This window comes from Maylandia zebra, linkage group LG22, assembly GCF_041146795.1.
Source record: "Maylandia zebra isolate NMK-2024a linkage group LG22, Mzebra_GT3a, whole genome shotgun sequence".
NCBI classification, from domain to species: domain Eukaryota; kingdom Metazoa; phylum Chordata; class Actinopteri; order Cichliformes; family Cichlidae; genus Maylandia; species Maylandia zebra.
The window spans coordinates 31873770-31945858 of record NC_135187.1 but is presented as its reverse complement, the minus strand read 5'-3'; the positions used below and the strand labels follow the sequence as shown (position 1 = coordinate 31945858).

The 72089-nt window shown below is 37.6% G+C and overlaps 1 long non-coding RNA gene across 5 annotated transcripts; it reads left to right on the top strand.

Moving 5' to 3' along the window:
- The first annotated feature begins 57969 nt into the window (after nucleotides 1-57969).
- Nucleotides 57970-68195, top strand: LOC143414675 (uncharacterized). Of its 5 annotated transcripts, none has more exons than XR_013095348.1 (9): nucleotides 57970-59671; nucleotides 60331-60492; nucleotides 60745-60853; nucleotides 60959-61078; nucleotides 61221-61382; nucleotides 65244-65357; nucleotides 66084-66241; nucleotides 66669-66726; nucleotides 67695-68195. It is a non-coding gene; the product is annotated as an uncharacterized LOC143414675 (long non-coding RNA). The 5 variants fall into 5 exon arrangements; XR_013095350.1 differs by having other exon boundaries at nucleotides 57971-59671; nucleotides 60745-60783; nucleotides 66672-66726; XR_013095349.1 differs by having other exon boundaries at nucleotides 57972-59671; nucleotides 60336-60492; nucleotides 60745-60783.
- Nucleotides 68196-72089: the final 3894 nt, after the last annotated feature.

The window sequence follows — 72089 nt, the reverse complement described above, 5'->3', positions numbered from 1 at the left end:
TTACAGCTATTTATATGAAGTTGTTCAAAAACGCTTTCTTTCGCCAAGACAGTGCGTTTCTCACTGTTACATGCATTTGAATGGGGAACTCGACCGAAACAAAGTATAGGTTTTCATTATGTGTATAACTTGAAAATCTTAGCTCAAACAGCTGCAAATCCTGTTTTGCCAGCACGGGGACCTTGAGTTCTATAAGATAAAGCCATAAACATGTTTGTCTGAGTCTTCTATCAAAAGTTACAGCTATTTATATGAAGTTGTACAAAAACGCTTTCTTTCGCCAAGACAATGCGTTTCTCACTGTTACATGCATTTGAATGGGGAACTCGACCGAAACAAAGTATATGTTTTCATTATGTGTATAACTTGGAAATCTTAGCTCAAACAGCTGCAAAACCTGTTTTCCCAGCAAGGGGACCTTGAGTTCTATAAGATAAAGCCATAAACATGTGTATCCGAGTCTTCTATCAAAAGTTACAGCTATTTATATGAAGTTGTACAAAAACGCTTTCTTTCGCCAAGACAGTGCGTTTCTCACTGTTACATGCATTTGAATGGGGAACTCGACCGAAACAAAGTATAGGTTTTCATTATGTGTATAACTTGAAAATCTTAGCTCAAACGGCTGCAAATCCTGTTTGCCCAGCAAGGGGACCTTGAGTTCTATAAGATAAAGCCATAAACATGTTTGTCTGAGTCTTCTATCAAAAGTTACAGCTATTTATATGAAGTTGTACAAAAACGCTTTATTTCGCCAAGACAGTGCGTTTCTCACTGTTACATGCATTTGAATGCGGAACTCGACCGAAACAAAGTATAGGTTTTCATTATGTGTATAACTTGAAAATCTTAGCTCAAACAGCTGCAAATCCTGTTTTCCCAGCACGGGGACCTTGAGTTCTATAAGATAAAGCCATAAACATGTTTGTCTGAGTCTTCTATCAAAAGTTACAGCTATTTATATGAAGTTGTACAAAAACGCTTTATTTCGCCAAGACAGTGCGTTTCTCACTGTTACATGCATTTGAATGGGGAACTCGACTGAAACAAAGTATAGGTTTTCATTATGTGTATAACTTGAAAATCTTAGCTCAAACAGCTGCAAATCCTGTTTTGCCAGCAAGGGGACCTTGAGTTCTATAAGATAAAGCCATAAACATGTTTGTCTGAGTCTTCTATCAAAAGTTACAGCTATTTATATGAAGTTGTACAAAAACGCTTTCTTTCGCCAAGACAGTGCGTTTCTCACTGTTACATGCATTTGAATGGGGAACTCGACCGAAACAAAGTATATGTTTTCATTATGTGTATAACTTGGAAATCTTAGCTCAAACAGCTGCAAAACCTGTTTTCCTAGCACGGGGACCTTGAGTTCTATAAGATAAAGCCATAAACATGTGTATCCGAGTCTTCTATCAAAAGTTACAGCTATTTATATGAAGTTGTACAAAAACGCTTTATTTCGCCAAGACAGTGCGTTTCTCACTGTTACATGCATTTGAATGGGGAACTCGACTGAAACAAAGTATAGGTTTTCATTATGTGTATAACTTGGAAATCTTAGCTCAAACAGCTGCAAAACCTGGTTTCCTAGCACGGGAACCTTGAGTTCTATAAGATAAAGCCATAAACATGTGTATCCGAGTCTTCTATCAAAAGTTACAGCTATTTATATGAAGTTGTACAAAAACGCTTTCTTTCGCAGAGACAGTGCGTTTCTCACTGTTACATGCATTTGAATGGGGAACTCGACCGAAACAAAGTATAGGTTTTCATTATGTGTATAACTTGGAAATCTTAGCTCAAACAGCTGCAAAACCTGTTTTCCTTGCACGGGGACCTTGAGTTCTATAAGATAAAGCCATAAACATGTTTGTCTGAGTCTTCTATCAAAAGTTACAGCTATTTATATGAAGTTGTACAAAAACGCTTTCTTTCGCCAAGACAGTGCGTTTCTCACTGTTACATGCATTTGAATGGGGATCTCGACTGAAACAAAGTATAGGTTTTCATTATGTGTATAACTTGGAAATCTTAGCTCAAACAGCTGCAAAACCTGGTTTCCTAGCACGGGAACCTTGAGTTCTATAAGATAAAGCCATAAACATGTTTGTCTGAGTCTTCTATCAAAAGTTACAGCTATTTATATGAAGTTGTACAAAAACGCTTTCTTTCGCCAAGACAGTGCGTTTCTCACTGTTACATGCATTTGAATGGGGAACTCGACCGAAACAAAGTATAGGTTTTCATTATATGTATAACTTGAAAATCTTAGCTCAAACAGCTGTAAATCCTGTTTTCCCAGCACGGGGACCTTGAGTTCTATAAGATAAAGCCATAAACATGTTTGTCTGAGTCTTCTATCAAAAGTTACAGCTATTTATATGAAGTTGTTCAAAAAAGCTTTCTTTCGCCAAGACAGTGCGTTTCTCACTGTTACATGCATTTGAATGGGGAACTCGACCGAAACAAAGTATAGGTTTTCATTATGTGTATAACTTGAAAATCTTAGCTCAAACAGCTGCAAATCCTGTTTGCCCAGCAAGGGGACCTTGAGTTCTATAAGATAAAGCCATAAACATGTTTGTCTGAGTCTTCTATCAAAAGTTACAGCTATTTATATGAAGTTGTACAAAAACGCTTTCTTTCGCCAAGACAGTGCGTTTCTCACTGTTACATGCATTTGAATGGGGAACTCGACCGAAACAAAGTATAGGTTTTCATTATATGTATAACTTGAAAATCTTAGCTCAAACAGCTGTAAATCCTGTTTTCCCAGTGCGGGGACCTTGAGTTCTATAAGATAAAGCCATAAACATGTTTGTCTGAGTCTTCTATCAAAAGTTACAGCTATTTATATGAAGTTGTACAAAAACGCTTTCTTTCGCCAAGACAGTGCGTTTCTCACTGTTACATGCATTTGAATGGGGAACTCGACCGAAACAAAGTATATGTTTTCATTATATGTATAACTTAAAAATCTTAGCTCAAACAGCTGTAAATCCTGTTTTCCCAGCACGGGGACCTTGAGTTCTATAAGATAAAGCCATAAACATGTTTGTCTGAGTCTTCTATCAAAAGTTACAGCTATTTATATGAAGTTGTACAAAAACGCTTTATTTCGCCAAGACAGTGCGTTTCTCACTGTTACATGCATTTGAATGGGGAACTCGACTGAAACAAAGTATAGGTTTTCATTATGTGTATAACTTGGAAATCTTAGCTCAAACAGCTGCAAATCCTGTTTTCCTAGCACGGGGACCTTGAGTTCTATAAGATAAAGCCATAAACATGTGTATCCGAGTCTTCTATCAAAAGTTACAGCTATTTATATGAAGTTGTACAAAAACGCTTTATTTCGCCAAGACAGTGCGTTTCTCACTGTTACATGCATTTGAATGGGGAACTCGACTGAAACAAAGTATAGGTTTTCATTATGTGTATAACTTGGAAATCTTAGCTCAAACAGCTGCAAAACCTAGTTTCCTAGCACGGGAACCTTGAGTTCTATAAGATAAAGCCATAAACATGTGTATCCGAGTCTTCTATCAAAAGTTACAGCTATTTATATGAAGTTGTACAAAAACGCTTTCTTTCGCAGAGACAGTGCGTTTCTCACTGTTACATGCATTTGAATGGGGAACTCGACCGAAACAAAGTATAGGTTTTCATTATGTGTATAACTTGGAAATCTTAGCTCAAACAGCTGCAAAACCTGTTTTCCTTGCACGGGGACCTTGAGTTCTATAAGATAAAGCCATAAACATGTTTGTCTGAGTCTTCTATCAAAAGTTACAGCTATTTATATGAAGTTGTACAAAAACGCTTTCTTTCGCCAAGACAGTGCGTTTCTCACTGTTACATGCATTTGAATGGGGAACTCGACCGAAACAAAGTATAGGTTTTCATTATATGTATAACTTGAAAATCTTAGCTCAAACAGCTGTAAATCCTGTTTTCCCAGCACGGGGACCTTGAGTTCTATAAGATAAAGCCATAAACATGTTTGTCTGAGTCTTCTATCAAAAGTTACAGCTATTTTATTTGAAGTTGTTCAAAAAAGCTTTCTTTCGCCAAGACAGTGCGTTTCTCACTGTTACATGCATTTGAATGGGGAACTCGACCGAAACAAAGTATAGGTTTTCATTATGTGTATAACTTGAAAATCTTAGCTCAAACAGCTGCAAATCCTGTTTGCCCAGCAAGGGGACCTTGAGTTCTATAAGATAAAGCCATAAACATGTTTGTCTGAGTCTTCTATCAAAAGTTACAGCTATTTATATGAAGTTGTACAAAAACGCTTTCTTTCGCCAAGACAGTGCGTTTCTCACTGTTACATGCATTTGAATGGGGAACTCGACCGAAACAAAGTATAGGTTTTCATTATATGTATAACTTGAAAATCTTAGCTCAAACAGCTGTAAATCCTGTTTTCCCAGTGCGGGGACCTTGAGTTCTATAAGATAAAGCCATAAACATGTTTGTCTGAGTCTTCTATCAAAAGTTACAGCTATTTATATGAAGTTGTACAAAAACGCTTTCTTTCGCCAAGACAGTGCGTTTCTCACTGTTACATGCATTTGAATGGGGAACTCGACCGAAACAAAGTATAGGTTTTCATTATATGTATAACTTGAAAATCTTAGCTCAAACAGCTGTAAATCCTGTTTTCCCAGCACGGGGACCTTGAGTTCTATAAGATAAAGCCATAAACATGTTTGTCTGAGTCTTCTATCAAAAGTTACAGCTATTTATATGAAGTTGTTCAAAAACGCTTTCTTTCGCCAAGACAGTGCGTTTCTCACTGTTACATGCATTTGAATGGGGAACTCGACCGAAACAAAGTATAGGTTTTCATTATGTGTATAACTTGAAAATCTTAGCTCAAACAGCTGCAAATCCTGTTTTGCCAGCACGGGGACCTTGAGTTCTATAAGATAAAGCCATAAACATGTTTGTCTGAGTCTTCTATCAAAAGTTACAGCTATTTATATGAAGTTGTACAAAAACGCTTTCTTTCGCCAAGACAATGCGTTTCTCACTGTTACATGCATTTGAATGGGGAACTCGACCGAAACAAAGTATATGTTTTCATTATGTGTATAACTTGGAAATCTTAGCTCAAACAGCTGCAAAACCTGTTTTCCCAGCAAGGGGACCTTGAGTTCTATAAGATAAAGCCATAAACATGTTTGTCTGAGTCTTCTATCAAAAGTTACAGCTATTTATATGAAGTTGTACAAAAACGCTTTATTTCGCCAAGACAGTGCGTTTCTCACTGTTACATGCATTTGAATGCGGAACTCGACCGAAACAAAGTATAGGTTTTCATTATGTGTATAACTTGAAAATCTTAGCTCAAACAGCTGCAAAACCTGTTTTCCTAGCACGGGGACCTTGAGTTCTATAAGATAAAGCCATAAACATGTGTATCCGAGTCTTCTATCAAAAGTTACAGCTATTTATATGAAGTTGTACAAAAACGCTTTATTTCGCCAAGACAGTGCGTTTCTCACTGTTACATGCATTTGAATGGGGAACTCGACCGAAACAAAGTATAGGTTTTCATTATATGTATAACTTGAAAATCTTAGCTCAAACAGCTGTAAATCCTGTTTTCCCAGCACGGGGACCTTGAGTTCTATAAGATAAAGCCATAAACATGTTTGTCTGAGTCTTCTATCAAAAGTTACAGCTATTTATATGAAGTTGTTCAAAAAAGCTTTCTTTCGCCAAGACAGTGCGTTTCTCACTGTTACATGCATTTGAATGGGGAACTCGACCGAAACAAAGTATAGGTTTTCATTATATGTATAACTTGAAAATCTTAGCTCAAACAGCTGTAAATCCTGTTTTCCCAGCACGGGGACCTTGAGTTCTATAAGATAAAGCCATAAACATGTTTGTCTGAGTCTTCTATCAAAAGTTACAGCTATTTATATGAAGTTGTTCAAAAACGCTTTCTTTCGCCAAGACAGTGCGTTTCTCACTGTTACATGCATTTGAATGGGGAACTCGACCGAAACAAAGTATAGGTTTTCATTATGTGTATAACTTGAAAATCTTAGCTCAAACAGCTGCAAATCCTGTTTTGCCAGCACGGGGACCTTGAGTTCTATAAGATAAAGCCATAAACATGTTTGTCTGAGTCTTCTATCAAAAGTTACAGCTATTTATATGAAGTTGTACAAAAACGCTTTCTTTCGCCAAGACAATGCGTTTCTCACTGTTACATGCATTTGAATGGGGAACTCGACCGAAACAAAGTATATGTTTTCATTATGTGTATAACTTGGAAATCTTAGCTCAAACAGCTGCAAAACCTGTTTTCCCAGCAAGGGGACCTTGAGTTCTATAAGATAAAGCCATAAACATGTTTGTCTGAGTCTTCTATCAAAAGTTACAGCTATTTATATGAAGTTGTACAAAAACGCTTTATTTCGCCAAGACAGTGCGTTTCTCACTGTTACATGCATTTGAATGCGGAACTCGACCGAAACAAAGTATAGGTTTTCATTATGTGTATAACTTGAAAATCTTAGCTCAAACAGCTGCAAAACCTGTTTTCCTAGCACGGGGACCTTGAGTTCTATAAGATAAAGCCATAAACATGTGTATCCGAGTCTTCTATCAAAAGTTACAGCTATTTATATGAAGTTGTACAAAAACGCTTTCTTTCGCCAAGACAGTGCGTTTCTCACTGTTACATGCATTTGAATGGGGAACTCGACCGAAACAAAGTATAGGTTTTCATTATATGTATAACTTGAAAATCTTAGCTCAAACAGCTGTAAATCCTGTTTTCCCAGCACGGGGACCTTGAGTTCTATAAGATAAAGCCATAAACATGTTTGTCTGAGTCTTCTATCAAAAGTTACAGCTATTTATATGAAGTTGTTCAAAAAAGCTTTCTTTCGCCAAGACAGTGCGTTTCTCACTGTTACATGCATTTGAATGGGGAACTCGACCGAAACAAAGTATAGGTTTTCATTATGTGTATAACTTGGAAATCTTAGCTCAAACAGCTGCAAAACCTGTTTTCCTAGCACGGGAACCTTGAGTTCTATAAGATAAAGCCATAAACATGTTTGTCTGAGTCTTCTATCAAAAGTTACAGCTATTTATATGAAGTTGTACAAAAACGCTTTATTTCGCCAAGACAGTGCGTTTCTCACTGTTACATGCATTTGAATGGGGAACTCGACTGAAACAAAGTATAGGTTTTCATTATGTGTATAACTTGGAAATCTTAGCTCAAACAGCTGCAAAACCTGTTTTCCTAGCACGGGGACCTTGAGTTCTATAAGATAAAGCCATAAACATGTGTATCCGAGTCTTCTATCAAAAGTTACAGCTATTTATATGAAGTTGTACAAAAACGTTTTATTTCGCCAAGACAGTGCGTTTCTCACTGTTACATGCATTTGAATGGGGAACTCGACCGAAACAAAGTATAGGTTTTCATTATGTGTATAACTTGAAAATCTTAGCTCAAACAGCTGCAAATCCTGTTTGCCCAGCAAGGGGACCTTGAGTTCTATAAGATAAAGCCATAAACATGTTTGTCTGAGTCTTCTATCAAAAGTTACAGCTATTTATATGAAGTTGTACAAAAACGCTTTCTTTCGCCAAGACAATGCGTTTCTCACTGTTACATGCATTTGAATGGGGAACTCGACCGAAACAAAGTATATGTTTTCATTATGTGTATAACTTGGAAATCTTAGCTCAAACAGCTGCAAAACCTGTTTTCCTAGCACGGGGACCTTGAGTTCTATAAGATAAAGCCATAAACATGTGTATCCGAGTCTTCTATCAAAAGTTACAGCTATTTATATGAAGTTGTACAAAAACGCTTTATTTCGCCAAGACAGTGCGTTTCTCACTGTTACATGCATTTGAATGGGGAACTCGACTGAAACAAAGTATAGGTTTTCATTATGTGTATAACTTGGAAATCTTAGCTCAAACAGCTGCAAAACCTGGTTTCCTAGCACGGGAACCTTGAGTTCTATAAGATAAAGCCATAAACATGTGTATCCGAGTCTTCTATCAAAAGTTACAGCTATTTATATGAAGTTGTACAAAAACGCTTTCTTTCGCCAAGACAGTGCGTTTCTCACTGTTACATGCATTTGAATGGGGAACTCGACCGAAACAAAGTATAGGTTTTCATTATGTGTATAACTTGGAAATCTTAGCTCAAACAGCTGCAAAACCTGTTTTCCTAGCACGGGGACCTTGAGTTCTATAAGATAAAGCCATAAACATGTGTATCCGAGTCTTCTATCAAAAGTTACAGCTATTTATATGAAGTTGTACAAAAACGCTTTCTTTCGCCAAGACAATGCGTTTCTCACTGTTACATGCATTTGAATGGGGAACTCGACCGAAACAAAGTATAGGTTTTCATTATATGTATAACTTGAAAATCTTAGCTCAAACAGCTGTAAATCCTGTTTTCCCAGCACGGGGACCTTGAGTTCTATAAGATAAAGCCATAAACATGTTTGTCTGAGTCTTCTATCAAAAGTTACAGCTATTTATATGAAGTTGTTCAAAAACGCTTTCTTTCGCCAAGACAGTGCGTTTCTCACTGTTACATGCATTTGAATGGGGAACTCGACCGAAACAAAGTATATGTTTTCATTATGTGTATAACTTGGAAATCTTAGCTCAAACAGCTGCAAAACCTGTTTTCCTAGCACGGGGACCTTGAGTTCTATAAGATAAAGCCATAAACATGTTTGTCTGAGTCTTCTATCAAAAGTTACAGCTATTTATATGAAGTTGTACAAAAACGCTTTCTTTCGCCAAGACAATGCGTTTCTCACTGTTACATGCATTTGAATGGGGAACTCGACCGAAACAAAGTATATGTTTTCATTATGTGTATAACTTGGAAATCTTAGCTCAAACAGCTGCAAAACCTGTTTTCCTAGCACGGGGACCTTGAGTTCTATAAGATAAAGCCATAAACATGTGTATCCGAGTCTTCTATCAAAAGTTACAGCTATTTATATGAAGTTGTACAAAAACGCTTTATTTCGCCAAGACAGTGCGTTTCTCACTGTTACATGCATTTGAATGGGGAACTCGACTGAAACAAAGTATAGGTTTTCATTATGTGTATAACTTGGAAATCTTAGCTCAAACAGCTGCAAAACCTGGTTTCCTAGCACGGGAACCTTGAGTTCTATAAGATAAAGCCATAAACATGTGTATCCGAGTCTTCTATCAAAAGTTACAGCTATTTATATGAAGTTGTACAAAAACGCTTTCTTTCGCCAAGACAATGCGTTTCTCACTGTTACATGCATTTGAATGGGGAACTCGACCGAAACAAAGTATATGTTTTCATTATGTGTATAACTTGGAAATCTTAGCTCAAACAGCTGCAAAACCTGTTTTCCTAGCACGGGGACCTTGAGTTCTATAAGATAAAGCCATAAACATGTGTATCCGAGTCTTCTATCAAAAGTTACAGCTATTTATATGAAGTTGTACAAAAACGCTTTCTTTCGCCAAGACAGTGCGTTTCTCACTGTTACATGCATTTGAATGGGGAACTCGACCGAAACAAAGTATAGGTTTTCATTATATGTATAACTTGAAAATCTTAGCTCAAACAGCTGTAAATCCTGTTTTCCCAGCACGGGGACCTTGAGTTCTATAAGATAAAGCCATAAACATGTTTGTCTGAGTCTTCTATCAAAAGTTACAGCTATTTATATGAAGTTGTTCAAAAAAGCTTTCTTTCGCCAAGACAGTGCGTTTCTCACTGTTACATGCATTTGAATGGGGAACTCGACCGAAACAAAGTATAGGTTTTCATTATGTGTATAACTTGGAAATCTTAGCTCAAACAGCTGCAAAACCTGTTTTCCTAGCACGGGAACCTTGAGTTCTATAAGATAAAGCCATAAACATGTTTGTCTGAGTCTTCTATCAAAAGTTACAGCTATTTATATGAAGTTGTACAAAAACGCTTTATTTCGCCAAGACAGTGCGTTTCTCACTGTTACATGCATTTGAATGGGGAACTCGACTGAAACAAAGTATAGGTTTTCATTATGTGTATAACTTGGAAATCTTAGCTCAAACAGCTGCAAAACCTGTTTTCCTAGCACGGGGACCTTGAGTTCTATAAGATAAAGCCATAAACATGTGTATCCGAGTCTTCTATCAAAAGTTACAGCTATTTATATGAAGTTGTACAAAAACGCTTTATTTCGCCAAGACAGTGCGTTTCTCACTGTTACATGCATTTGAATGGGGAACTCGACTGAAACAAAGTATAGGTTTTCATTATGTGTATAACTTGGAAATCTTAGCTCAAACAGCTGCAAAACCTGGTTTCCTAGCACGGGAACCTTGAGTTCTATAAGATAAAGCCATAAACATGTGTATCCGAGTCTTCTATCAAAAGTTACAGCTATTTATATGAAGTTGTACAAAAACGCTTTCTTTCGCCAAGACAGTGCGTTTCTCACTGTTACATGCATTTGAATGGGGAACTCGACCGAAACAAAGTATAGGTTTTCATTATGTGTATAACTTGGAAATCTTAGCTCAAACAGCTGCAAAACCTGTTTTCCTAGCACGGGGACCTTGAGTTCTATAAGATAAAGCCATAAACATGTGTATCCGAGTCTTCTATCAAAAGTTACAGCTATTTATATGAAGTTGTACAAAAACGCTTTCTTTCGCCAAGACAATGCGTTTCTCACTGTTACATGCATTTGAATGGGGAACTCGACCGAAACAAAGTATAGGTTTTCATTATATGTATAACTTGAAAATCTTAGCTCAAACAGCTGTAAATCCTGTTTTCCCAGCACGGGGACCTTGAGTTCTATAAGATAAAGCCATAAACATGTTTGTCTGAGTCTTCTATCAAAAGTTACAGCTATTTATATGAAGTTGTTCAAAAACGCTTTCTTTCGCCAAGACAGTGCGTTTCTCACTGTTACATGCATTTGAATGGGGAACTCGACCGAAACAAAGTATATGTTTTCATTATGTGTATAACTTGGAAATCTTAGCTCAAACAGCTGCAAAACCTGTTTTCCTAGCACGGGGACCTTGAGTTCTATAAGATAAAGCCATAAACATGTGTATCCGAGTCTTCTATCAAAAGTTACAGCTATTTATATGAAGTTGTACAAAAACGCTTTATTTCGCCAAGACAGTGCGTTTCTCACTGTTACATGCATTTGAATGGGGAACTCGACTGAAACAAAGTATAGGTTTTCATTATGTGTATAACTTGGAAATCTTAGCTCAAACAGCTGCAAAACCTGGTTTCCTAGCACGGGAACCTTGAGTTCTATAAGATAAAGCCATAAACATGTGTATCCGAGTCTTCTATCAAAAGTTACAGCTATTTATATGAAGTTGTACAAAAACGCTTTCTTTCGCCAAGACAGTGCGTTTCTCACTGTTACATGCATTTGAATGGGGAACTCGACCGAAACAAAGTATAGGTTTTCATTATGTGTATAACTTGGAAATCTTAGCTCAAACAGCTGCAAAACCTGTTTTCCTAGCACGGGGACCTTGAGTTCTATAAGATAAAGCCATAAACATGTGTATCCGAGTCTTCTATCAAAAGTTACAGCTATTTATATGAAGTTGTACAAAAACGCTTTCTTTCGCCAAGACAGTGCGTTTCTCACTGTTACATGCATTTGAATGGGGAACTCGACCGAAACAAAGTATAGGTTTTCATTATATGTATAACTTGAAAATCTTAGCTCAAACAGCTGTAAATCCTGTTTTCCCAGCACGGGGACCTTGAGTTCTATAAGATAAAGCCATAAACATGTTTGTCTGAGTCTTCTATCAAAAGTTACAGCTATTTATATGAAGTTGTTCAAAAAAGCTTTCTTTCGCCAAGACAGTGCGTTTCTCACTGTTACATGCATTTGAATGGGGAACTCGACCGAAACAAAGTATAGGTTTTCATTATGTGTATAACTTGGAAATCTTAGCTCAAACAGCTGCAAAACCTGTTTTCCTAGCACGGGAACCTTGAGTTCTATAAGATAAAGCCATAAACATGTTTGTCTGAGTCTTCTATCAAAAGTTACAGCTATTTATATGAAGTTGTACAAAAACGCTTTATTTCGCCAAGACAGTGCGTTTCTCACTGTTACATGCATTTGAATGGGGAACTCGACTGAAACAAAGTATAGGTTTTCATTATGTGTATAACTTGGAAATCTTAGCTCAAACAGCTGCAAAACCTGTTTTCCTAGCACGGGGACCTTGAGTTCTATAAGATAAAGCCATAAACATGTGTATCCGAGTCTTCTATCAAAAGTTACAGCTATTTATATGAAGTTGTACAAAAACGCTTTATTTCGCCAAGACAGTGCGTTTCTCACTGTTACATGCATTTGAATGGGGAACTCGACTGAAACAAAGTATAGGTTTTCATTATGTGTATAACTTGGAAATCTTAGCTCAAACAGCTGCAAAACCTGGTTTCCTAGCACGGGAACCTTGAGTTCTATAAGATAAAGCCATAAACATGTGTATCCGAGTCTTCTATCAAAAGTTACAGCTATTTATATGAAGTTGTACAAAAACGCTTTCTTTCGCCAAGACAGTGCGTTTCTCACTGTTACATGCATTTGAATGGGGAACTCGACCGAAACAAAGTATAGGTTTTCATTATATGTATAACTTGAAAATCTTAGCTCAAACAGCTGTAAATCCTGTTTTCCCAGCACGGGGACCTTGAGTTCTATAAGATAAAGCCATAAACATGTTTGTCTGAGTCTTCTATCAAAAGTTACAGCTATTTATATGAAGTTGTTCAAAAACGCTTTCTTTCGCCAAGACAGTGCGTTTCTCACTGTTACATGCATTTGAATGGGGAACTCGACCGAAACAAAGTATATGTTTTCATTATGTGTATAACTTGGAAATCTTAGCTCAAACAGCTGCAAAACCTGTTTTCCTAGCACGGGGACCTTGAGTTCTATAAGATAAAGCCATAAACATGTTTGTCTGAGTCTTCTATCAAAAGTTACAGCTATTTATATGAAGTTGTACAAAAACGCTTTCTTTCGCCAAGACAGTGCGTTTCTCACTGTTACATGCATTTGAATGGGGAACTCGACTGAAACAAAGTATAGGTTTTCATTATGTGTATAACTTGGAAATCTTAGCTCAAACAGCTGCAAAACCTGTTTTCCTAGCACGGGAACCTTGAGTTCTATAAGATAAAGCCATAAACATGTGTATCCGAGTCTTCTATCAAAAGTTACAGCTATTTATATGAAGTTGTACAAAAACGCTTTCTTTCGCAGAGACAGTGCGTTTCTCACTGTTACATGCATTTGAATGGGGAACTCGACCGAAACAAAGTATAGGTTTTCATTATGTGTATAACTTGGAAATCTTAGCTCAAACAGCTGCAAAACCTGTTTTCCTTGCACGGGGACCTTGAGTTCTATAAGATAAAGCCATAAACATGTTTGTCTGAGTCTTCTATCAAAAGTTACAGCTATTTATATGAAGTTGTACAAAAACGCTTTCTTTCGCCAAGACAATGCGTTTCTCACTGTTACATGCATTTGAATGGGGAACTCGACCGAAACAAAGTATAGGTTTTCATTATATGTATAACTTGAAAATCTTAGCTCAAACAGCTGTAAATCCTGTTTTCCCAGTGCGGGGACCTTGAGTTCTATAAGATAAAGCCATAAACATGTTTGTCTGAGTCTTCTATCAAAAGTTACAGCTATTTATATGAAGTTGTACAAAAACGCTTTCTTTCGCCAAGACAGTGCGTTTCTCACTGTTACATGCATTTGAATGGGGAACTCGACCGAAACAAAGTATAGGTTTTCATTATGTGTATAACTTGGAAATCTTAGCTCAAACAGCTGCAAAACCTGTTTTCCTAGCACGGGGACCTTGAGTTCTATAAGATAAAGCCATAAACATGTGTATCCGAGTCTTCTATCAAAAGTTACAGCTATTTATATGAAGTTGTACAAAAACGCTTTCTTTCGCCAAGACAATGCGTTTCTCACTGTTACATGCATTTGAATGGGGAACTCGACCAAAACAAAGTATAGGTTTTCATTATATGTATAACTTGAAAATCTTAGCTCAAACAGCTGTAAATCCTGTTTTCCCAGCACGGGGACCTTGAGTTCTATAAGATAAAGCCATAAACATGTTTGTCTGAGTCTTCTATCAAAAGTTACAGCTATTTATATGAAGTTGTTCAAAAACGCTTTCTTTCTCCAAGACAGTGCGTTTCTCACTGTTACATGCATTTGAATGGGGAACTCGACCGAAACAAAGTATAGGTTTTCATTATGTGTATAACTTGAAAATCTTAGCTCAAACAGCTGCAAATCCTGTTTTGCCAGCACGGGGACCTTGAGTTCTATAAGATAAAGCCATAAACATGTTTGTCTGAGTCTTCTATCAAAAGTTACAGCTATTTATATGAAGTTGTACAAAAACGCTTTCTTTCGCCAAGACAATGCGTTTCTCACTGTTACATGCATTTGAATGGGGAACTCGACCGAAACAAAGTATATGTTTTCATTATGTGTATAACTTGGAAATCTTAGCTCAAACAGCTGCAAAACCTGTTTTCCTAGCACGGGGACCTTGAGTTCTATAAGATAAAGCCATAAACATGTGTATCCGAGTCTTCTATCAAAAGTTACAGCTATTTATATGAAGTTGTACAAAAACGCTTTATTTCGCCAAGACAGTGCGTTTCTCACTGTTACATGCATTTGAATGGGGAACTCGACTGAAACAAAGTATAGGTTTTCATTATGTGTATAACTTGGAAATCTTAGCTCAAACAGCTGCAAAACCTGGTTTCCTAGCACGGGAACCTTGAGTTCTATAAGATAAAGCCATAAACATGTGTATCCGAGTCTTCTATCAAAAGTTACAGCTATTTATATGAAGTTGTACAAAAACGCTTTCTTTCGCAGAGACAGTGCGTTTCTCACTGTTACATGCATTTGAATGGGGAACTCGACCGAAACAAAGTATAGGTTTTCATTATGTGTATAACTTGGAAATCTTAGCTCAAACAGCTGCAAAACCTGTTTTCCTTGCACGGGGACCTTGAGTTCTATAAGATAAAGCCATAAACATGTTTGTCTGAGTCTTCTATCAAAAGTTACAGCTATTTATATGAAGTTGTACAAAAACGCTTTCTTTCGCCAAGACAGTGCGTTTCTCACTGTTACATGCATTTGAATGGGGAACTCGACCGAAACAAAGTATAGGTTTTCATTATATGTATAACTTGGAAATCTTAGCTCAAACAGCTGCAAATCCTGTTTGCCCAGCAAGGGGACCTTGAGTTCTATAAGATAAAGCCATAAACATGTGTATCCGAGTCTTCTATCAAAAGTTACAGCTATTTATATGAAGTTGTACAAAAACGTTTTATTTCGCCAAGACAGTGCGTTTCTCACTGTTACATGCATTTGAATGGGGAACTCGACCGAAACAAAGTATAGGTTTTCATTATGTGTATAACTTGAAAATCTTAGCTCAAACAGCTGCAAATCCTGTTTGCCCAGCAAGGGGACCTTGAGTTCTATAAGATAAAGCCATAAACATGTTTGTCTGAGTCTTCTATCAAAAGTTACAGCTATTTATATGAAGTTGTACAAAAACGCTTTCTTTCGCCAAGACAATGCGTTTCTCACTGTTACATGCATTTGAATGGGGAACTCGACCGAAACAAAGTATATGTTTTCATTATGTGTATAACTTGGAAATCTTAGCTCAAACAGCTGCAAAACCTGTTTTCCTAGCACGGGGACCTTGAGTTCTATAAGATAAAGCCATAAACATGTGTATCCGAGTCTTCTATCAAAAGTTACAGCTATTTATATGAAGTTGTACAAAAACGCTTTATTTCGCCAAGACAGTGCGTTTCTCACTGTTACATGCATTTGAATGGGGAACTCGACTGAAACAAAGTATAGGTTTTCATTATGTGTATAACTTGGAAATCTTAGCTCAAACAGCTGCAAAACCTGGTTTCCTAGCACGGGAACCTTGAGTTCTATAAGATAAAGCCATAAACATGTGTATCCGAGTCTTCTATCAAAAGTTACAGCTATTTATATGAAGTTGTACAAAAACGCTTTCTTTCGCCAAGACAGTGCGTTTCTCACTGTTACATGCATTTGAATGGGGAACTCGACCGAAACAAAGTATAGGTTTTCATTATGTGTATAACTTGGAAATCTTAGCTCAAACAGCTGCAAAACCTGTTTTCCTAGCACGGGGACCTTGAGTTCTATAAGATAAAGCCATAAACATGTTTGTCTGAGTCTTCTATCAAAAGTTACAGCTATTTATATGAAGTTGTACAAAAACGCTTTCTTTCGCCAAGACAGTGCGTTTCTCACTGTTACATGCATTTGAATGGGGAACTCGACTGAAACAAAGTATAGGTTTTCATTATGTGTATAACTTGGAAATCTTAGCTCAAACAGCTGCAAAACCTGGTTTCCTAGCACGGGAACCTTGAGTTCTATAAGATAAAGCCATAAACATGTGTATCCGAGTCTTCTATCAAAAGTTACAGCTATTTATATGAAGTTGTACAAAAACGCTTTCTTTCGCAGAGACAGTGCGTTTCTCACTGTTACATGCATTTGAATGGGGAACTCGACCGAAACAAAGTATAGGTTTTCATTATGTGTATAACTTGGAAATCTTAGCTCAAACAGCTGCAAAACCTGTTTTCCTTGCACGGGGACCTTGAGTTCTATAAGATAAAGCCATAAACATGTTTGTCTGAGTCTTCTATCAAAAGTTACAGCTATTTATATGAAGTTGTACAAAAACGCTTTCTTTCGCCAAGACAGTGCGTTTCTCACTGTTACATGCATTTGAATGGGGAACTCGACTGAAACAAAGTATAGGTTTTCATTATGTGTATAACTTGGAAATCTTAGCTCAAACAGCTGCAAAACCTGGTTTCCTAGCACGGGAACCTTGAGTTCTATAAGATAAAGCCATAAACATGTGTATCCGAGTCTTCTATCAAAAGTTACAGCTATTTATATGAAGTTGTACAAAAACGCTTTCTTTCGCAGAGACAGTGCGTTTCTCACTGTTACATGCATTTGAATGGGGAACTCGACCGAAACAAAGTATAGGTTTTCATTATGTGTATAACTTGGAAATCTTAGCTCAAACAGCTGCAAAACCTGTTTTCCTTGCACGGGGACCTTGAGTTCTATAAGATAAAGCCATAAACATGTTTGTCTGAGTCTTCTATCAAAAGTTACAGCTATTTATATGAAGTTGTACAAAAACGCTTTCTTTCGCCAAGACAGTGCGTTTCTCACTGTTACATGCATTTGAATGGGGATCTCGACCGAAACAAAGTATAGGTTTTCATTATGTGTATAACTTGGAAATCTTAGCTCAAACAGCTGCAAAACCTGGTTTCCTAGCACGGGAACCTTGAGTTCTATAAGATAAAGCCATAAACATGTTTGTCTGAGTCTTCTATCAAAAGTTACAGCTATTTATATGAAGTTGTACAAAAACGCTTTCTTTCGCCAAGACAGTGCGTTTCTCACTGTTACATGCATTTGAATGGGGAACTCGACCGAAACAAAGTATAGGTTTTCATTATATGTATAACTTGAAAATCTTAGCTCAAACAGCTGTAAATCCTGTTTTCCCAGCACGGGGACCTTGAGTTCTATAAGATAAAGCCATAAACATGTTTGTCTGAGTCTTCTATCAAAAGTTACAGCTATTTATATGAAGTTGTTCAAAAAAGCTTTCTTTCGCCAAGACAGTGCGTTTCTCACTGTTACATGCATTTGAATGGGGAACTCGACCGAAACAAAGTATAGGTTTTCATTATGTGTATAACTTGAAAATCTTAGCTCAAACAGCTGCAAATCCTGTTTGCCCAGCAAGGGGACCTTGAGTTCTATAAGATAAAGCCATAAACATGTTTGTCTGAGTCTTCTATCAAAAGTTACAGCTATTTATATGAAGTTGTACAAAAACGCTTTCTTTCGCCAAGACAGTGCGTTTCTCACTGTTACATGCATTTGAATGGGGAACTCGACCGAAACAAAGTATAGGTTTTCATTATATGTATAACTTGAAAATCTTAGCTCAAACAGCTGTAAATCCTGTTTTCCCAGTGCGGGGACCTTGAGTTCTATAAGATAAAGCCATAAACATGTTTGTCTGAGTCTTCTATCAAAAGTTACAGCTATTTATATGAAGTTGTACAAAAACGCTTTCTTTCGCCAAGACAGTGCGTTTCTCACTGTTACATGCATTTGAATGGGGAACTCGACCGAAACAAAGTATAGGTTTTCATTATGTGTATAACTTGGAAATCTTAGCTCAAACAGCTGCAAAACCTGTTTTCCTAGCACGGGGACCTTGAGTTCTATAAGATAAAGCCATAAACATGTGTATCCGAGTCTTCTATCAAAAGTTACAGCTATTTATATGAAGTTGTACAAAAACGCTTTCTTTCGCCAAGACAATGCGTTTCTCACTGTTACATGCATTTGAATGGGGAACTCGACCGAAACAAAGTATAGGTTTTCATTATATGTATAACTTGAAAATCTTAGCTCAAACAGCTGTAAATCCTGTTTTCCCAGCACGGGGACCTTGAGTTCTATAAGATAAAGCCATAAACATGTTTGTCTGAGTCTTCTATCAAAAGTTACAGCTATTTATATGAAGTTGTTCAAAAACGCTTTCTTTCGCCAAGACAGTGCGTTTCTCACTGTTACATGCATTTGAATGGGGAACTCGACCGAAACAAAGTATAGGTTTTCATTATGTGTATAACTTGAAAATCTTAGCTCAAACAGCTGCAAATCCTGTTTTGCCAGCACGGGGACCTTGAGTTCTATAAGATAAAGCCATAAACATGTTTGTCTGAGTCTTCTATCAAAAGTTACAGCTATTTATATGAAGTTGTACAAAAACGCTTTCTTTCGCCAAGACAATGCGTTTCTCACTGTTACATGCATTTGAATGGGGAACTCGACCGAAACAAAGTATATGTTTTCATTATGTGTATAACTTGGAAATCTTAGCTCAAACAGCTGCAAAACCTGTTTTGCCAGCACGGGGACCTTGAGCTCTATAAGATAAAGCCATAAACATGTGTATCCGAGTCTTCTATCAAAAGTTACAGCTATTTATATGAAGTTGTACAAAAACGCTTTATTTCGCCAAGACAGTGCGTTTCTCACTGTTACATGCATTTGAATGGGGAACTCGACTGAAACAAAGTATAGGTTTTCATTATGTGTATAACTTGGAAATCTTAGCTCAAACAGCTGCAAAACCTGGTTTCCTAGCACGGGAACCTTGAGTTCTATAAGATAAAGCCATAAACATGTGTATCCGAGTCTTCTATCAAAAGTTACAGCTATTTATATGAAGTTGTACAAAAACGCTTTCTTTCGCCAAGACAATGCGTTTCTCACTGTTACATGCATTTGAATGGGGAACTCGACCGAAACAAAGTATATGTTTTCATTATGTGTATAACTTGGAAATCTTAGCTCAAACAGCTGCAAAACCTGTTTTGCCAGCACGGGGACCTTGAGTTCTATAAGATAAAGCCATAAACATGTGTATCCGAGTCTTCTATCAAAAGTTACAGCTATTTATATGAAGTTGTACAAAAACGCTTTATTTCGCCAAGACAGTGCGTTTCTCACTGTTACATGCATTTGAATGGGGAACTCGACTGAAACAAAGTATAGGTTTTCATTATGTGTATAACTTGGAAATCTTAGCTCAAACAGCTGCAAAACCTGGTTTCCTAGCACGGGAACCTTGAGTTCTATAAGATAAAGCCATAAACATGTGTATCCGAGTCTTCTATCAAAAGTTACAGCTATTTATATGAAGTTGTACAAAAACGCTTTCTTTCGCAGAGACAGTGCGTTTCTCACTGTTACATGCATTTGAATGGGGAACTCGACCGAAACAAAGTATAGGTTTTCATTATGTGTATAACTTGGAAATCTTAGCTCAAACAGCTGCAAAACCTGTTTTCCTTGCACGGGGACCTTGAGTTCTATAAGATAAAGCCATAAACATGTTTGTCTGAGTCTTCTATCAAAAGTTACAGCTATTTATATGAAGTTGTACAAAAACGCTTTCTTTCGCCAAGACAGTGCGTTTCTCACTGTTACATGCATTTGAATGGGGATCTCGACCGAAACAAAGTATAGGTTTTCATTATGTGTATAACTTGAAAATCTTAGCTCAAACGGCTGCAAATCCTGTTTTCCCAGCAAGGGGACCTTGAGTTCTATAAGATAAAGCCATAAACATGTGTATCCGAGTCTTCTATCAAAAGTTACAGCTATTTATATGAAGTTGTACAAAAACGCTTTCTTTCGCCAAGACAGTGCGTTTCTCACTGTTACATGCATTTGAATGGGGAACTCGCCCGAAACAAAGTATAGGTTTTCATTATATGTATAACTTGAAAATCTTAGCTCAAACAGCTGCAAATCCTATTTTCCCAGCAAGGGGACCTTGAGTTCTATAAGATAAAGCCATAAACATGTTTGTCTGAGTCTTCTATCAAAGGTTACAGCTATTTATATGCAGTTGTACAAAAACGCTTTCTTTCGCCAAGACAGTGCGTTTCTCACTGTTACATGCATTTGAATCGGGAACTCGCCTGAAACAAAGTATAGGTTTTCATTATGTGTACAACTTGAAAATCTTAGCTCAAACAGCTGCAAATCCTGTTTTCCCAGCAAGGGGACCTTGAGTTCTATAAGATAAAGCCATAAACATGTATGTCTGAGTCTTCTATCAAAAGTTACAGCTATTTATATGCAGTTGTACAAAAACGCTTTCTTTCGCCAAGACAGTGCGTTTCTCACTGTTACATGCATTTGAATGGGGAACTCGCCCGAAACAAAGTATAGGTTTTCATTATGTGTATAACTTGAAAATCTTAGCTCAAACAGCTGCAAATCCTGTTTTCCCAGCACGGGGACCTTGAGTTCTATAAGATAAAGCCATAAACATGTGTATCCGAGTCTTCTATCAAAAGTTACAGCTATTTATATGAAGTTGTACAAAAACGCTTTCTTTCGCCAAGACAGTGCGTTTCTCACTGTTACATGCATTTGAATGGGGAACTCGACCGAAACAAAGTATAGGTTTTCATTATGTGTATAACTTGAAAATCTTAGCTCAAACAGCTGCAAATCCTGTTTTCCCAGCAAGGGGACCTTGAGTTCTATAAGATAAAGCCATAAACATGTTTGTCTGAGTCTTCTATCAAAGGTTACAGCTATTTATATGCAGTTGTACAAAAACGCTTTCTTTCGCCAAGACAGTGCGTTTCTCACTGTTACATGCATTTGAATGGGGAACTCGCCCGAAACAAAGTATAGGTTTTCATTATGTGTATAACTTGAAAATCTTAGCTCAAACAGCTGCAAAACCTGTTTTCCCAGCAAGGGGACCTTGAGTTCTATAAGATAAAGCCATAAACATGTGTATCCGAGTCTTCTATCAAAAGTTACAGCTATTTATATGAAGTTGTACAAAAACGCTTTCTTTCGCCAAGACAGTGCGTTTCTCACTGTTACATGCATTTGAATGGGGAACTCGACCGAAACAAAGTATAGGTTTTCATTATGTGTATAACTTGAAAATCTTAGCTCAAACGGCTGCAAATCCTGTTTGCCCAGCAAGGGGACCTTGAGTTCTATAAGATAAAGCCATAAACATGTTTGTCTGAGTCTTCTATGAAAAGTTACAGCTATTTATATGAAGTTGTACAAAAACGCTTTATTTCGCCAAGACAGTGCGTTTCTCACTGTTACATGCATTTGAATGCGGAACTCGACCGAAACAAAGTATAGGTTTTCATTATGTGTATAACTTGAAAATCTTAGCTCAAACAGCTGCAAATCCTATTTTCTCAGCAAGGGGACCTTGAGTTCTATAAGATAAAGCTATAAACATGTTTGTCTGAGTCTTCTATCAAAAGTTACAGCTATTTATATGAAGTTGTACAAAAACGCTTTCTTTCGCCAAGACAGTGCGTTTCTCACTGTTACATGCATTTGAATGGGGAACTCGCCCGAAACAAAGTATAGGTTTTCATTATGTGTATAACTTGAAAATCTTAGCTCAAACAGCTGCAAAACCTGTTTTCCCAGCAAGGGGACCTTGAGTTCTATAAGATAAAGCCATAAACATGTGTATCCGAGTCTTCTATCAAAAGTTACAGCTATTTATATGAAGTTGTACAAAAACGCTTTCTTTCGCCAAGACAGTGCGTTTCTCACTGTTACATGCATTTGAATGGGGAACTCGACCGAAACAAAGTATAGGTTTTCATTATGTGTATAACTTGAAAATCTTAGCTCAAACGGCTGCAAATCCTGTTTGCCCAGCAAGGGGACCTTGAGTTCTATAAGATAAAGCCATAAACATGTTTGTCTGAGTCTTCTATGAAAAGTTACAGCTATTTATATGAAGTTGTACAAAAACGCTTTATTTCGCCAAGACAGTGCGTTTCTCACTGTTACATGCATTTGAATGCGGAACTCGACCGAAACAAAGTATAGGTTTTCATTATGTGTATAACTTGAAAATCTTAGCTCAAACAGCTGCAAATCCTATTTTCTTAGCAAGGGGACCTTGAGTTCTATAAGATAAAGCTATAAACATGTTTGTCTGAGTCTTCTATCAAAAGTTACAGCTATTTATATGAAGTTGTACAAAAACGCTTTCTTTCGCCAAGACAATGCGTTTCTCACTGTTACATGCATTTGAATGGGGAACTCGACCGAAACAAAGTATATGTTTTCATTATGTGTATAACTTGGAAATCTTAGCTCAAACAGCTGCAAAACCTGTTTTGCCAGCACGGGGACCTTGAGCTCTATAAGATAAAGCCATAAACATGTGTATCCGAGTCTTCTATCAAAAGTTACAGCTATTTATATGAAGTTGTACAAAAACGCTTTATTTCGCCAAGACAGTGCGTTTCTCACTGTTACATGCATTTGAATGGGGAACTCGACTGAAACAAAGTATAGGTTTTCATTATGTGTATAACTTGGAAATCTTAGCTCAAACAGCTGCAAAACCTGGTTTCCTAGCACGGGAACCTTGAGTTCTATAAGATAAAGCCATAAACATGTGTATCCGAGTCTTCTATCAAAAGTTACAGCTATTTATATGAAGTTGTACAAAAACGCTTTCTTTCGCCAAGACAATGCGTTTCTCACTGTTACATGCATTTGAATGGGGAACTCGACCGAAACAAAGTATATGTTTTCATTATGTGTATAACTTGGAAATCTTAGCTCAAACAGCTGCAAAACCTGTTTTGCCAGCACGGGGACCTTGAGTTCTATAAGATAAAGCCATAAACATGTGTATCCGAGTCTTCTATCAAAAGTTACAGCTATTTATATGAAGTTGTACAAAAACGCTTTATTTCGCCAAGACAGTGCGTTTCTCACTGTTACATGCATTTGAATGGGGAACTCGACTGAAACAAAGTATAGGTTTTCATTATGTGTATAACTTGGAAATCTTAGCTCAAACAGCTGCAAAACCTGGTTTCCTAGCACGGGAACCTTGAGTTCTATAAGATAAAGCCATAAACATGTGTATCCGAGTCTTCTATCAAAAGTTACAGCTATTTATATGAAGTTGTACAAAAACGCTTTCTTTCGCAGAGACAGTGCGTTTCTCACTGTTACATGCATTTGAATGGGGAACTCGACCGAAACAAAGTATAGGTTTTCATTATGTGTATAACTTGGAAATCTTAGCTCAAACAGCTGCAAAACCTGTTTTCCTTGCACGGGGACCTTGAGTTCTATAAGATAAAGCCATAAACATGTTTGTCTGAGTCTTCTATCAAAAGTTACAGCTATTTATATGAAGTTGTACAAAAACGCTTTCTTTCGCCAAGACAGTGCGTTTCTCACTGTTACATGCATTTGAATGGGGATCTCGACCGAAACAAAGTATAGGTTTTCATTATGTGTATAACTTGAAAATCTTAGCTCAAACGGCTGCAAATCCTGTTTTCCCAGCAAGGGGACCTTGAGTTCTATAAGATAAAGCCATAAACATGTGTATCCGAGTCTTCTATCAAAAGTTACAGCTATTTATATGAAGTTGTACAAAAACGCTTTCTTTCGCCAAGACAGTGCGTTTCTCACTGTTACATGCATTTGAATGGGGAACTCGCCCGAAACAAAGTATAGGTTTTCATTATATGTATAACTTGAAAATCTTAGCTCAAACAGCTGCAAATCCTATTTTCCCAGCAAGGGGACCTTGAGTTCTATAAGATAAAGCCATAAACATGTTTGTCTGAGTCTTCTATCAAAGGTTACAGCTATTTATATGCAGTTGTACAAAAACGCTTTCTTTCGCCAAGACAGTGCGTTTCTCACTGTTACATGCATTTGAATCGGGAACTCGCCTGAAACAAAGTATAGGTTTTCATTATGTGTACAACTTGAAAATCTTAGCTCAAACAGCTGCAAATCCTGTTTTCCCAGCAAGGGGACCTTGAGTTCTATAAGATAAAGCCATAAACATGTATGTCTGAGTCTTCTATCAAAAGTTACAGCTATTTATATGCAGTTGTACAAAAACGCTTTCTTTCGCCAAGACAGTGCGTTTCTCACTGTTACATGCATTTGAATGGGGAACTCGCCCGAAACAAAGTATAGGTTTTCATTATGTGTATAACTTGAAAATCTTAGCTCAAACAGCTGCAAATCCTGTTTTCCCAGCACGGGGACCTTGAGTTCTATAAGATAAAGCCATAAACATGTGTATCCGAGTCTTCTATCAAAAGTTACAGCTATTTATATGAAGTTGTACAAAAACGCTTTCTTTCGCCAAGACAGTGCGTTTCTCACTGTTACATGCATTTGAATGGGGAACTCGACCGAAACAAAGTATAGGTTTTCATTATGTGTATAACTTGAAAATCTTAGCTCAAACAGCTGCAAATCCTGTTTTCCCAGCAAGGGGACCTTGAGTTCTATAAGATAAAGCCATAAACATGTTTGTCTGAGTCTTCTATCAAAGGTTACAGCTATTTATATGCAGTTGTACAAAAACGCTTTCTTTCGCCAAGACAGTGCGTTTCTCACTGTTACATGCATTTGAATGGGGAACTCGCCCGAAACAAAGTATAGGTTTTCATTATGTGTATAACTTGAAAATCTTAGCTCAAACAGCTGCAAAACCTGTTTTCCCAGCAAGGGGACCTTGAGTTCTATAAGATAAAGCCATAAACATGTGTATCCGAGTCTTCTATCAAAAGTTACAGCTATTTATATGAAGTTGTACAAAAACGCTTTCTTTCGCCAAGACAGTGCGTTTCTCACTGTTACATGCATTTGAATGGGGAACTCGACCGAAACAAAGTATAGGTTTTCATTATGTGTATAACTTGAAAATCTTAGCTCAAACGGCTGCAAATCCTGTTTGCCCAGCAAGGGGACCTTGAGTTCTATAAGATAAAGCCATAAACATGTTTGTCTGAGTCTTCTATGAAAAGTTACAGCTATTTATATGAAGTTGTACAAAAACGCTTTATTTCGCCAAGACAGTGCGTTTCTCACTGTTACATGCATTTGAATGCGGAACTCGACCGAAACAAAGTATAGGTTTTCATTATGTGTATAACTTGAAAATCTTAGCTCAAACAGCTGCAAATCCTATTTTCTCAGCAAGGGGACCTTGAGTTCTATAAGATAAAGCTATAAACATGTTTGTCTGAGTCTTCTATCAAAAGTTACAGCTATTTATATGAAGTTGTACAAAAACGCTTTCTTTCGCCAAGACAGTGCGTTTCTCACTGTTACATGCATTTGAATGGGGAACTCGCCCGAAACAAAGTATAGGTTTTCATTATGTGTATAACTTGAAAATCTTAGCTCAAACAGCTGCAAAACCTGTTTTCCCAGCAAGGGGACCTTGAGTTCTATAAGATAAAGCCATAAACATGTGTATCCGAGTCTTCTATCAAAAGTTACAGCTATTTATATGAAGTTGTACAAAAACGCTTTCTTTCGCCAAGACAGTGCGTTTCTCACTGTTACATGCATTTGAATGGGGAACTCGACCGAAACAAAGTATAGGTTTTCATTATGTGTATAACTTGAAAATCTTAGCTCAAACGGCTGCAAATCCTGTTTGCCCAGCAAGGGGACCTTGAGTTCTATAAGATAAAGCCATAAACATGTTTGTCTGAGTCTTCTATGAAAAGTTACAGCTATTTATATGAAGTTGTACAAAAACGCTTTATTTCGCCAAGACAGTGCGTTTCTCACTGTTACATGCATTTGAATGCGGAACTCGACCGAAACAAAGTATAGGTTTTCATTATGTGTATAACTTGAAAATCTTAGCTCAAACAGCTGCAAATCCTATTTTCTTAGCAAGGGGACCTTGAGTTCTATAAGATAAAGCTATAAACATGTTTGTCTGAGTCTTCTATCAAAAGTTACAGCTATTTATATGAAGTTGTACAAAAACGCTTTCTTTCGCCAAGACAATGCGTTTCTCACTGTTACATGCATTTGAATGGGGAACTCGACCGAAACAAAGTATATGTTTTCATTATGTGTATAACTTGGAAATCTTAGCTCAAACAGCTGCAAAACCTGTTTTGCCAGCACGGGGACCTTGAGCTCTATAAGATAAAGCCATAAACATGTGTATCCGAGTCTTCTATCAAAAGTTACAGCTATTTATATGAAGTTGTACAAAAACGCTTTATTTCGCCAAGACAGTGCGTTTCTCACTGTTACATGCATTTGAATGGGGAACTCGACTGAAACAAAGTATAGGTTTTCATTATGTGTATAACTTGGAAATCTTAGCTCAAACAGCTGCAAAACCTGGTTTCCTAGCACGGGAACCTTGAGTTCTATAAGATAAAGCCATAAACATGTGTATCCGAGTCTTCTATCAAAAGTTACAGCTATTTATATGAAGTTGTACAAAAACGCTTTCTTTCGCCAAGACAATGCGTTTCTCACTGTTACATGCATTTGAATGGGGAACTCGACCGAAACAAAGTATATGTTTTCATTATGTGTATAACTTGGAAATCTTAGCTCAAACAGCTGCAAAACCTGTTTTGCCAGCACGGGGACCTTGAGTTCTATAAGATAAAGCCATAAACATGTGTATCCGAGTCTTCTATCAAAAGTTACAGCTATTTATATGAAGTTGTACAAAAACGCTTTATTTCGCCAAGACAGTGCGTTTCTCACTGTTACATGCATTTGAATGGGGAACTCGACTGAAACAAAGTATAGGTTTTCATTATGTGTATAACTTGGAAATCTTAGCTCAAACAGCTGCAAAACCTGGTTTCCTAGCACGGGAACCTTGAGTTCTATAAGATAAAGCCATAAACATGTGTATCCGAGTCTTCTATCAAAAGTTACAGCTATTTATATGAAGTTGTACAAAAACGCTTTCTTTCGCAGAGACAGTGCGTTTCTCACTGTTACATGCATTTGAATGGGGAACTCGACCGAAACAAAGTATAGGTTTTCATTATGTGTATAACTTGGAAATCTTAGCTCAAACAGCTGCAAAACCTGTTTTCCTTGCACGGGGACCTTGAGTTCTATAAGATAAAGCCATAAACATGTTTGTCTGAGTCTTCTATCAAAAGTTACAGCTATTTATATGAAGTTGTACAAAAACGCTTTCTTTCGCCAAGACAGTGCGTTTCTCACTGTTACATGCATTTGAATGGGGATCTCGACCGAAACAAAGTATAGGTTTTCATTATGTGTATAACTTGAAAATCTTAGCTCAAACGGCTGCAAATCCTGTTTTCCCAGCAAGGGGACCTTGAGTTCTATAAGATAAAGCCATAAACATGTGTATCCGAGTCTTCTATCAAAAGTTACAGCTATTTATATGAAGTTGTACAAAAACGCTTTCTTTCGCCAAGACAGTGCGTTTCTCACTGTTACATGCATTTGAATGGGGAACTCGCCCGAAACAAAGTATAGGTTTTCATTATATGTATAACTTGAAAATCTTAGCTCAAACAGCTGCAAATCCTATTTTCCCAGCAAGGGGACCTTGAGTTCTATAAGATAAAGCCATAAACATGTTTGTCTGAGTCTTCTATCAAAGGTTACAGCTATTTATATGCAGTTGTACAAAAACGCTTTCTTTCGCCAAGACAGTGCGTTTCTCACTGTTACATGCATTTGAATCGGGAACTCGCCTGAAACAAAGTATAGGTTTTCATTATGTGTACAACTTGAAAATCTTAGCTCAAACAGCTGCAAATCCTGTTTTCCCAGCAAGGGGACCTTGAGTTCTATAAGATAAAGCCATAAACATGTATGTCTGAGTCTTCTATCAAAAGTTACAGCTATTTATATGCAGTTGTACAAAAACGCTTTCTTTCGCCAAGACAGTGCGTTTCTCACTGTTACATGCATTTGAATGGGGAACTCGCCCGAAACAAAGTATAGGTTTTCATTATGTGTATAACTTGAAAATCTTAGCTCAAACAGCTGCAAATCCTGTTTTCCCAGCACGGGGACCTTGAGTTCTATAAGATAAAGCCATAAACATGTGTATCCGAGTCTTCTATCAAAAGTTACAGCTATTTATATGAAGTTGTACAAAAACGCTTTCTTTCGCCAAGACAGTGCGTTTCTCACTGTTACATGCATTTGAATGGGGAACTCGACCGAAACAAAGTATAGGTTTTCATTATGTGTATAACTTGAAAATCTTAGCTCAAACAGCTGCAAATCCTGTTTTCCCAGCAAGGGGACCTTGAGTTCTATAAGATAAAGCCATAAACATGTTTGTCTGAGTCTTCTATCAAAGGTTACAGCTATTTATATGCAGTTGTACAAAAACGCTTTCTTTCGCCAAGACAGTGCGTTTCTCACTGTTACATGCATTTGAATGGGGAACTCGCCCGAAACAAAGTATAGGTTTTCATTATGTGTATAACTTGAAAATCTTAGCTCAAACAGCTGCAAAACCTGTTTTCCCAGCAAGGGGACCTTGAGTTCTATAAGATAAAGCCATAAACATGTGTATCCGAGTCTTCTATCAAAAGTTACAGCTATTTATATGAAGTTGTACAAAAACGCTTTCTTTCGCCAAGACAGTGCGTTTCTCACTGTTACATGCATTTGAATGGGGAACTCGACCGAAACAAAGTATAGGTTTTCATTATGTGTATAACTTGAAAATCTTAGCTCAAACGGCTGCAAATCCTGTTTGCCCAGCAAGGGGACCTTGAGTTCTATAAGATAAAGCCATAAACATGTTTGTCTGAGTCTTCTATGAAAAGTTACAGCTATTTATATGAAGTTGTACAAAAACGCTTTATTTCGCCAAGACAGTGCGTTTCTCACTGTTACATGCATTTGAATGCGGAACTCGACCGAAACAAAGTATAGGTTTTCATTATGTGTATAACTTGAAAATCTTAGCTCAAACAGCTGCAAATCCTATTTTCTCAGCAAGGGGACCTTGAGTTCTATAAGATAAAGCTATAAACATGTTTGTCTGAGTCTTCTATCAAAAGTTACAGCTATTTATATGAAGTTGTACAAAAACGCTTTCTTTCGCCAAGACAGTGCGTTTCTCACTGTTACATGCATTTGAATGGGGAACTCGCCCGAAACAAAGTATAGGTTTTCATTATGTGTATAACTTGAAAATCTTAGCTCAAACAGCTGCAAAACCTGTTTTCCCAGCAAGGGGACCTTGAGTTCTATAAGATAAAGCCATAAACATGTGTATCCGAGTCTTCTATCAAAAGTTACAGCTATTTATATGAAGTTGTACAAAAACGCTTTCTTTCGCCAAGACAGTGCGTTTCTCACTGTTACATGCATTTGAATGGGGAACTCGACCGAAACAAAGTATAGGTTTTCATTATGTGTATAACTTGAAAATCTTAGCTCAAACGGCTGCAAATCCTGTTTGCCCAGCAAGGGGACCTTGAGTTCTATAAGATAAAGCCATAAACATGTTTGTCTGAGTCTTCTATGAAAAGTTACAGCTATTTATATGAAGTTGTACAAAAACGCTTTATTTCGCCAAGACAGTGCGTTTCTCACTGTTACATGCATTTGAATGCGGAACTCGACCGAAACAAAGTATAGGTTTTCATTATGTGTATAACTTGAAAATCTTAGCTCAAACAGCTGCAAATCCTATTTTCTTAGCAAGGGGACCTTGAGTTCTATAAGATAAAGCTATAAACATGTTTGTCTGAGTCTTCTATCAAAAGTTACAGCTATTTATATGAAGTTGTACAAAAACGCTTTATTTCGCCAAGACAGTGCGTTTCTCACTGTTACATGCATTTGAATGCGGAACTCGACCGAAACAAAGTATAGGTTTTCATTATGTGTATAACTTGAAAATCTTAGCTCAAACAGCTGCAAATCCTGTTTTCCCAGCAAGGGGACCTTGAGTTCTATAAGATAAAGCCATAAACATGTATGTCTGAGTCTTCTATCAAAAGTTACAGCTATTTATATGCAGTTGTACAAAAACGCTTTCTTTCGCCAAGACAGTGCGTTTCTCACTGTTACCTGCATTTGAATGGGGAACTCGCCCGAAACAAAGTATAGGTTTTCATTATGTGTATAACTTGAAAATCTTAGCTCAAACAGCTGCAAATCCTGTTTGCCCAGCAAGGGGACCTTGAGTTCTATAAGATAAAGCCATAAACATGTTTGTCTGAGTCTTCTATCAAAAGTTACAGCTATTTATATGAAGTTGTACAAAAACGCTTTCTTTCGCCAAGACAATGCGTTTCTCACTGTTACATGCATTTGAATGGGGAACTCGACCGAAACAAAGTATATGTTTTCATTATGTGTATAACTTGGAAATCTTAGCTCAAACAGCTGCAAAACCTGTTTTGCCAGCACGGGGACCTTGAGTTCTATAAGATAAAGCCATAAACATGTGTATCCGAGTCTTCTATCAAAAGTTACAGCTATTTATATGAAGTTGTACAAAAACGCTTTATTTCGCCAAGACAGTGCGTTTCTCACTGTTACATGCATTTGAATGGGGAACTCGACTGAAACAAAGTATAGGTTTTCATTATGTGTATAACTTGGAAATCTTAGCTCAAACAGCTGCAAAACCTGGTTTCCTAGCACGGGAATCTTGAGTTCTATAAGATAAAGCCATAAACATGTGTATCCGAGTCTTCTATCAAAAGTTACAGCTATTTATATGAAGTTGTACAAAAACGCTTTCTTTCGCAGAGACAGTGCGTTTCTCACTGTTACATGCATTTGAATGGGGAACTCGACCGAAACAAAGTATAGGTTTTCATTATGTGTATAACTTGGAAATCTTAGCTCAAACAGCTGCAAAACCTGTTTTCCTTGCACGGGGACCTTGAGTTCTATAAGATAAAGCCATAAACATGTTTGTCTGAGTCTTCTATCAAAAGTTACAGCTATTTATATGAAGTTGTACAAAAACGCTTTCTTTCGCCAAGACAGTGCGTTTCTCACTGTTACATGCATTTGAATGGGGATCTCGACCGAAACAAAGTATAGGTTTTCATTATGTGTATAACTTGAAAATCTTAGCTCAAACGGCTGCAAATCCTGTTTTCCCAGCAAGGGGACCTTGAGTTCTATAAGATAAAGCCATAAACATGTGTATCCGAGTCTTCTATCAAAAGTTACAGCTATTTATATGAAGTTGTACAAAAACGCTTTCTTTCGCCAAGACAGTGCGTTTCTCACTGTTACATGCATTTGAATGGGGAACTCGCCCGAAACAAAGTATAGGTTTTCATTATATGTATAACTTGAAAATCTTAGCTCAAACAGCTGCAAATCCTATTTTCCCAGCAAGGGGACCTTGAGTTCTATAAGATAAAGCCATAAACATGTTTGTCTGAGTCTTCTATCAAAGGTTACAGCTATTTATATGCAGTTGTACAAAAACGCTTTCTTTCGCCAAGACAGTGCGTTTCTCACTGTTACATGCATTTGAATCGGGAACTCGCCTGAAACAAAGTATAGGTTTTCATTATGTGTACAACTTGAAAATCTTAGCTCAAACAGCTGCAAATCCTGTTTTCCCAGCAAGGGGACCTTGAGTTCTATAAGATAAAGCCATAAACATGTATGTCTGAGTCTTCTATCAAAAGTTACAGCTATTTATATGCAGTTGTACAAAAACGCTTTCTTTCGCCAAGACAGTGCGTTTCTCACTGTTACATGCATTTGAATGGGGAACTCGCCCGAAACAAAGTATAGGTTTTCATTATGTGTATAACTTGAAAATCTTAGCTCAAACAGCTGCAAATCCTGTTTTCCCAGCACGGGGACCTTGAGTTCTATAAGATAAAGCCATAAACATGTGTATCCGAGTCTTCTATCAAAAGTTACAGCTATTTATATGAAGTTGTACAAAAACGCTTTCTTTCGCCAAGACAGTGCGTTTCTCACTGTTACATGCATTTGAATGGGGAACTCGACCGAAACAAAGTATAGGTTTTCATTATGTGTATAACTTGAAAATCTTAGCTCAAACAGCTGCAAATCCTGTTTTCCCAGCAAGGGGACCTTGAGTTCTATAAGATAAAGCCATAAACATGTTTGTCTGAGTCTTCTATCAAAGGTTACAGCTATTTATATGCAGTTGTACAAAAACGCTTTCTTTCGCCAAGACAGTGCGTTTCTCACTGTTACATGCATTTGAATGGGGAACTCGCCCGAAACAAAGTATAGGTTTTCATTATGTGTATAACTTGAAAATCTTAGCTCAAACAGCTGCAAAACCTGTTTTCCCAGCAAGGGGACCTTGAGTTCTATAAGATAAAGCCATAAACATGTGTATCCGAGTCTTCTATCAAAAGTTACAGCTATTTATATGAAGTTGTACAAAAACGCTTTCTTTCGCCAAGACAGTGCGTTTCTCACTGTTACATGCATTTGAATGGGGAACTCGACCGAAACAAAGTATAGGTTTTCATTATGTGTATAACTTGAAAATCTTAGCTCAAACGGCTGCAAATCCTGTTTGCCCAGCAAGGGGACCTTGAGTTCTATAAGATAAAGCCATAAACATGTTTGTCTGAGTCTTCTATGAAAAGTTACAGCTATTTATATGAAGTTGTACAAAAACGCTTTATTTCGCCAAGACAGTGCGTTTCTCACTGTTACATGCATTTGAATGCGGAACTCGACCGAAACAAAGTATAGGTTTTCATTATGTGTATAACTTGAAAATCTTAGCTCAAACAGCTGCAAATCCTATTTTCTCAGCAAGGGGACCTTGAGTTCTATAAGATAAAGCTATAAACATGTTTGTCTGAGTCTTCTATCAAAAGTTACAGCTATTTATATGAAGTTGTACAAAAACGCTTTCTTTCGCCAAGACAGTGCGTTTCTCACTGTTACATGCATTTGAATGGGGAACTCGCCCGAAACAAAGTATAGGTTTTCATTATGTGTATAACTTGAAAATCTTAGCTCAAACAGCTGCAAAACCTGTTTTCCCAGCAAGGGGACCTTGAGTTCTATAAGATAAAGCCATAAACATGTGTATCCGAGTCTTCTATCAAAAGTTACAGCTATTTATATGAAGTTGTACAAAACGCTTTCTTTCGCCAAGACAGTGCGTTTCTCACTGTTACATGCATTTGAATGGGGAACTCGACCGAAACAAAGTATAGGTTTTCATTATGTGTATAACTTGAAAATCTTAGCTCAAACGGCTGCAAATCCTGTTTGCCCAGCAAGGGGACCTTGAGTTCTATAAGATAAAGCCATAAACATGTTTGTCTGAGTCTTCTATGAAAAGTTACAGCTATTTATATGAAGTTGTACAAAAACGCTTTATTTCGCCAAGACAGTGCGTTTCTCACTGTTACATGCATTTGAATGCGGAACTCGACCGAAACAAAGTATAGGTTTTCATTATGTGTATAACTTGAAAATCTTAGCTCAAACAGCTGCAAATCCTATTTTCTTAGCAAGGGGACCTTGAGTTCTATAAGATAAAGCTATAAACATGTTTGTCTGAGTCTTCTATCAAAAGTTACAGCTATTTATATGAAGTTGTACAAAAACGCTTTATTTCGCCAAGACAGTGCGTTTCTCACTGTTACATGCATTTGAATGCGGAACTCGACCGAAACAAAGTATAGGTTTTCATTATGTGTATAACTTGAAAATCTTAGCTCAAACAGCTGCAAATCCTGTTTTCCCAGCAAGGGGACCTTGAGTTCTATAAGATAAAGCCATAAACATGTATGTCTGAGTCTTCTATCAAAAGTTACAGCTATTTATATGCAGTTGTACAAAAACGCTTTCTTTCGCCAAGACAGTGCGTTTCTCACTGTTACATGCATTAGAATGGGGAACTCGACCGAAACAAAGTATAGGTTTTCATTATGTGTATAACTTGAAAATCTTAGCTCAAACGGCTGCAAATCCTGTTTGCCCAGCAAGGGGACCTTGAGTTCTATAAGATAAAGCCATAAACATGTTTGTCTGAGTCTTCTATCAAAAGTTACAGCTATTTATATGAAGTTGTACAAAAACGCTTTATTTCGCCAAGCTAGTGCGTTTCTCACTGTTACATGCATTTGAATGCGGAACTCGACCGAAACAAAGTATAGGTTTTCATTATGTGTATAACTTGAAAATCTTAGCTCAAACGGCTGCAAATCCTGTTTGCCCAGCAAGGGGACCTTGAGTTCTATAAGATAAAGCCATAAACATGTTTGTCTGAGTCTTCTATCAAAAGTTACAGCTATTTATATGAAGTTGTACAAAAACGCTTTCTTTCGCCAAGACAGTGCGTTTCTCACTGTTACATGCATTTGAATGGGGAACTCGACCGAAACAAAGTATAGATTTTCATTATGTGTATAACTTGAAAATCTTAGCTCAAACAGCTGCAAATCCTGTTTTCCCAGCAAGGGGACCTTGAGTTCTATAAGATAAAGCCATAAACATGTGTATCCGAGTCTTCTATCAAAAGTTACAGCTATTTATATGAAGTTGTACAAAAACGCTTTATTTCGCCAAGACAGTGCGTTTCTCACTGTTACATGCATTTGAATGGGGAACTCGCCCGAAACAAAGTATAGGTTTTCATTATGTGTATAACTTGAAAATCTTAGCTCAAACAGCTGCAAAACCTGTTTTCCCAGCAAGGGGACCTTGAGTTCTATAAGATAAAGCCATAAACATGTGTATCCGAGTCTTCTATCAAAAGTTACAGCTATTTATATGAAGTTGTACAAAAACGCTTTCTTTCGCCAAGACAGTGCGTTTCTCACTGTTACATGCATTTGAATGGGGAACTCGACCGAAACAAAGTATAGGTTTTCATTATGTGTATAACTTGAAAATCTTAGCTCAAACGGCTGCAAATCCTGTTTGCCCAGCAAGGGGACCTTGAGTTCTATAAGATAAAGCCATAAACATGTTTGTCTGAGTCTTCTATCAAAAGTTACAGCTATTTATATGAAGTTGTACAAAAACGCTTTATTTCGCCAAGACAGTGCGTTTCTCACTGTTACATGCATTTGAATGCGGAACTCGACCGAAACAAAGTATAGGTTTTCATTATGTGTATAACTTGAAAATCTTAGCTCAAACAGCTGCAAATCCTATTTTCCCAGCAAGGGGACCTTGAGTTCTATAAGATAAAGCCATAAACATGTTTGTCTGAGTCTTCTATCAAAGGTTACAGCTATTTATATGCAGTTGTACAAAAACGCTTTCTTTCGCCAAGACAGTGCGTTTCTCACTGTTACATGCATTTGAATCGGGAACTCGCCTGAAACAAAGTATAGGTTTTCATTATGTGTATAACTTGAAAATCTTAGCTCAAACAGCTGCAAATCCTGTTTTCCCAGCAAGGGGATATTGAGTTCTATAAGATAAAGCCATAAACATGTTTGTCTGAGTCTTCTATCAAAAGTTACAGCTATTTATATGAAGTTGTTCAAAAACGCTTTCTTTCGCCAAGACAGTGCGTTTCTCAATGTTACATGCATTTGAATGGGGAACTCGACCGAAACAAAGTATAGGTTTTCATTATGTGTATAACTTGAAAATCTTAGCTCAAACGGCTGCAAATCCTGTTTGCCCAGCAAGGGGACCTTGAGTTCTATAAGATAAAGCCATAAACATGTTTGTCTGAGTCTTCTATGAAAAGTTACAGCTATTTATATGAAGTTGTACAAAAACGCTTTATTTCGCCAAGACAGTGCGTTTCTCACTGTTACATGCATTTGAATGCGGAACTCGACCGAAACAAAGTATAGGTTTTCATTATGTGTATAACTTGAAAATCTTAGCTCAAACAGCTGCAAATACTGTTTTCCCAGCAAGGGGACCTTGAGTTCTATAAGATAAAGCCATAAACATGTATGTCTGAGTCTTCTATCAAAAGTTACAGCTATTTATATGAAGTTGTACAAAAACGCTTTCTTTCGCCAAGACAGTGCGTTTCTCACTGTTACATGCATTTGAATGGGGAACTCGACCGTAACAAAGTATAGGTTTTCATTATGTGTATAACTTGAAAATCTTAGCTCAAACAGCTGCAAATCCTGTTTTCCCAGCACGGGGACCTTGAGTTCTATAAGATAAAGCCATAAACATGTGTATCCGAGTCTTCTATCAAAAGTTACAGCTATTTATATGAAGTTGTACAAAAACGCTTTCTTTCGCCAAGACAGTGCGTTTCTCACTGTTACATGCATTTGAATGGGGAACTCGACCGAAACAAAGTATAGGTTTTCATTATGTGTATAACTTGAAAATCTTAGCTCAAACGGCTGCAAATCCTGTTTTCCCAGCAAGGGGACCTTGAGTTCTATAAGATAAAGCCATAAACATGTGTATCCGAGTCTTCTATCAAAAGTTACAGCTATTTATATGAAGTTGTACAAATACGCTTTCTTTCGCCAAGACAGTGCGTTTCTCACTGTTACATGCATTTGAATGGGGAACTCGACCGAAACAAAGTATAGGTTTTCATTATGTGTATAACTTGAAAATCTTAGCTCAAACAGCTGCAAATCCTGTTTGCCCAGCAAGGGGACCTTGAGTTCTATAAGATAAAGCCATAAACATGTTTGTCTGAGTCTTCTATCAAAGGTTACAGCTATTTATATGCAGTTGTACAAAAACGCTTTCTTTCGCCAAGACAGTGCGTTTCTCACTGTTACATGCATTTGAATCGGGAACTCGCCTGAAACAAAGTATAGGTTTTCATTATGTGTATAACTTGAAAATCTTAGCTCAAACAGCTGCAAATCCTGATTTCCCAGCAAGGGGATATTGAGTTCTATAAGATAAAGCCATAAACATGTGTATCCGAGTCTTCTATCAAAAGTTACAGCTATTTATATGAAGTTGTACAAAAACGCTTTCTTTCGCCAAGACAGTGCGTTTCTCACTGTTACATGCATTTGAATGGGGAACTCGACCGTAACAAAGTATAGGTTTTCATTATGTGTATAACTTGAAAATCTTAGCTCAAACAGCTGCAAATCCTGTTTTCCCAGCACGGGGACCTTGAGTTCTATAAGATAAAGCCATAAACATGTGTATCCGAGTCTTCTATCAAAAGTTACAGCTATTTATATGAAGTTGTACAAAAACGCTTTCTTTCGCCAAGACAGTGCGTTTCTCACTGTTACATGCATTTGAATGGGGAACTCGACCGAAACAAAGTATAGGTTTTCATTATGTGTATAACTTGAAAATCTTAGCTCAAACAGCTGCAAATCCTGTTTTCCCAGCAAGGGGACCTTGAGTTCTATAAGATAAAGCCATAAACATGTTTGTCTGAGTCTTCTATCAAAAGTTACAGCTATTTATATGAAGTTGTACAAAAACGCTTTATTTCGCCAAGACAGTGCGTTTCTCACTGTTACATGCATTTGAATGGGGAACTCGACCGAAACAAAGTATAGGTTTTCATTATGTGTATAACTTGAAAATCTTAGCTCAAACGGCTGCAAATCCTGTTGTCCCAGCAAGGGGACCTTGAGTTCTATAAGATAAAGCCATAAACATGTTTGTCTGAGTCTTCTATCAAAAGTTACAGCTATTTATATGAAGTTGTACAAAAACGCTTTCTTTCGCCAAGACAGTGCGTTTCTCACTGTTACATGCATTTGAATGGGGAACTCGACCGAAACAAAGTATAGATTTTCATTATGTGTATAACTTGAAAATCTTAGCTCAAACAGCTGCAAATCCTGTTTTCCCAGCAAGGGGACCTTGAGTTCTATAAGATAAAGCCATAAACATGTGTATCCGAGTCTTCTATCAAAAGTTACAGCTATTTATATGAAGTTGTACAAAAACGCTTTCTTTCGCCAAGACAGTGCGTTTCTCACTGTTACATGCATTAGAATGGGGAACTCGACCGAAACAAAGTATAGGTTTTCATTATGTGTATAACTTGAAAATCTTAGCTCAAACGGCTGCAAATCCTGTTTGCCCAGCAAGGGGACCTTGAGTTCTATAAGATAAAGCCATAAACATGTTTGTCTGAGTCTTCTATCAAAAGTTACAGCTATTTATATGAAGTTGTACAAAAACGCTTTATTTCGCCAAGCTAGTGCGTTTCTCACTGTTACATGCATTTGAATGCGGAACTCGACCGAAACAAAGTATAGGTTTTCATTATGTGTATAACTTGAAAATCTTAGCTCAAACGGCTGCAAATCCTGTTTGCCCAGCAAGGGGACCTTGAGTTCTATAAGATAAAGCCATAAACATGTTTGTCTGAGTCTTCTATCAAAAGTTACAGCTATTTATATGAAGTTGTACAAAAACGCTTTCTTTCGCCAAGACAGTGCGTTTCTCACTGTTACATGCATTTGAATGGGGAACTCGACCGAAACAAAGTATAGATTTTCATTATGTGTATAACTTGAAAATCTTAGCTCAAACAGCTGCAAATCCTGTTTTCCCAGCAAGGGGACCTTGAGTTCTATAAGATAAAGCCATAAACATGTGTATCCGAGTCTTCTATCAAAAGTTACAGCTATTTATATGAAGTTGTACAAAAACGCTTTATTTCGCCAAGACAGTGCGTTTCTCACTGTTACATGCATTTGAATGGGGAACTCGCCCGAAACAAAGTATAGGTTTTCATTATGTGTATAACTTGAAAATCTTAGCTCAAACAGCTGCAAAACCTGTTTTCCCAGCAAGGGGACCTTGAGTTCTATAAGATAAAGCCATAAACATGTGTATCCGAGTCTTCTATCAAAAGTTACAGCTATTTATATGAAGTTGTACAAAAACGCTTTCTTTCGCCAAGACAGTGCGTTTCTCACTGTTACATGCATTTGAATGGGGAACTCGACCGAAACAAAGTATAGGTTTTCATTATGTGTCTAACTTGAAAATCTTAGCTCAAACGGCTGCAAATCCTGTTTGCCCAGCAAGGGGACCTTGAGTTCTATAAGATAAAGCCATAAACATGTTTGTCTGAGTCTTCTATCAAAAGTTACAGCTATTTATATGAAGTTGTACAAAAACGCTTTATTTCGCCAAGACAGTGCGTTTCTCACTGTTACATGCATTTGAATGCGGAACTCGACCGAAACAAAGTATAGGTTTTCATTATGTGTATAACTTGAAAATCTTAGCTCAAACAGCTGCAAATCCTATTTTCCCAGCAAGGGGACCTTGAGTTCTATAAGATAAAGCCATAAACATGTTTGTCTGAGTCTTCTATCAAAGGTTACAGCTATTTATATGCAGTTGTACAAAAACGCTTTCTTTCGCCAAGACAGTGCGTTTCTCACTGTTACATGCATTTGAATCGGGAACTCGCCTGAAACAAAGTATAGGTTTTCATTATGTGTATAACTTGAAAATCTTAGCTCAAACAGCTGCAAATCCTGTTTTCCCAGCAAGGGGATATTGAGTTCTATAAGATAAAGCCATAAACATGTTTGTCTGAGTCTTCTATCAAAAGTTACAGCTATTTATATGAAGTTGTTCAAAAACGCTTTCTTTCGCCAAGACAGTGCGTTTCTCAATGTTACATGCATTTGAATGGGGAACTCGACCGAAACAAAGTATAGGTTTTCATTATGTGTATAACTTGAAAATCTTAGCTCAAACGGCTGCAAATCCTGTTTGCCCAGCAAGGGGACCTTGAGTTCTATAAGATAAAGCCATAAACATGTTTGTCTGAGTCTTCTATGAAAAGTTACAGCTATTTATATGAAGTTGTACAAAAACGCTTTATTTCGCCAAGACAGTGCGTTTCTCACTGTTACATGCATTTGAATGCGGAACTCGACCGAAACAAAGTATAGGTTTTCATTATGTGTATAACTTGAAAATCTTAGCTCAAACAGCTGCAAATACTGTTTTCCCAGCAAGGGGACCTTGAGTTCTATAAGATAAAGCCATAAACATGTATGTCTGAGTCTTCTATCAAAAGTTACAGCTATTTATATGAAGTTGTACAAAAACGCTTTCTTTCGCCAAGACAGTGCGTTTCTCACTGTTACATGCATTTGAATGGGGAACTCGACCGTAACAAAGTATAGGTTTTCATTATGTGTATAACTTGAAAATCTTAGCTCAAACAGCTGCAAATCCTGTTTTCCCAGCACGGGGACCTTGAGTTCTATAAGATAAAGCCATAAACATGTGTATCCGAGTCTTCTATCAAAAGTTACAGCTATTTATATGAAGTTGTACAAAAACGCTTTCTTTCGCCAAGACAGTGCGTTTCTCACTGTTACATGCATTTGAATGGGGAACTCGACCGAAACAAAGTATAGGTTTTCATTATGTGTATAACTTGAAAATCTTAGCTCAAACGGCTGCAAATCCTGTTTTCCCAGCAAGGGGACCTTGAGTTCTATAAGATAAAGCCATAAACATGTGTATCCGAGTCTTCTATCAAAAGTTACAGCTATTTATATGAAGTTGTACAAAAACGCTTTCTTTCGCCAAGACAGTGCGTTTCTCACTGTTACATGCATTTGAATGGGGAACTCGACCGAAACAAAGTATAGGTTTTCATTATGTGTATAACTTGAAAATCTTAGCTCAAACAGCTGCAAATCCTGTTTGCCCAGCAAGGGGACCTTGAGTTCTATAAGATAAAGCCATAAACATGTTTGTCTGAGTCTTCTATCAAAAGTTACAGCTATTTATATGAAGTTGTACAAAAACGCTTTCTTTCGCCAAGACAGTGCGTTTCTCACTGTTACATGCATTTGAATGGGGAACTCGACCGAAACAAAGTATAGGTTTTCATTATGTGTATAACTTGAAAATCTTAGCTCAAACGGCTGCAAATCCTGTTTTCCCAGCAAGGGGACCTTGAGTTCTATAAGATAAAGCCATAAACATGTTTGTCTGAGTCTTCTATCAAAAGTTACAGCTATTTATATGAAGTTGTACAAAAACGCTTTCTTTCGCCAAGACAGTGCGTTTCTCACTGTTACATGCATTTGAATGGGGAACTCGACCGAAACAAAGTATAGATTTTCATTATGTGTATAACTTGAAAATCTTAGCTCAAACAGCTGCAAATCCTGTTTTCCCAGCAAGGGGACCTTGAGTTCTATAAGATAAAGCAATAAACATGTGTATCCGAGTCTTCTATCAAAAGTTACAGCTATTTATATGAAGTTGTACAAAAACGCTTTATTTCGCCAAGACAGTGCGTTTCTCACTGTTACATGCATTTGAATGGGGAACTCGCCCGAAACAAAGTATAGGTTTTCATTATGTGTATAACTTGAAAATCTTAGCTCAAACAGCTGCAAAACCTGTTTTCCCAGCAAGGGGACCTTGAGTTCTATAAGATAAAGCCATAAACATGTTTGTCTGAGTCTTCTATCAAAAGTTACAGCTATTTATATGAAGTTGTACAAAAACGCTTTATTTCGCCAAGACAGTGCGTTTCTCACTGTTACATGCATTTGAATGCGGAACTCGACCGAAACAAAGTATAGGTTTTCATTATGTGTATAACTTGAAAATCTTAGCTCAAACAGCTGCAAATCCTATTTTCCCAGCAAGGGGACCTTGAGTTCTATAAGATAAAGCCATAAACATGTTTGTCTGAGTCTTCTATCAAAGGTTACAGCTATTTATATGCAGTTGTACAAAAACGCTTTCTTTCGCCAAGACAGTGCGTTTCTCACTGTTACATGCATTTGAATCGGGAACTCGCCTGAAACAAAGTATAGGTTTTCATTATGTGTATAACTTGAAAATCTTAGCTCAAACAGCTGCAAATCCTGTTTTCCCAGCAAGGGGATATTGAGTTCTATAAGATAAAGCCATAAACATGTTTGTCTGAGTCTTCTATCAAAAGTTACAGCTATTTATATGCAGTTGTACAAAAACGCTTTCTTTCGCCAAGACAGTGCGTTTCTCACTGTTACCTGCATTTGAATGGGGAACTCGCCCGAAACAAAGTATAGGTTTTCATTATGTGTATAACTTGAAAATCTTAGCTCAAACAGCTGCAAATCCTGTTTTCCCAGCACGGGGACCTTGAGTTCTATAAGATAAAGCCATAAACATGTGTATCCGAGTCTTCTATCAAAAGTTACAGCTATTTATATGAAGTTGTACAAAAACGCTTTCTTTCGCCAAGACAGTGCGTTTCTCACTGTTACATGCATTTGAATGGGGAACTCGACCGTAACAAAGTATAGGTTTTCATTATGTGTATAACTTGAAAATCTTAGCTCAAACAGCTGCAAATCCTGTTTTCCCAGCACGGGGACCTTGAGTTCTATAAGATAAAGCCATAAACATGTGTATCCGAGTCTTCTATCAAAAGTTACAGCTATTTATATGAAGTTGTACAAAAACGCTTTCTTTCGCCAAGACAGTGCGTTTCTCACTGTTACATGCATTTGAATGGGGAACTCGACCGAAACAAAGTATAGGTTTTCATTATGTGTATAACTTGAAAATCTTAGCTCAAACAGCTGCAAATCCTGTTTTCCCAGCAAGGGGACCTTGAGTTCTATAAGATAAAGCCATAAACATGTTTGTCTGAGTCTTCTATCAAAAGTTACAGCTATTTATATGAAGTTGTACAAAAACGCTTTCTTTCGCCAAGACAGTGCGTTTCTCACTGTTACATGCATTTGAATGGGGAACTCGACCGAAACAAAGTATAGATTTTCATTATGTGTATAACTTGAAAATCTTAGCTCAAACAGCTGCAAATCCTGTTTTCCCAGCAAGGGGACCTTGAGTTCTATAAGATAAAGCCATAAACATGTGTATCCGAGTCTTCTATCAAAAGTTACAGCTATTTATATGAAGTTGTACAAAAACGCTTTATTTCGCCAAGACAGTGCGTTTCTCACTGTTACATGCATTTGAATGCGGAACTCGACCGAAACAAAGTATAGGTTTTCATTATGTGTATAACTTGAAAATCTTAGCTCAAACAGCTGCAAATCCTATTTTCCCAGCAAGGGGACCTTGAGTTCTATAAGATAAAGCCATAAACATGTTTGTCTGAGTCTTCTATCAAAGGTTACAGCTATTTATATGCAGTTGTACAAAAACGCTTTCTTTCGCCAAGACAGTGCGTTTCTCACTGTTACATGCATTTGAATCGGGAACTCGCCTGAAACAAAGTATAGGTTTTCATTATGTGTATAACTTGAAAATCTTAGCTCAAACAGCTGCAAATCCTGTTTTCCCAGCAAGGGGATATTGAGTTCTATAAGATAAAGCCATAAACATGTTTGTCTGAGTCTTCTATCAAAAGTTACAGCTATTTATATGAAGTTGTTCAAAAACGCTTTCTTTCGCCAAGACAGTGCGTTTCTCAATGTTACATGCATTTGAATGGGGAACTCGACCGAAACAAAGTATAGGTTTTCATTATGTGTATAACTTGAAAATCTTAGCTCAAACGGCTGCAAATCCTGTTTGCCCAGCAAGGGGACCTTGAGTTCTATAAGATAAAGCCATAAACATGTTTGTCTGAGTCTTCTATGAAAAGTTACAGCTATTTATATGAAGTTGTACAAAAACGCTTTATTTTCGCCAAGACAGTGCGTTTCTCACTGTTACATGCATTTGAATGCGGAACTCGACCGAAACAAAGTATAGGTTTTCATTATGTGTATAACTTGAAAATCTTAGCTCAAACAGCTGCAAATCCTATTTTCCCAGCAAGGGGACCTTGAGTTCTATAAGATAAAGCTATAAACATGTATGTCTGAGTCTTCTATCAAAAGTTACAGCTATTTATATGAAGTTGTACAAAAACGCTTTCTTTCGCCAAGACAGTGCGTTTCTCACTGTTACATGCATTTGAATGGGGAACTCGACCGTAACAAAGTATAGGTTTTCATTATGTGTATAACTTGAAAATCTTAGCTCAAACAGCTGCAAATCCTGTTTTCCCAGCACGGGGACCTTGAGTTCTATAAGATAAAGCCATAAACATGTGTATCCGAGTCTTCTATCAAAAGTTACAGCTATTTATATGAAGTTGTACAAAAACGCTTTCTTTCGCCAAGACAGTGCGTTTCTCACTGTTACATGCATTTGAATGGGGAACTCGACCGAAACAAAGTATAGGTTTTCATTATGTGTATAACTTGAAAATCTTAGCTCAAACGGCTGCAAATCCTGTTTTCCCAGCAAGGGGACCTTGAGTTCTATAAGATAAAGCCATAAACATGTGTATCCGAGTCTTCTATCAAAAGTTACAGCTATTTATATGAAGTTGTACAAAAACGCTTTCTTTCGCCAAGACAGTGCGTTTCTCACTGTTACATGCATTTGAATGGGGAACTCGACCGAAACAAAGTATAGGTTTTCATTATGTGTATAACTTGAAAATCTTAGCTCAAACAGCTGCAAATCCTGTTTGCCCAGCAAGGGGACCTTGAGTTCTATAAGATAAAGCCATAAACATGTTTGTCTGAGTCTTCTATCAAAGGTTACAGCTATTTATATGCAGTTGTACAAAAACGCTTTCTTTCGCCAAGACAGTGCGTTTCTCACTGTTACATGCATTTGAATCGGGAACTCGCCTGAAACAAAGTATAGGTTTTCATTATGTGTATAACTTGAAAATCTTAGCTCAAACAGCTGCAAATCCTGTTTTCCCAGCAAGGGGATATTGAGTTCTATAAGATAAAGCCATAAACATGTTTGTCTGAGTCTTCTATCAAAAGTTACAGCTATTTATATGAAGTTGTTCAAAAACGCTTTCTTTCGCCAAGACAATGCGTTTCTCACTGTTACATGCATTTGAATGGGGAACTCGCCCGAAACAAAGTATAGGTTTTCATTATGTGAATAATTTTAAAATCTTAGCTCAAACGGCTGCAAATACTGTTTTCCCAGCAAGGGGACCTTGAGTTCTATAAGATAAAGCCATAAACATGTATGTCTGAGTCTTCTATCAAAAGTTACAGCTATTTATATGAAGTTGTACAAAAACGCTTTCTTTCGCCAAGACAGTGCGTTTCTCACTGTTACATGCATTTGAATGGGGAACTCGACCGAAAAAAAAGTATAGATTTTCATTATGTGTATAACTTGAAAATCTTAGCTCAAACAGCTGCAAATCCTGTTTTCCCAGCAAGGGGACCTTGAGTTCTATAAGATAAAGCCATAAACATGTATGTCTGAGTCTTCTATCAAAAGTTACAGCTATTTATATGAAGTTGTACAAAAACGCTTTCTTTCGCCAAGACAGTGCGTTTCTCACTGTTACATGCATTTGAATGGGGAACTCGACCGAAACAAAGTATAGGTTTTCATTATGTGTATAACTTGAAAATCTTAGCTCAAACAGCTGCAAATCCTGTTTTCCCAGCAAGGGGACCTTGAGTTCTATAAGATAAAGCCATAAACATGTTTGTCTGCGTCTTCTATCAAAAGTTACAGCTATTTATATGAAGTTGTACAAAAACGCTTTCTTTCGCCAAGACAGTGCGTTTCTCACTGTTACATGCATTTGAATGGGGAACTCGACCGAAACAAAGTATAGGTTTTCATTATGTGTATAACTTGAAAATCTTAGCTCAAACGGCTGCAAATCCTGTTTTCCCAGCAAGGGGACCTTGAGTTCTATAAGATAAAGCCATAAACATGTGTATCCGAGTCTTCTATCAAAAGTTACAGCTATTTATATGAAGTTGTACAAAAACGCTTTCTTTCGCCAAGACAGTGCGTTTCTCACTGTTACATGCATTTGAATGGGGAACTCGACCGAAACAAAGTATAGGTTTTCATTATGTGTATAACTTGAAAATCTTAGCTCAAACAGCTGCAAATCCTGTTTGCCCAGCAAGGGGACCTTGAGTTCTATAAGATAAAGCCATAAACATGTTTGTCTGAGTCTTCTATCAAAGGTTACAGCTATTTATATGCAGTTGTACAAAAACGCTTTCTTTCGCCAAGACAGTGCGTTTCTCACTGTTACATGCATTTGAATCGGGAACTCGCCTGAAACAAAGTATAGGTTTTCATTATGTGTATAACTTGAAAATCTTAGCTCAAACAGCTGCAAATCCTGTTTTCCCAGCAAGGGGATATTGAGTTCTATAAGATAAAGCCATAAACATGTTTGTCTGAGTCTTCTATCAAAAGTTACAGCTATTTATATGAAGTTGTTCAAAAACGCTTTCTTTCGCCAAGACAATGCGTTTCTCACTGTTACATGCATTTGAATGGGGAACTCGCCCGAAACAAAGTATAGGTTTTCATTATGTGAATAATTTTAAAATCTTAGCTCAAACGGCTGCAAATACTGTTTTCCCAGCAAGGGGACCTTGAGTTCTATAAGATAAAGCCATAAACATGTATGTCTGAGTCTTCTATCAAAAGTTACAGCTATTTATATGAAGTTGTACAAAAACGCTTTCTTTCGCCAAGACAGTGCGTTTCTCACTGTTACATGCATTTGAATGGGGAACTCGACCGAAAAAAAAGTATAGATTTTCATTATGTGTATAACTTGAAAATCTTAGCTCAAACAGCTGCAAATCCTGTTTTCCCAGCAAGGGGACCTTGAGTTCTATAAGATAAAGCCATAAACATGTATGTCTGAGTCTTCTATCAAAAGTTACAGCTATTTATATGAAGTTGTACAAAAACGCTTTCTTTCGCCAAGACAGTGCGTTTCTCACTGTTACATGCATTTGAATGGGGAACTCGACCGAAACAAAGTATAGGTTTTCATTATGTGTATAACTTGAAAATCTTAGCTCAAACAGCTGCAAATCCTGTTTTCCCAGCAAGGGGACCTTGAGTTCTATAAGATAAAGCCATAAACATGTTTGTCTGCGTCTTCTATCAAAAGTTACAGCTATTTATATGAAGTTGTTCAAAAACGCTTTCTTTCGCCAAGACAGTGCGTTTCTCACTGTTACATGCATTTGAATGGGAACTCGACCGAAACAAAGTATAGGTTCTCATTATGTGTATAACTTGAAAATCTTAGCTCAAACAGCTGCAAATCCTGTTTTCCCAGCAAGGGGATATTGAGTTCTATAAGATAAAGCCATAAACATGTTTGTCTGAGTCTTCTATCAAAAGTTACAGCTATTTATATGAAGTTGTACAAAAACGCTTTCTTTCGCCAAGACAGTGCGTTTCTCACTGTTACATGCATTTGAATGGGGAACTCGACCGAAACAAAGTATAGGTTTTCATTATGTGTATAACTTGAAAATCTTAGCTCAAACGGCTGCAAATCCTGTTTTCCCAGCAAGGGGACCTTGAGTTCTATAAGATAAAGCCATAAACATGTTTGTCTGAGTCTTCTATCAAAAGTTACAGCTATTTATATGAAGTTGTACAAAAACGCTTTCTTTCGCCAAGACAGTGCGTTTCTCACTGTTACATGCATTTGAATGGGGAACTCGACCGAAACAAAGTATAGATTTTCATTATGTGTATAACTTGAAAATCTTAGCTCAAACAGCTGCAAATCCTGTTTTCCCAGCAAGGGGACCTTGAGTTCTATAAGATAAAGCAATAAACATGTGTATCCGAGTCTTCTATCAAAAGTTACAGCTATTTATATGAAGTTGTACAAAAACGCTTTATTTCGCCAAGACAGTGCGTTTCTCACTGTTACATGCATTTGAATGGGGAACTCGCCCGAAACAAAGTATAGGTTTTCATTATGTGTATAACTTGAAAATCTTAGCTCAAACAGCTGCAAAACCTGTTTTCCCAGCAAGGGGACCTTGAGTTCTATAAGATAAAGCCATAAACATGTTTGTCTGAGTCTTCTATCAAAAGTTACAGCTATTTATATGAAGTTGTACAAAAACGCTTTATTTCGCCAAGACAGTGCGTTTCTCACTGTTACATGCATTTGAATGCGGAACTCGACCGAAACAAAGTATAGGTTTTCATTATGTGTATAACTTGAAAATCTTAGCTCAAACAGCTGCAAATCCTATTTTCCCAGCAAGGGGACCTTGAGTTCTATAAGATAAAGCCATAAACATGTTTGTCTGAGTCTTCTATCAAAGGTTACAGCTATTTATATGCAGTTGTACAAAAACGCTTTCTTTCGCCAAGACAGTGCGTTTCTCACTGTTACATGCATTTGAATCGGGAACTCGCCTGAAACAAAGTATAGGTTTTCATTATGTGTATAACTTGAAAATCTTAGCTCAAACAGCTGCAAATCCTGTTTTCCCAGCAAGGGGATATTGAGTTCTATAAGATAAAGCCATAAACATGTTTGTCTGAGTCTTCTATCAAAAGTTACAGCTATTTATATGCAGTTGTACAAAAACGCTTTCTTTCGCCAAGACAGTGCGTTTCTCACTGTTACCTGCATTTGAATGGGGAACTCGCCCGAAACAAAGTATAGGTTTTCATTATGTGTATAACTTGAAAATCTTAGCTCAAACAGCTGCAAATCCTGTTTTCCCAGCACGGGGACCTTGAGTTCTATAAGATAAAGCCATAAACATGTGTATCCGAGTCTTCTATCAAAAGTTACAGCTATTTATATGAAGTTGTACAAAAACGCTTTCTTTCGCCAAGACAGTGCGTTTCTCACTGTTACATGCATTTGAATGGGGAACTCGACCGTAACAAAGTATAGGTTTTCATTATGTGTATAACTTGAAAATCTTAGCTCAAACAGCTGCAAATCCTGTTTTCCCAGCACGGGGACCTTGAGTTCTATAAGATAAAGCCATAAACATGTGTATCCGAGTCTTCTATCAAAAGTTACAGCTATTTATATGAAGTTGTACAAAAACGCTTTCTTTCGCCAAGACAGTGCGTTTCTCACTGTTACATGCATTTGAATGGGGAACTCGACCGAAACAAAGTATAGGTTTTCATTATGTGTATAACTTGAAAATCTTAGCTCAAACAGCTGCAAATCCTGTTTTCCCAGCAAGGGGACCTTGAGTTCTATAAGATAAAGCCATAAACATGTTTGTCTGAGTCTTCTATCAAAAGTTACAGCTATTTATATGAAGTTGTACAAAAACGCTTTCTTTCGCCAAGACAGTGCGTTTCTCACTGTTACATGCATTTGAATGGGGAACTCGACCGAAACAAAGTATAGATTTTCATTATGTGTATAACTTGAAAATCTTAGCTCAAACAGCTGCAAATCCTGTTTTCCCAGCAAGGGGACCTTGAGTTCTATAAGATAAAGCCATAAACATGTGTATCCGAGTCTTCTATCAAAAGTTACAGCTATTTATATGAAGTTGTACAAAAACGCTTTATTTCGCCAAGACAGTGCGTTTCTCACTGTTACATGCATTTGAATGCGGAACTCGACCGAAACAAAGTATAGGTTTTCATTATGTGTATAACTTGAAAATCTTAGCTCAAACAGCTGCAAATCCTATTTTCCCAGCAAGGGGACCTTGAGTTCTATAAGATAAAGCCATAAACATGTTTGTCTGAGTCTTCTATCAAAGGTTACAGCTATTTATATGCAGTTGTACAAAAACGCTTTCTTTCGCCAAGACAGTGCGTTTCTCACTGTTACATGCATTTGAATCGGGAACTCGCCTGAAACAAAGTATAGGTTTTCATTATGTGTATAACTTGAAAATCTTAGCTCAAACAGCTGCAAATCCTGTTTTCCCAGCAAGGGGATATTGAGTTCTATAAGATAAAGCCATAAACATGTTTGTCTGAGTCTTCTATCAAAAGTTACAGCTATTTATATGAAGTTGTTCAAAAACGCTTTCTTTCGCCAAGACAGTGCGTTTCTCAATGTTACATGCATTTGAATGGGGAACTCGACCGAAACAAAGTATAGGTTTTCATTATGTGTATAACTTGAAAATCTTAGCTCAAACGGCTGCAAATCCTGTTTGCCCAGCAAGGGGACCTTGAGTTCTATAAGATAAAGCCATAAACATGTTTGTCTGAGTCTTCTATGAAAAGTTACAGCTATTTATATGAAGTTGTACAAAAACGCTTTATTTTCGCCAAGACAGTGCGTTTCTCACTGTTACATGCATTTGAATGCGGAACTCGACCGAAACAAAGTATAGGTTTTCATTATGTGTATAACTTGAAAATCTTAGCTCAAACAGCTGCAAATCCTATTTTCCCAGCAAGGGGACCTTGAGTTCTATAAGATAAAGCTATAAACATGTATGTCTGAGTCTTCTATCAAAAGTTACAGCTATTTATATGAAGTTGTACAAAAACGCTTTCTTTCGCCAAGACAGTGCGTTTCTCACTGTTACATGCATTTGAATGGGGAACTCGACCGTAACAAAGTATAGGTTTTCATTATGTGTATAACTTGAAAATCTTAGCTCAAACAGCTGCAAATCCTGTTTTCCCAGCACGGGGACCTTGAGTTCTATAAGATAAAGCCATAAACATGTGTATCCGAGTCTTCTATCAAAAGTTACAGCTATTTATATGAAGTTGTACAAAAACGCTTTCTTTCGCCAAGACAGTGCGTTTCTCACTGTTACATGCATTTGAATGGGGAACTCGACCGAAACAAAGTATAGGTTTTCATTATGTGTATAACTTGAAAATCTTAGCTCAAACGGCTGCAAATCCTGTTTTCCCAGCAAGGGGACCTTGAGTTCTATAAGATAAAGCCATAAACATGTGTATCCGAGTCTTCTATCAAAAGTTACAGCTATTTATATGAAGTTGTACAAAAACGCTTTCTTTCGCCAAGACAGTGCGTTTCTCACTGTTACATGCATTTGAATGGGGAACTCAACCGAAACAAAGTATAGGTTTTCATTATGTGTATAACTTGAAAATCTTAGCTCAAACAGCTGCAAATCCTGTTTGCCCAGCAAGGGGACCTTGAGTTCTATAAGATAAAGCCATAAACATGTTTGTCTGAGTCTTCTATCAAAGGTTACAGCTATTTATATGCAGTTGTACAAAAACGCTTTCTTTCGCCAAGACAGTGCGTTTCTCACTGTTACATGCATTTGAATCGGGAACTCGCCTGAAACAAAGTATAGGTTTTCATTATGTGTATAACTTGAAAATCTTAGCTCAAACAGCTGCAAATCCTGTTTTCCCAGCAAGGGGATATTGAGTTCTATAAGATAAAGCCATAAACATGTTTGTCTGAGTCTTCTATCAAAAGTTACAGCTATTTATATGAAGTTGTTCAAAAACGCTTTCTTTCGCCAAGACAATGCGTTTCTCACTGTTACATGCATTTGAATGGGGAACTCGCCCGAAACAAAGTATAGGTTTTCATTATGTGAATAATTTTAAAATCTTAGCTCAAACGGCTGCAAATACTGTTTTCCCAGCAAGGGGACCTTGAGTTCTATAAGATAAAGCCATAAACATGTATGTCTGAGTCTTCTATCAAAAGTTACAGCTATTTATATGAAGTTGTACAAAAACGCTTTCTTTCGCCAAGACAGTGCGTTTCTCACTGTTACATGCATTTGAATGGGGAACTCGACCGAAAAAAAAGTATAGATTTTCATTATGTGTATAACTTGAAAATCTTAGCTCAAACAGCTGCAAATCCTGTTTTCCCAGCAAGGGGACCTTGAGTTCTATAAGATAAAGCCATAAACATGTATGTCTGAGTCTTCTATCAAAAGTTACAGCTATTTATATGAAGTTGTACAAAAACGCTTTCTTTCGCCAAGACAGTGCGTTTCTCACTGTTACATGCATTTGAATGGGGAACTCGACCGAAACAAAGTATAGGTTTTCATTATGTGTATAACTTGGAAATCTTAGCTCAAACAGCTGCAAATCCTGTTTTCCCAGCAAGGGGACCTTGAGTTCTATAAGATAAAGCCATAAACATGTTTGTCTGAGTCTTCTATCAAAAGTTACAGCGATTTATATGAAGTTGTACAAAAACGCTTTCTTTCGCCAAGACAGTGCGTTTCTCACTGTTACATGCATTTGAATGGGGATCTCGCCCGAAACAAAGTATAGGTTTTCATTATGTGTATAACTTGAAAATCTTAGCTCAAACAGCTGCAAATCCTGTTTTCCCAGCACGGGGACCTTGAGTTCTATAAGATAAATGTTTGTCTGAGTCTTCTATCAAAAGTTACAGCTATTTATATGAAGTTGTACAAAAACGCTTTCTTTCACCAAGACAGTGCGTTTCTCACTGTTACATGCATTTGAATGGGGAACTCGACCGAAACAAAGTATAGGTTTTTATTATGTGAATAACTTGAAAATCTTAGCTCAAACGGCTGCAAAATCCTGTTTTCCCAGCACGGGGACCTTGAGTTCTATAAGATAAAGCCATAAACATGTTTGTCTGAGTCTTCTATCAAAAGTTACAGCTATTTATATGAAGTTGTACAAAAACGCTTTCTTTCGCCAAGACAGTGCGTTTCTCACTGTTACATGCATTTGAATGGGGAACTCGACCGAAACAAAGTATAGGTTTTCATTATATGTATAACTTGAAAATCTAAGCTCAAACAGCTGCAAATCCTGTTTTCCCAGCACGGGGAGCTTGAGTTCTATAAGATAAAGCCATAAACATGTTTGTCTGAGTCTTCTATCAAAAGTTACAGCTATTTATATGAAGTTGTACAAAAACGCTTTCTTTCGCCAAGACAGTGCGTTTCTCACTGTTACATGCATTTGAATGGGGAACTCGACCGAAACAAAGTATAGGTTTTCATTATGTGTATAACTTGAAAATCTTAGCTCAAACAGCTGCAAAACCCGTTTGCCCAGTACGGGGATATTGAGTTCTATAAGATAAAGCCATAAACATGTTTGTCTGAGTCTTCTATCAAAAGTTACAGCGATTTATATGAAGTTGTTCAAAAACGCTTTATTTCGCCAAGACAATGCGTTTCTCACTGTTACATGCATTTGAATGGGAAACTCGCCTGAAACAAAGTATAGGTTTTCATTATGTGAATAATTTTAAAATCTTAGCTCAAACGGCTGCAAAACCTGTTTGCCCAGCACGGGGATATTGAGTTCTATAAGATAAAGCCATAAACATGTTTGTCTGAGTCTTCTATCAAAAGTTACAGCTATTTATATGAAGTTGTACAAAAACGCTTTCTTTCGCCAAGACAGTGCGTTTCTCACTGTTACATGCATTTGAATGGGGATCTCGCCCGAAACAAAGTATAGGTTTTCATTATGTGTATAACTTGAAAATCTTAGCTCAAACAGCTGCAAATCCTGTTTTCCCAGCACGGGGACCTTGAGTTCTATAAGATAAATGTTTGTCTGAGTCTTCTATCAAAAGTTACAGCTATTTATATGAAGTTGTACAAAAACGCTTTCTTTCGCCAAGACAGTGCGTTTCTCACTGTTACATGCATTTGAATGGGGAACGCGACCGAAACAAAGTATAGGTTTTCATTATGTGTATAACTTGGAAATCTTAGCTCACACAGCTGCAAAACCTGTTCTGTTTGCCCAGCACGGGGATATTGAGTTCTATAAGATAAAGCCATAAACATGTTTGTCTGAGTCTTCTATCAAAAGTTACAGCGATTTATATGAAGTTGTTCAAAAACGCTTTATTTCGCCAAGACAATGCGTTTCTCACTGTTACATGCATTTGAATGGGAAACTCGCCTGAGACAAAGTATAGGTTTTCATTATGTGAATAATTTTAAAATCTTAGCTCAAACGGCTGCAAAACCTGTTTGCCCAGCACGGGGATATTGAGTTCTATAATATAAAGCCATAAACATGTTTGTCCGAGTCTTCTATCAAAAGTTACAGCTATTTATATGAAGTTGTACAAAAACGCTTTCTTTCGCCAAGACAGTGCGTTTCTCACTGTTACATGCATTTGAATGGGGAACTCGCCCGAAACAAAGTATAGGTTTTCATTATGTGAATAATTTTAAAATCTTAGCTCAAACGGCTGCAAAACCTGTTTTCCCAGCACTGGGACATGTGTATCCGAGTCTTCTATCAAAAGTTACAGCTATTTATATGAAGTTGTTCAAAAACGCTTTATTTCGCCAAGACATTGCGTTTCTCACTGTTACATGCATTTGAATGGGAAACTCGCCTGAAACAAAGTATAGGTTTTCATTATGTGAATAATTTTAAAGTCTTAGCTCAAACAGCTGCAAAACCTGTTTGCCCAGCACGGGGACATGTGTATCCGAGTCTTCTATCAAAAGTTACAGCTATTTATATGAAGTTGTACAAAAACGCTTTCTTTCGCCAAGACAGTGCGTTTCTCACTGTTACATGCATTTGAATGGGGAACTCGCCCGAAACAAAGTATAGGTTTTCATTATGTGAATAATTTTAAAATCTTAGCTCAAACGGCTGCAAAACCTGTTTTCCCAGCACTGGGACATGTGTATCCGAGTCTTCTATCAAAAGTTACAGCGATTTATATGAAGTTGTTCAAAAACGCTTTATTTCGCCAAGACAATGCGTTTCTCACTGTTACATGCATTTGAATGGGGAACTCGCCCGAAACAAAGTATAGGTTTTCATTATGTGAATAATTTTAAAATCTTAGCTCAAACGGCTGCAAAACCTGTTTTCCCAGCACTGGGACATGTGTATCTGAGTCTTCTATCAAAAGTTACAGCGATTTATATGAAGTTGTACAAAAACGCTTTCTTTCGCCAAGACAGTGCGTTTCTCACTGTTACATGCATTTGAATGGGGAACTCGACCGAAACAAAGTATAGGTTTTCATTATGTGTATAACTTGGAAATCTTAGCTCACACAGCTGCAAAACCTGTTTGCCCAGCACGGGGATATTGAATTCTATAAGATAAAACCATAAATACATAAATCTGAGCCTTCTATCAAAAGTTACAGCTGTCTTCGTGAAGCTGTACAAAAACACTTTATTTCGCCGAGACAGTGCGTTTCTGACTATTACATGCATTTGAATGCAGTTCTCGCACGAAACAAAGTTTTCATTATGTGAATAACTCGAAAATCTTAGCTCAAACCTGTTTGCTCAACACGGGGATACTGAATATTATAAGATAAAGCCATAACTACGTAAATCTGAAACTTCTATCAAAAGTTACAGCTAACTTCATGAAGTTGTACAAAAAGGCTTTATTTTGCAAAGATAGTGCGTTTCTGACTATTACATGCGAGACATGTGTCTCTTTACTGTGTTTAAGACACTTTACAGGTCCCTCCCCTAATGAAGAGTAGTGAGCAGCTGATTGGACCATGGAACAGGTGACCACGTTCAAAAAGCCGCTCTGACAGCTCCAGAGGGGAGAGAGGGAGAGAGTGTGTGCAACGAGCGAGTAGCCTGACAGCCGTCGCGGTCCTGATCATGGTTTTCCCAGCCTGTGCTTATCTTGTGTATTTGTGTTAGGGTGAATTGTAAAAGCCGCTCCTAGTGCATTAGCTGAGAGCTTAGGCACTCGTGGGCTGAAGCGGAAGGGGTGAGCTGCCTTTTCTTTTGGAATCGTTTTCTCCTGTTTTCTTGGTCAGGGAGCGAGGGATAGCTCTGTCATTTGTTTGTTCTTTTTCTTTTCTAGGGTTTAGTTAGTCTTTTCTGGTGGGTCTTAGTTGGTTTTGTTTATTATTTTGGCCTGGGCTCACCCTGGAGCTATGCTTCTTGTCCTTAAATAAAATCACCTTTTTTTACTCACAACTGGTTTGGATGTTTGGCTTGGGAACCAGGGCGGGGATTTGTATCTCTCTCCTCCAACCTTATGTGCATCCCTACACGCCTAGATTAGGGGCGTAACATAAATGGAGTTCTCACACGAAACAAAGTATAGCTTTTTATTTTGTGAATAACTTAAAAATCTTAGCTCACATAGCTTTAAAACTGTTTGCTCAATGGGGATATTGAATTCTATAAGATAAAGCCATAAATACGTATATCTGAGTTTCCTATCAAAAGTTACAGCTGTCTTCATGAAGTTGTAAACCCTTTATTTCGCCGAGACAGTGCGTTTCTGACTTTTACATGCATTTGAATGGAGTTCTCGCACGAAACAAAGTATAGGCTTTCATTTTTTCAATAACTGGAAGCTCTTGGCTCAAACAGCTGCAAAACCTGTTTCCCCAGCACGGAGATGCTGAATTGTATAAGGCAAAGCCATATTGATGTGTGTCTGAGCCTTCTATCAAAAGTTACAGGTAACTTCAAGCTGTACAAAAACACAAAAACACAAAAGTTACAGCTGTCTTGAATGAAAGCATTATAGCAGCTTACCTCGATCATGTGGTAGAACAGACACATGGGCCACCTACGTGTCCTTCTACGGCAGGAGTAGTTGCCACAAACCTGCAAAACAAAAAGAAATGATCAGGTGACATGAACAGATTTATACAGCCATAAGCAAGAGATTCTTCCTGCCTGTGGGCGTCAAACTGGACCCCCCCCCCCCCCCCTCCTTACTGTAACTATCAAAACTATCATAGTCTAAAACTATCATCTCATATCAAAACTATTATAATCACATTATCTGACTTTATCAGTTATAACAATGAGAAACGGTAAACAATTTGGCAAATAAATTACTTATAATTGTGCTTACCTGGTCCAAATGATCCACAGTCCCTTTGCATTTGTTATAATCCAGGATGATGTGGGGCTTTCTCTTCCCAGAGTCCTGGACTTGTAGCTCACGGTGCCTGGTGCTCAATAAGACAACCTTTTTTCTTTGCTCAAATCTTTTTTTTTTTTTGACATGGTAGCATGAAACAGAAGAGCCCTGTCTCCCCATTTCACAGGCTTGTTGTCGTTTCATGTTGAGACCTGTACAGGCCAGCCAGCATCACAAGCCCCATGTAAGCCTGCAACTCCTCATCTATGTCCTTCCAGTCTTTTACTGACCTGTTGCCCCTGCAGGTTGGTGAAATGCAGGATTAACTGCATAATGTCCTCTGCAAAAAAAAGATGGAAAGTGCTCACAGGGCTGCTGATCCTATACGAATTGCATAATGGGTTGGTCCTGGGGTTAAAATGGGGGGAGGAAAAAATGGCAGGACCTCTTCGTGTGTGGGTTGCCACATGATTTCTCCATTTTTAGATCTCTACTGGCCATCCTCCAGTCTTGTCTCTTCCTCCTGCTCTTCTTCCTCCTTCTCCTTCTCCTCCTCTGCACATGAGCTGCAAAGCTCCTCGGTGCCTGGCAAAAATTCTTCTTCGCTGTCAGAAGTATCTCCACTGCTTGTGGAGAGTGCAAAACTGCAGCAACAGCCTCCTCTAAACTGAGTGCACGCTTCATTGTGTCTGTGCAGAAATGACCACTCAGACCAGGCTGCAAAGTATTCTCATAGACTTCAAAGGTGCACCTGAATAAACATGCTATACCATACATCCAATAAGAGAGAGGAGGCACACTTTTGATCAAGAAAAAACATAAGCGCACGCCTTTGATCTCTCTCTCTCTCTCTCTCTCTCTCTCTCTCTCTCTCTCTCTCTCTCTCTCTCACACACACACACACACACACACATAATACCATTTTATGGTGGTTAGCTGTTTTATTGTCATGCATTTTACAAGGTAAGATAACCATGTCCTGTATTCAAAACCACTGAAAATGTCTATGGTGGTGCTGTGCCTAATATTGTGCTGGTGTATGCTGGGTAATCGCACAGCTAGCGACTGGGTGACTTTATTCACCCGCTTCGGCTGTTATCAGTCCATATCCCCTAGATATGGACCATCTCCTGCTAGATTGTTCAGAAGGTTGTTATCATCCATCCAGATGGAGGATCACTAACAGGAGCGTGGGATGACTCCAGAATCCACTCTGGCTGCAATCCGGTGGATACAGCAGTGTTTACAGGTAAGACCGTTTAAACGGACAGCATTTATAGAATGACTATTAAAAGTCAGACCAGCGAGTGTCAATAATGTTAATGTGGTTATGTTAGTAATACACCGAGTGCTAATATAACAGCTTTAAGATGCATTTGTAGATGTTATTACGTGTTTTACCGTCTTTATGGTGCTAGCTTAAAGTTAGGGTGTAAACGTTAGCTTATATTGGAGTAAAGCTGTTACTGTTTAAACGATGTTAGCACAGAAATATTAGCTTCTGTCATGACTGACGAAGTTACTAGTTAATAAAGTTTCCAGTAAAGTGTTTAATCGCAGCCACAGACTGACAGCAAATATCTCGATTAGCTTCAGTGCATCTGTAATAAATATGTGCAAGTTTCAGTGCTTCGTTTAAACTGTATGATACTTATACTGACCCAGGGTCAGTGTAAAATACAATCCTAGCTGTGTGAACAAAGCCTGGCTCCTTTAATCCTGCATGAAAAACCTCAGGATGCAGGCTATTATTATTCTTTCCTGCTGGCACACCTGTCACACCTGAGAGTCAGCTAGAAACTTACAGTGACGTGGACATCATGCAAAGACTGCCAGACTCTGTAATACTGCAAATGATCAGTGACTCAAGTTAACACTAAACTTTAAACGGTACCTCTGTGTCTCTGTGTGCTGAACATTTAGGATTGAGTCAGGCTGCATCTGTGTTAGTCCTCTGACAGACTGGTGACCTGTTCAGGTGTGCTCTACCTATGACTACTGGGACAGGCTCTAGCTCCTGTAATAGAAATTTTATGTTATTCTCATTTAAAGCATTTAAGTGCTTATGCATATGCTTAGTTGTGACACTGTTATAGACTGTTCAATGAAAGTTTCTAAAACTAGATGAACTTACTTCAGCAGTTTGAGAAAACAACTCCCTTTACAGGTGCTGATAACGTCAAGGGCACAAAACAGCATAACCATTGATCCGTTAGGTTTCATAGCGAGACACGTGAAGTGGCAGAGCTGACATGACTGAACTGTGATGTTTGATGTGTGTTTGCTCTCCTGTGCACAGTAATAAATAGCATGATCACAGCTCTTTCTGTGTTGCAGACTTTATTAAAAAAATTCCATGACATCTACTATAACTGAACCAACCTGGTGCTCTTCATTTATGGAGGCTGTTGAGTCTGAATGTTGGATGTTGTGTATCTCGTGTTCTCTGGGCTTTGTTGTCCTCAGTCTTTTTGCAGGATCAGAAAACAAAACCGGGAGGCGCGTAAATGTTTCTTCTCCATGATGTTTCTTCAAATGTTTCTTCTGGATGATGATATGACCGTGACACGGGATGCCACCTTTGGTCTTGTGACGAAGCAAAGCTCAGGAAGAAGTGTGATTAAATGGTACCCACATGTTGAGAAGGATGTACAGGGCACCTGCAGCCAAATCCAAGCTTCAGCTTAGTTGTAGTTGCAGAATGCTATAGGACTGAGACATCTAAGGCATCAAATGTTTGATTAAACGGATGAAAAAGAGAAGTTTTTTCCCTATAATTATCACTTCTTAAAATCTGTAGCAACTTCAAGTCTGTCAGCATGCTGAGCATGCTCAAAATGTGACATATTTTTGTTCAATATTTAATTTCTTTCAGTTGCAATTGTTAAATGAAAAAATATATATTCTTATAATTTTTTATTAATCCTTTATTTATCCAGGTAAAAAATCTCATTGAGATTAAAAATCTCATTTCCAAGAGAGACCTGGCATCATAGCAACAAAAGTCACACACCACATAGGTATACAACATTTAAATTTAGCAAACGAATTTATCAAAAAAAACCCCACATATATCTGTATTAGTTTTAGTAAATTAATTTGACACCTGTATTGAAAATACCATATTGTATTCATACAGAATCAGTATGGTATCATTGTTTGTCTGTTCACTGATTGTTGAAGCTAAGAGCTACTTTGATCTGTTTAGATCTAAAGTATCCAAAGTTGAGTTCTAATGTTTCTTCACCCCTGTGTGTGTGATATGTGATTTCCTACATGCTGGCAGGGCAGAGCAGCAGTTTGTGCTCACAGATGGTGACGGTGTGGAGAGACGGTGGTATTTCCTCAGAAGAACCAGCAGAGTCACAAAGGACACCAGTCCATCTCACCACCTTGACTTGCTGACTGATGTTCGTCTGCACTGCACAGAGGAAATCAACTGACCGAGGTTTGTCCAGTGACGTGTTATGAAATGTATATTTGTTTTATGCTTACAGATATGTTTTTCTTGACAGAGGCTCTGCAGAGGTTAGACAAAGCAGAGAAAACATGTGCTTTACATTTTACTGTGATTTATTGAGATATTTGTTGCCTGATGTTCAGCAGGAATGGAGAAATAGAATCAAAGGGAGATGTTTTTCCTGTTTTTGTAATGATGTAAGTAAATCTTCAATATTATTTATTTGCTTGGTTATATTAGGAGCGTTTCTGAGTGAGGGGGAGAGGAGTCATCATCCAGGTAAAGTGACGTGGATCAGTGGATACACTTGTCTCCCCTTTAAAGGAGACGATCCAAGTCATCCTTAAATGTTAGCGCTTTCAAATACACAAACATTTTTAAAGGACAAAAATGAACATCCAACTTTGACTGTAATACAAAATAAATCTTTGCATGTGTGTTTTCAAACTCTCAGATGGGCAGTATATCAGTCTTGGACTGTCTAACCTGCCGGAGCAGCACTGAATGACCACCGCACGAGCATGTTCCTGCAACATTCAGCATCTGATCCTTCATCTGTGTGCTTCTGCTTTTGGTAAGTAGAGTTACCCAACTCCAGTAACTCTAAACACATGCCATCCATTTCTAACGGCCTGGTTACTTCCTGTCAGTTACTTTAGAAACCATGTGGTCACCTGACCTAACACTGTTTCTTCTTCTTCCCCTTAATGTTGAAGTGTCAAATGTCAAACAGCTGGAGAGGAAACTACACCAGTGTACTGGGATGTTTCAGCAACACGTGCCAGATGCTGTTCCTTCATGGTGACATCACCAGAGGCAGTCCCGCCCACCTCAGGACCCATTGATTATGATGATCTGATCCATCAAACCCCCAGCAGGTGAACTTTATTCATGACATAACACCGCAACAATGTAAAAAATTAAACAGCAACAGTCTAAATGTAAAGTGCATTCTAAAGTCCTCTTCAATAAATTGTATGCAAAGAGTCATTCAGGTCACTACAGAACCCAGAGTCTTCATCATTAAATCTCTGGTTGCTTCAGTTTTTCTATCCTATATCAGATATTTTAAAGGTTAGCTTAGGTAAAGTTCCATTCTCATGGTGAGGCAAAGTGCTTTATGTGTGTGTGTGCGTGTCATGAACGGCTATAAAAGGCCTATAATTAAAGAACAAAGTGGGGTTTGAGTTCGAGTTGCGGCAGACTGTCACTACTTGTAAATGGAACGCAGCCTTCCTACGGCGGACAGCTAATAACAGGAATCGGACGCGGTCCAGCCAAGTCCACAGCAACCACCATAGCAACCGCCTAGCATGACCTTAAAAACATATTCTGTCTTCATAACTATCAAAATCGTGAAATGATTTGCAAAGTGTGAAAGTGTTACAGCTGCAGAGAGCTATGGCGGTATCTATGGAAGCTGTTTACATAGCTAATAATATACGATGTAACCATGGAGACAGTCAGTCACTTGAGCTAGCGGTGCATGTTTACTACAGTGAATAAGGTGATTGAGTGCACAGCGTCCACACTCTGCAGGGGGTAAAGACATTACTTCAATATTGTTTTATATTGATATATATTAGCCTTCTGTTGACCATCACCTCAGGTTCACCATTACAGTTTCAGATTACAGATGCACACTGTCTAAACACATTCAAAAACTCATGTCTCAGAAATAAGCACAGCTGTTCATGTTTGTCATTAGAGTTTTATTTGTAAGAAAATTATGAACTTCATATTGTGTATTAAATAAAAGAACATTTCACAACTCTGAGTCAACAGAAACAGGTAACAGAAATGTCTCTAATGTGTACAGTGTAGTGTAAGCATTAAAAGATCATAAAGGAAAAACTAACATTTATGTGAAACTAATTGTAATAAAAAATGAGCAGGTGCTTTATAGATTTAAAAGAAAGAATCTGAAAACAACACTTTTTTGGTCTAAGTGATCAAAGTAGAAAACAGAACTGATGTTCAAGAACAAACCGTAGCTGCACTAATATTACACATCTCGATCGTTGTACTGAACAGACATGTTGCTTTTAAAACCACATGCAGTGTGTGACCATGACTGTTCACTGAGACCATGAACGCCACTTCGCTGAAGCATTCTTCTTCTTCTTCTTGCCATTAAATTGGAAGCAGAAGCAGCACGAGCTGATTTGATCTACTGAAAGGAAAAAGCAGAACATCTGAGTTGAAACCAGTCAGCTGAAATCATTAAGACAGGAACAAATTCAATGCAGTGTCTCAAGTGGCTTAGCCTGTTACAACTGTTGATACAAGCTAAATACGGTTAACACACAGTGTCAGGGAGCTCCAGTGTGGGAACTAGTGGCTTTAGGTTTGTAGTCATTTAACTTTCATCCATTCATTTAATTCAGGAGGAAGAAATGCCAGGTTGGTGCAGGCTGGTTACATGCATTTGGTCCCATGCTGTCTTTAATTAAATGACTTGGTTCATTTTATGGCTGGGCTGTATGTGTTATTGTTATGTATGTATGTATGTGTATCATGTTATTTGGGCAGGAGTACCTGTCCCCTGTTAGACTTAGAAAGTTTCTCCATAAGTAGAGTTTCTAACTCTTCTAGCACATCTGTGGCTGACAGCTTTTTGGTGGCTCTTTTTACCCCACACTGGTTGTGAGTGTGTAAATAGCCCCACTAGTTATTTTGGGTTGCAGTTAACTAGGGAGGAAGGGGTGGGTATGCCATGATTAGGTGAATAACAATTATATGTGATACATAAATTTCACAATGCATGCATATATCTCTATCAATTAAACCTGGCCTGAGGGCTGCCATTTTTTACATTCAGTTATTTCTCTTAGAAATGTTGGAACTAAATAATGAATGTGTTACAGTTAAAGTGAAACACTGGTCAGTGTAAATGGCTCATTGGGACACAGAAACCTTTAAATTAAACCTGATATCTAGTGTCAAACAATATCAAAGCTGTAAAAGATGTTTACATTCAGAATTTATAAAACTATGATTGTAAATAAATTCAAACAAGTGAGCTTTTCTCTTTGTGCTGAATATCAACACTGTGGTTTCTTAGACTGTAAGCTTTACTTTAGTGCAACCAGTTGCAGAAGCTGCCACTCCAAATGTCTTTTGATAACAAGAAAAAAATACCTTTTCAGTACATGGCCTGAAGTTCTTCTCCGACATCTTCTGCAATCGGCTTTGTCTGCTGGTTTGAAGACAATAAACCACAAAAAAGATGATTTAGTCACTTTGTCTGCGTCATGCAGCTCGAATGTGTCGTGTAACGATGTTGAATAGCCGTCGTTATCCCTCTGCTTTGAGCCTTTTATCAAAAGTTACAGCTAACTTCATGAAGTTGGACAAAAAGGCTTCATTTCGCCGAGACAGTGCGTTTCTGACTATTACATGCATTTGAATGGAGTTCTTGCACGAAACAAAGTATAAGTTTTCATTATGTGAATAACTTGTATTTTACACTGACCCTGGGTCAGTATCAACTTCATGAAGACAGCTGTAACTTTTGATAGAGGACTCACACACACACATATTTATGGCTTTGCCTTATAGAATTCAGCATCTCCGTGCTGAGGAAATAGGTTTTGCAGCTGTTTGAGCTAAGATTTTCAAGTTATTCACAAATCCATTCAAATGCATGTAATAGCGAGAAACGCACTAACGTGGTGAAATAAAGCGTTTTTCCATAAACTTCATAAAGACAGCTGTAAATTTTGAGAGAAGACTCACACACACATTGGGGGGATATTGAAGTCTATAAGATAAAGCCATGAATATGTTTGTCTGAGTCTTCTATCAAAAGTTACAGCAAGCTCTATGAAGTTGATGAGAAACGCTTTACTTTGCCAAGACAGTGCGTTTCTCACTGTTACATGCATTTGAATTTAGTTCTTGCCCGACACAAAGTATAGGTTTTAATTTGTGAATAACTTGAAAATCTTAGCTCAAACAGCTGCAAAACCTATTTCCTGAGCACTGAGATTCTGAATTCTATAAGGCAAAGCCATAAATATGTGTGTGTGATTCTTTTATCAACAGTTACAGCTGTCTTCTTGAAGTTGATACTGACCCACGGTCAGTGTAAAATACAATCCTAGCTGTGTGAACAAAGCTTGGCTCCTTTAATCCTGCATGACAAACCTCAGGATGCAGGTTATTATTACTCTTTCCTGCTGGCAAACCTGAGAGTCAGCTAGAAACTTACAGTGACGTGGACATCATGCAAAGACTGCCAGACTCTGTAATACTGTGAATGATCAGTGACTCAAGTTAACACTAAACTTTAAACAGTACCTCTGTGTCTCTGTGTGCTGAACATTTAGGATTGAGTCTGTATTGACTTTATTTATTGAGACTTTAATGTGCTAAAAGCAGGTTGAAGACAGCTCAGAAACATTTGAAGATTAAAATTTAGCATTATGGCTGCTGGTGGTTTGTAAAGCCTATACTCAGCTGTAGTTTTTGTTACTAATTTATGTTTGTTGTTGTTTAACACAGATTTCAGAAGAGCAAATATGCTTAATAGTTTAACTAGATTTCATTTGTCAGTGTGTGACTGCTGAGTCACCTGAAGAACTCATTTCATTCATTCTCCACATGATGTTCATATACAGAAATGTTTCACAGGAACTGGTTCCTCCCAAACTGTGAACTAGTGTGTTTCCATAGATTATCTCTGTATGAATGTACTTTTAAATGAAGGCAAGTGTTTGTCCTTTTTTGTTCCTCAGTTACAGTACGTGATATCTTGATATCAGGCGGTCAACACTGGGGGAAGACAAGAAGCAGACGTACTTCCAAGAGGGAGCTGCAGTGAGGACACAGCCAGGTCACTGAGGTCAGAGGTCAGAATCTGAAACAGCTCAGGTTTATATTTTAGGGGTTATAAAAAATCAAAATGTATTTATGAAGAAACCTTTAAATAATAGTCATAATTATGATTATTATAAGAAATATCAAACATTTAAGTGGATTTTCTGTTACACATATTGTATTAGCCCTGCAATAAACTGGCAGCCTGTCTTTGTCCTGTATCAGCTGGGATAGGCTTCATCCTCCCGCAACCCTGAATTGGATACATTGTATTCCAATTATGTAATCTGATCATTTACAAACTCAAGGTATCTAATCAAAATGTAAGTAATAATTATAAAATGGGAAAGCAGAAATAAGTGTGACATAAATGTAAATGTGTTAGCTGACATAGAGGACAGCTACATGTAGTCTGAAAAACCTTTGTTGTCAAGTTTGCAGGTATATCAGCACGAGACATTCTTACATAGAAGAGTCTGTTAAAGTCTCTAACTCAGCGAAGCATTATTGGTCCCGTCTGTTTGGATAAATATAGTAAGTTGATGTTTGTCCATTTATTGACACATTTTCTTAAGTGCTTATCCAGTTCAGGATCACAGTGGAGCTGCAGCTGGATATGTTCATTAAATAAACCTTACAAAAGTTAACAATAAACCTGCATCCATGTACGTTGTTGTCCACAGGATAAGAAAATCAAACTGGAACACTGTGGAACATGTTAATAAATGTTTGTGTGTTTATGCCTGTGTCTTTCACAGGAGGCGCTGGAAGGTTTCCCTAATAGTTCCTGGTGAATCAAAGCAGAACCATAAAGGTTGCTGGATTGCATGATGGCCTTACCCCTGAGCAGTCATCCTGTTAAAGGAGGAACCAGTTAGAAGCTGTTTTCAAAGTAGCTGAGCAGATTTCATCTCAAGTAAGCGATTAACTGTTTGTTCATCTGTTCTGCCACTTAAAGAGCATTTAAGGACGTCTTTTGAGTGTCCAGCTGAATTAATTCTACTGGCTCTCATGGTCATTTGTTATTATAGACATATTTTTCATGTTCATCCAGCTATTTAGTAAATTCTATCTATTTAGTAAAATCCGTCAGCTATAAAATGTAATATAAATATAAAAAATATCTAAATATCTCCTGCACTTTATATTTTAATGATGTAAGTCTGTTATCGTGTTACATTAGCATTCCTCACATATCAATGAGATGCTGTACAGTACAATCCTACTGATGCAGCAGAGGGATAACGACGGCTATTCAACATCGTTACACGACACATTCGAGCTGCATGACGCAGACAAAGTGACTAAATCATCTTTTTTGTGGTTTATTGTCTTCAAACCAGCAGACAAAGCCGATTGCAGAAGATGTCGGAGAAGAACTTCAGGCCATGTACTGAAAAGGTATTTTTTTCTTGTTATCAAAAGACATTTGGAGTGGCAGCTTCTGCAACTGGTTGCACTAAAGTAAAGCTTACAGTCTAAGAAACCACAGTGTTGATATTCAGCACAAAGAGAAAAGCTCACTTGTTTGAATTTATTTACAATCATAGTTTTATAAATTCTGAATGTAAACATCTTTTACAGCTTTGATATTGTTTGACACTAGATATCAGGTTTAATTTAAAGGTTTCTGTGTCCCAATGAGCCATTTACACTGACCAGTGTTTCACTTTAACTGTAACACATTCATTATTTAGTTCCAACATTTCTAAGAGAAATAACTGAATGTAAAAAATGGCAGCCCTCAGGCCAGGTTTAATTGATAGAGATATATGCATGCATTGTGAAATTTATGTATCACATATAATTGTTATTCACCTAATCATGGCATACCCACCCCTTCCTCCCTAGTTAACTGCAACCCAAAATAACTAGTGGGGCTATTTACACACTCACAACCAGTGTGGGGTAAAAAGAGCCACCAAAAAGCTGTCAGCCACAGATGTGCTAGAAGAGTTAGAAACTCTACTTATGGAGAAACTTTCTAAGTCTAACAGGGGACAGGTACTCCTGCCCAAATAACATGATACACATACATACATACATAACAATAACACATACAGCCCAGCCATAAAATGAACCAAGTCATTTAATTAAAGACAGCATGGGACCAAATGCATGTAACCAGCCTGCACCAACCTGGCATTTCTTCCTCCTGAATTAAATGAATGGATGAAAGTTAAATGACTACAAACCTAAAGCCACTAGTTCCCACACTGGAGCTCCCTGACACTGTGTGTTAACCGTATTTAGCTTGTATCAACAGTTGTAACAGGCTAAGCCACTTGAGACACTGCATTGAATTTGTTCCTGTCTTAATGATTTCAGCTGACTGGTTTCAACTCAGATGTTCTGCTTTTTCCTTTCAGTAGATCAAATCAGCTCGTGCTGCTTCTGCTTCCAATTTAATGGCAAGAAGAAGAAGAAGAATGCTTCAGCGAAGTGGCGTTCATGGTCTCAGTGAACAGTCATGGTCACACACTGCATGTGGTTTTAAAAGCAACATGTCTGTTCAGTACAACGATCGAGATGTGTAATATTAGTGCAGCTACGGTTTGTTCTTGAACATCAGTTCTGTTTTCTACTTTGATCACTTAGACCAAAAAAGTGTTGTTTTCAGATTCTTTCTTTTAAATCTATAAAGCACCTGCTCATTTTTTATTACAATTAGTTTCACATAAATGTTAGTTTTTCCTTTATGATCTTTTAATGCTTACACTACACTGTACACATTAGAGACATTTCTGTTACCTGTTTCTGTTGACTCAGAGTTGTGAAATGTTCTTTTATTTAATGCACAATATGAAGTTCATAATTTTCTTACAAATAAAACTCTAATGACAAACATGAACAGCTGTGCTTATTTCTGAGACATGAGTTTTTGAATGTGTTTAGACAGTGTGCATCTGTAATCTGAAACTGTAATGGTGAACCTGAGGTGATGGTCAACAGAAGGCTAATATATATCAATATAAAATAATATTGAAGTAATGTCTTTACCCCCTGCAGAGTGTGGACGCTGTGCACTCAATCACCTTATTCACTGTAGTAAACATGCACCGCTAGCTCAAGTGACTGACTGTCTCCATGGTTACATCGTATATTATTAGCTATGTAAACAGCTTCCATAGATACCGCCATAGCTCTCTGCAGCTGTAACACTTTCACACTTTGCAAATCATTTCACGATTTTGATAGTTATGAAGACAGAATATGTTTTTAAGGTCATGCTAGGCGGTTGCTATGGTGGTTGCTGTGGACTTGGCTGGACCGCGTCCGATTCCTGTTATTAGCTGTCCGCCGTAGGAAGGCTGCGTTCCATTTACAAGTAGTGACAGTCTGCCGCAACTCGAACTCAAACCCCGCTTTGTTCTTTAATTATAGGCCTTTTATAGCCGTTCATGACAGGCGCACACACACACATAAAGCACTTTGCCTCACCATGAGAATGGAACTTTACCTAAGCTAACCTTTAAAATATCTGATATAGGATAGAAAAATGAAGCAACCAGAGATTTAATGATGAAGACTCTAAAACCCACTGTCTTGAAAAGCGTTTTTGTACAACTTCATATAAATCGCTGTAACTTTTGATAGAAGACTCAGACAAACATGTTTATGGCTTTATCTTATAGAACTCAATATCCCCGTGCTGGGCAAACAGGTTTTGCAGCCGTTTGAGCTAAGATTTTAAAATTATTCACATAATGAAAACCTATACTTTGTTTCGGTCGAGTTCCCCATTCTAATGCATGTAACAGTGAGAAACGCACTGTCTTGGCGAAAGAAAGCGTTTTTGTACAACTTCATATAAATCGCTGTAACTTTTGATAGAAGACTCAGACAAACATGTTTATGGCTTTATCTTATAGAACTCAATATCCCCGTGCTGGGCAAACAGGTTTTGCAGCCGTTTGAGCTAAGATTTTAAAATTATTCACATAATGAAAACCTATACTTTGTTTCAGGCGAGTTTCCCATTCAAATGCATGTAACAGTGAGAAACGCATTGTCTTGGCGAAATAAAGCGTTTTTGTACAACTTCATATAAATCGCTGTAACTTTTGATAGAAGACTCAGACAAACATGTTTATGGCTTTATCTTATAGAACTCAATATCCCCGTGCTGGGCAAACAGGTTTTGCAGCCGTTTGAGCTAAGATTTTAAAATTATTCACATAATGAAAACCTATACTTTGTTTCAGGCGAGTTTCCCATTCAAATGCATGTAACAGTGAGAAACGCACTGTCTTGGCGAAATAAAGCGTTTTTGAACAACTTCATATAAATCGCTGTAACTTTTGATAGAAGACTCAGACAAACATGTTTATGGCTTTATCTTATAGAACTCAATATCCCCGTACTGGGCAAACGGGTTTTGCAGCTGTTTGAACTAAGATTTCCAAGTTATTCACATAATGAAAACCTATACTTTGTCTCAGGCGAGTTTCCCATTCAAATGCATGTAACAGTGAGAAACGTATTGTCTTGGCGAAATAAAGCGTTTTTGTACAACTTCATATAAATCGCTGTAACTTTTGATAGAAGACTCAGACAAACATGTTTATGGCTTTATCTTATAGAACTCAATATCCCCGTGCTGGGCAAACAGGTTTTGCAGCCGTTTGAGCTAAGATTTTAAAATTATTCACATAATGAAAACCTATACTTTGTTTCAGGCGAGTTTCCCATTCAAATGCATGTAACAGTGAGAAATACACTGTCTTGGCGAAATAAAGCGTTTTTGTACAACTTCATATAAATCGCTGTAACTTTTGATAGAAGACTCAGACAAACATGTTTATGGCTTTATCTTATAGAACTCAATATCCCCGTGCTGGGCAAACAGGTTTTGCAGCCGTTTGAGCTAAGATTTTAAAATTATTCACATAATGAAAACCTATACTTTGTTTCAGGCGAGTTTCCCATTCAAATGCATGTAACAGTGAGAAATACACTGTCTTGGCGAAATAAAGCGTTTTTGTACAACTTCATATAAATCGCTGTAACTTTTGATAGAAGACTCAGACAAACATGTTTATGGCTTTATCTTATAGAACTCAATATCCCCGTGCTGGGCAAACAGGTTTTGCAGCTGTTTGAACTAAGATTTCCAAGTTATTCACATAATGAAAACCTATACTTTGTTTCAGGCGAGTTTCCCATTCAAATGCATGTAACAGTGAGAAACGCATTGTCTTGGCGAAATAAAGCGTTTTTGAACAACTTCATATAAATCGCTGTAACTTTTGATAGAAGACTCAGACAAACATGTTTATGGCTTTATCTTATAGAACTCAATATCCCCGTGCTGGGCAAACAGAACAGGTTTTGCAGCCGTTTGAGCTAAGATTTTAAAATTATTCACATAATGAAAACCTATACTTTGTTTCAGGCGAGTTTCCCATTCAAATGCATGTAACAGTGAGAAACGCATTGTCTTGGCGAAATAAAGCGTTTTTGAACAACTTCATATAAATCGCTGTAACTTTTGATAGAAGACTCAGACAAACATGTTTATGGCTTTATCTTATAGAACTCAATATCCCCGTGCTGGGCAAACAGAACAGGTTTTGCAGCCGTTTGAGCTAAGATTTTAAAATTATTCACATAATGAAAACCTATACTTTGTTTCAGGCGAGTTTCCCATTCAAATGCATGTAACAGTGAGAAACGCATTGTCTTGGCAAAATAAAGCGTTTTTGAACAACTTCATATAAATCGCTGTAACTTTTGATAGAAGACTCAGACAAACATGTTTATGGCTTTATCTTATAGAACTCAATATCCCCGTGCTGGGCAAACAGGTTTTGCAGCTGTTTGAACTAAGATTTCCAAGTTATTCACATAATGAAAACCTATACTTTGTTTCGGTCGAGTTCCCCATTCTAATGCATGTAACAGTGAGAAACGCACTGTCTTGGCGAAAGAAAGCGTTTTTGTACAACTTCATATAAATCGCTGTAACTTTTGATAGAAGACTCAGACAAACATGTTTATGGCTTTATCTTATAGAACTCAATATCCCCGTGCTGGGCAAACAGGTTTTGCAGCCGTTTGAGCTAAGATTTTAAAATTATTCACATAATGAAAACCTATACTTTGTTTCAGGCGAGTTTCCCATTCAAATGCATGTAACAGTGAGAAACACACTGTCTTGGCGAAATAAAGCGTTTTTGTACAACTTCATATAAATCGCTGTAACTTTTGATAGAAGACTCAGACAAACATGTTTATGGCTTTATCTTATAGAACTCAATATCCCCGTGCTGGGCAAACAGGTTTTGCAGCCGTTTGAGCTAAGATTTTAAAATTATTCACATAATGAAAACCTATACTTTGTTTCAGGCGAGTTTCCCATTCAAATGCATGTAACAGTGAGAAACGCATTGTCTTGGCGAAATAAAGCGTTTTTGAACAACTTCATATAAATCGCTGTAACTTTTGATAGAAGACTCAGACAAACATGTTTATGGCTTTATCTTATAGAACTCAATATCCCCGTGCTGGGCAAACAGGTTTTGCAGCCGTTTGAGCTAAGATTTTAAAATTATTCACATAATGAAAACCTATACTTTGTTTCAGGCGAGTTTCCCATTCAAATGCATGTAACAGTGAGAAACGCATTGTCTTGGCGAAATAAAGCGTTTTTGAACAACTTCATATAAATCGCTGTAACTTTTGATAGAAGACTCAGACAAACATGTTTATGGCTTTATCTTATAGAACTCAATATCCCCGTGCTGGGCAAACAGGTTTTGCAG